Below are 72,089 nucleotides of genomic sequence, written 5' to 3' on the forward strand. Positions count from 1 at the left end.
GGTGACTGCCGGCGATTGTCAAAGTCGTAGCAGATCGCCGAAATGTTCTTTTACCCTACGACAATGACCACGACAATGCCGAGGTAGGTCGATACAGGTTACTTTTTTTGTGAAACTAACACCTGGCTAAGAAATTACACCGTCTTCGGAAACATCGTGAAATTCCCACGCTTACATGACCGTCAAACTCTCGCCTCCAATCTGCCTGTCAAATGCCCTGACGGTAAATAAATTGGTTAAACAAAACTATCTTCTGGTATCTTCAAATGCCTTTTCTTAATTTAATATTACGTGCTTTTAAATGCATCTGCGACAACCTAGCAAACCTGGGGACAGCATGCGACAGCGCCCACAATAAGCTACGCTTCCTGGCGACAAGCCAGCTGTTGCCGAGAAATTTCTAGCAGGTAAATTTTTCCGCGACGCGCCGAGATCCGCTACGATTCATTGAAGGCTCCTCACGATCGTGCCCGCGACACCTCGGCGAATGTTCAGCGACAGCCTAGTCGCCGGCAGTCGCCTTAAAATCGCCTAAGTGGGACAGGCCCTTTAAGCAAAGCCTTACTTCCCCTAAGCTACAAATCTCCAATGTCCCAATACAGCAATACAGGCGGTGGAGGCTGTGGCACTCGGTGTGGCAGAAGCTGTGTGGGCTGGTGTTGGTGTCGGCAGACACAGACAGGAATCGAGCAGAGGATGATGTCATCATGCACAGTGAAGTTTAGTAGGTCTGTCCGCTATTACCGAAAACAGTTATAAAGTGGTCTGTAAAACTGAGGGTTTATTGTGTAGTAAATTTGCTGACTGGACAGCCTGCAACAATAATCTTTACACTGTATCTCAGTACATGTGACAATAATAATATACTAGACTAAATGAAACCATGGATGTTTGTGACTGGAGAGGAAGCGGGGTGGAGACAGGAGAGTGAAAGAGTTTCCTCAGGATATCTCATTCACAATAATTGGTCCATCATTGCAGGGGAATCAACTCGAGCTACAACACCATCACTCCCTGATATTTTATTAATTAGGAGATTAAACAATACTTCTAAGACAAACTTAATATTCCAACGCTTTGTTCAGGACATCCTCTCTGAATAGCTCATTCAGTCGGAACACTTGGTCTGTGAGTCGCGGAGCCACACAACATAGAAACAGGCCCTTCGGCCCAACTAGTCCATGCTGCTCAAACTGCCCACCTGAGCAAATATGATTTGTCTCCATTTGGCCATATCTGAGGGACATTTGAGGACTCTTTCCTATCCAGGTATGTATTCAAATATCTTTTAACTGTTATAATTGTATCCACCTCTTCCACTTTCTCAGGCAGCTCGTTCCATATACCACCCACCCTTTGTGTGAAATACTTGCCTCTCGGATTCCTTTTAAATTCTTTCCCTTCTTGCCTTAAATGTATGACCTTTGGAGCAAGTTATGGCATTCTTACTCTTGTAGTCAACACCCAATGTTGAAGGCAAGCATGCCATATGCCTTTGTCACCACCCTGTCTAACTGAGTCATCACTTTCAGGGACCTGTGTAAATGTGCCTCTTGTACTCTATGTTCCACAACACTCTCCAGAGCCCCACCATTTATTGTATAAGTCCTACCCTGGTTTAACGGAACAAAATGCAACACTGCACACATGTCCGAGTAATTTTCATCTGCCGTTACTCCACACACTTTCCCATCTGATCTCGATGCTGTTCTATCCTGAGGCAACCTTCTAAACTGTGTACCACTACACCAATCTTGGTGTCATTCACTAAACTACTCACCGTGCCACCTAAGTTCTCATCCAAATTGTTAATGTCCATGACAATCAACTGCTGACCCTGTACTGATCTCTGTGCCAGAGTCCTTGCAGTACCATGTGTAGATGGCATGAGAACAGCCAGGATGGAGTGTGTGAATGGTTGGGGTAGTGATGGGTCTGTCTCAGTGGGCTGATGTATGTTTGTTTCTGCCGGGTTTCCAAAGTAATGTTGGAGTGTCAGTCATCCAGTAAAGTGGAGAGTATTCCGTCCCACTCCTGATCTCTATCCTGTCCAATAGAAACAGGTACAAAAGAAGCACGAGTGGTCCATGTAGTCCCTGAAACCTGCGCAGCATTCAATAAGATCATGGTTGATATTTATGTTCTTGCACTAGTCGCTCATCACGTAACACTAAAGAGTCTGTAGCCCTCTGTTCCCAAACAAGCTGAGTTACTAAGTATCTCACTGCCTCTGAGATGGATTATTAGAGCAGCTTGCACTGGAGCCGACCAGGGAGAAGGCAATTCTGGATTTAGTGTTGTGTAATGAACCAGATTTAATAAGGGAACTTAGTTAAAAAGCCATTAGGAGGTAGTGATCATAATATGATAAGTTTTAATCTACAATTTGAGAGGGAGAAGGGAAAATCGGAAGTGTCAGTATTGCAGTTGAGCAAGGGGGACTATGGAGGGATGAGCTGGCCAGAGTTGACTGGAAAGAGATCCTAGCAGGGAAGACAGTGGAACAACAATGGCAGGTATTTCTGGGAATAATACAGAAGGTGCAGGATCAGTTCATTCCAAAGTGGAAGAAAGATTCTAAGGGGAGTCAGGGGCGACCGTGGCTGACAAGGGAAGTCAAGGACAGTATAAAAATAAAAGAGAAGTATAACATAGTAAAGATGAGTGGGAAGCCAGAGGATTGGGAAACTTTTAAAGAGCAACAGAAGATAACTGAAAAGGCAATCCGGGGAGAAAAGATGAGGTACGAAGGTAAGCTAGCCAAGAATATAAAGGAGGATAGTAAAAGCTTCTTTAGGTATGTGAAGTGAAAAAAAAGTTAAGACAAATGTGGGTCCCATGAAGACAGAAGCAGGTGAATTTATTATGGGGAGCAAGGAAATGGCAGATTAGTTGAACAGGTACTTTGGATCTGTCCTCACTAAGGAAGACACAAACAATCTCCCAGATGTACAAGTGGACAGAGGTCCTAGAGTAACGGAAGAACTGAAGGAAATTCACATTATGCAGGAAATTGTGTTGGGTAGACTGATGGGACTGAAGGCTGATAAATCCCCAGGGCCTGATGGTCTGCATCTCAGGGTACTTAATGAAGTGGCTCTAGAAATCGTGAACGCATTGGTGATCATTTTCCAATGTTCTATAGATTCAGGATCAGTTCCCGTGGATTGGAGGGTAGCTAATGTTATCCCACTTTTTAAGAAAAGAGGGAGAGAGAAAACGGGAAATTAAAGACCAGTTAGCCTGACATCAATGGTGGGGAAGATGCCGGAGTCAATTATAAAAGAAGAAATTGCAGAACATTTGGATAGCAGTAACAGGATCGTTCCAAGTCAGCATGGATTTACGAAGGGGAAATCATGCTTGACTAATCTTCTGGAATTTGTTGAGGATGTAACTTGGAAAATGGACAAGGGAGAGCCAGTGGATGTAGTTTACCTGGACTTACAGAATGCCATTGATCAGGTTCCACAGAGGAGATTAGTGGGCAAAATTAGAGCACATGGTATTGGGGGTAGGGTACTGACATGGATATAAAATTGGTTGGCAGACAGGAAACAAAGAGTAGGGATTAATTGGTCCCTTTCAGAAAGGCAGGCAGTGACTAGTGGGGTACCGCAAGGCTCGGTGCTTGGACCGCAGCTATTTACAATATACATTAATGACTTAGATGAAGAGATTAAAAGTAACATTAGCAAGTTTGCAGATTACACAAAGCTGGGTGGCAGTGTGAACTGTGAGGAGGATGCTATGAGGATGCAGGGTGACTTGGACAGGTTGTGTGTGTGACCAGATGCATGACAGATGCAGTTTAATGTGGATAAATGTGAGTTTATCCACTTTGGTAGTCAGAACAGGAAGGCAGATTATTATCTGAATGGTGTCGTTAGGAAATGGGGAAGTACAAAGAGATCTGGATGCCCTTGTCCATCCGTCACTGAAAGTAAGCATGCAGGTACAGCAGGCAGTGAAGAAAGCTAATGGCATGTTGGCCTTCATGACAAGAGGAGTTGAGTATAGGAGCAAAGAGGTCATTCAGCAGTTGTACAGGGCCCTAGTGAGACTGTACCTGGAGTACTGTGTGCATTTTTGTTCTTCAAATTTGAGGAAGGACATTCTTACTATTGAGGGAGTGCAGCATAGGTTCACTAGGTTAATTCCTGGAATGGCAGGACTGTCGTATGTTGAAAGACTGGAGTGACTGGGCTTGTATACACTGGAATGTAGAAGGATGAGAGGGGATCTTATTGAAACATATAAGATTATTAAGGGATTGGACACGCTAGAGGCATGAAACTTGTCCCAATGTTGGGGGAGTCCAGAACCAGGGGCCACAGTTTAAGAATAAAGGGTAGGCCATTTAGAATGGAGATGAGGAAAACTTTTTTCACTCAGAGAGTTGTAAATCTGTGGAATTCTCTGCGACTCCTGTGACTCCTGGTTTTTAAGTCCCCAGGCAGGGGTAGAATGACAAATTCACCTCTACCCTTGCAAGCACCATTAAAGTGTTTTTACAATGAGATCAGTTCCCTTTCCTCAAACTTAGAGTAATTGTCAAATCTATAAAATCTCTCCTCAAATTACGAAACGGCCACCTCAGAAATCAATAGTGAACCTTCACTGTGCTCTCACCATCACAAGAATGTCCTTCCTTAGGCGGGAGATCAGATCTGTCCCACCTCTGCATCTTGTACCATCAAGATGGTAGAATGACTTTGGGTGTGACAAGTTGAGTCAGTAGCCTGAAGGTACCCAGCTTGTGAGTGCCTTTGACGTCATTGTATTTACGTAGCTGATGCAGTTGACTTTCTGGTCATTTTGTCCCCAAACTGTTGAAGGTGAAGGAACCAGCGATGGCAATGCCAGTGAATGAGAAGTTGTGGGTGTTAGACACTCACAGGATGGAAATGGTCAAAGTCTGCTACTTGTCTGGTGCAATCGCCACTTGGCATTTATCATCCCGAGGTTGTCTATTGTGTTTCTCAGTTCCTCCAGTGTGTTTCCACTTCACTCTCAGTGTGTCCCACTGAGCTGCTGAATCACACTGTGTGCATTCCTTTAACCTTTACACTGAAATCCATTGGTGCAGCAAAGGCATTTGGTGCTGTCTGCAGTTCACTCTTTCTCCAGATGCCATCTCTCTGCCTCACTCTCTTCTCTTGTTTCCACCTTTCTACCTCTCCATTTTGTTCTCTTTCCACCAGTCTTCATCACTAAATAAAACAGAGCAGGAGGAAGAGCAAGGTGCTGTTCATCTACATGCAGCCGTTTGTTCATTGACTCCAGGCTCCCCCTGCTGGTTACCTGCTGGTAAACCAGCACGGATCAATAAAATACACCTGGACTCCAGCAGTGTGAAGATGGGTCTTAGCCTGAAACGTCATTGTCCATTTCGCTCCACAGATGCTGCCTGACCTGATGAGTTGTTCCAGCACTTGGTATTTTGCTCAGGGAATTATTCAGAAGGTTTTAATGAAGGGTGTTTCACGTGAAACATTAAGTCTGTTTCTCTTTCCACAAACACTCCTGACATTGAAACATACAGAATAGTGAAAGGCTTGGATAGCATGGATGTGGAGAGGATATCTCCTCTAGTGGGAGATTCTAGGACTAGAGGTCATAGACTCAGAATTAAAGGGCGTTCATTTAGGAAGGAGATGAGGAGAAATTTCTTTGGACAGAGGGTGGTGAATCTGTAGAATTCTTTGCCACAGGAGGCTGTGGAGGCAAAGTCAGTGGATATATTTAAGGTGGAGATAGATAGATTCTTGATTGGTACAGGTGTCAGAGGTTATGGGGAGAAGGCAGGAGAATGGGGTTAGGAGGGGGAGATAGATCAGCCATGATTGAATGGCGGAGGTGATCGGCTGAATAGCTTAATTCTACTCCTATTCCGTTGACCTAATGACTTGCTGAGTGTTAGCATGTTGTGTTTTTGTTTCAGGAGATTACTCTGCATGCTCATAGAGCCTGTTAACAACTGGCAGAACACGGTCAGATACGTCTGATTGAAAGGACGTCACTCTGGAACTTCCTATTGCCGTACACAGTGAGGTGAAGAATATTGGTGAAGAGTACATGGTGCAGTGTGCCGTACAAGGGGGTGGGGAATGAACAGATGAGCTAATTTCACTCTGGATGTCACCAGAATATCTGACAATGGGGCATGTGAGCAATGTTTGGGGAATAGAATGGCTCTGTGTTGTGTGGAGAAACACCTGGAGACGTGGGTTCATGTCTAAGGACATCTTGTCATCAGGGGATAATCAAGTATCTTCCTGAATTAAAGTCTTTCACACCAAGGGGATTCCCAAGATCCCTGTCTGAAGTTTTCACTTCTCAGATTTCTTGAAAACAGATGAAACAGTGAGTAATCTCATGATAATATTTAGGTTTATTTGGAGTAGGTAGATTTAGAATAGGCAACTGGTAATTCAGTGGAATGGGTCAGATGACAGGGTGGGCACTACCTCAGTCACTAAAGGGGACGATGCATGAAATGAAGGAGAGATGACCATTGGGATGAACAGGTTGAACACTTGAGTGGGATGATCAGGGGGGTAAGTTGGGGAGGGTTTTATTACAATGGGAGGATCAGGTTCAAGATGTTGGCAATTGATTGTGTGGATGAAGAGCAGCTTATCTGTGAGTATCTGGAGACTGGCAGACTCAGTGGATTAAACAGCATCCACTATGGATCTGCCAAAGATATCAGCCCCATTCTGTGGGATTAATGGTTCTTCACTGTTCACCTGCCAAGGAGTTTTCACCTGGCCAGTGTCAGTTTCAGTCCTGGAGGACACTGATACACTCTTTATCCACAAAATGCTGGGAGTGGATCAGCTGGAACATGTCCTCTGGTGCAGTGAGGGATACACCAGGAGTTGTGGCTCTCACGTGTTGAGCATCAAGTAGGGTGAGTGTGTATTTCCCCACACTGGGCCTTTCCTGGACATGCTGTTCAAACATAGAAGTGGGGAGTGCAGGAGGAGGTCATTCGCCCCTCTGTGCCTGTGCCAGCCCTTGAGAACAATCCAAGAGTAATCGCCCTGCCCTGACACTCCCCCAGCACAATGTAGAATCACAGTTGATGCACTGGGGGCTGCACTGAAATGTTCCAGCTCCCAGACTGAGGAGGTGAGTCTCTCACACTTCACCAGTGCTCTGTGTACTGGTCAGGTGAGAGAGCACCTGAAGGAGACGCATGTTAGCAGTGTTCTGAACAAGACATGAGGGAACGTGTGTTGATCTTTCTCACCTCCTGACCTCTTCTCCAGTCTCTGTCCACATTCACAGCAGCCAGACCAGAGCTCCACTCAGTGTCCCATCTTCCCCCAATCCACTTGTCAGCTTCATCCCGTTGTATCTTCACTGTCACCCACTGAGACCTTTTGTGATCCTTTCCCAGAATAAATTCCTTCCCTGCCTCGGTGATCTCCCTCTCCCATGAATGCTTCCATTGCAGCTTCCACCCCCTCACCACTCCTCTTGTCGTTGGCTTTCTCTCACTCCCTGATTCGTGGCTGATGCAGCCATTGGTGAGGCCAGATTGAGAAGCTGCCGTTGGTCAGAGGGAAGTAATTGTGGGAGGTGGTGTTCTTGGACAGGTTGTTGTTGATTGGATTGACTGATGCAGCACATTGCTTTTTACACAAGTACCAAACAAGTACTTTGACTCTGGCCTCACTAAGGAAGACACAAACAATCTCACAGAAATACTATGGGACCTAGTGGGAGGGAGGAACTGAAGAAAATCCACATTAGTCAGGAAATGGTGCCAGGCAAACTGTTGGGACTGAAGGCAGATAAATCCCCAGAGTCTGATGTTCTGCATCCCAGGGTACTCAAGGAGGTGGCCCTAGAGATCGTGGATGCATTGGTGATCATTTTCCAATGTCCTATAGACTCTGGATCGGTTCCTGTGGACTGGAGGTTAGCCAATGTAACTCCACTTTTTAAGAAAGGAGGGAAAGAGAAAATGGAATTATAAACCAGTTAGCCTGACATTGGTAATGCGGAAGATGCTTGAGTCGAATATTAAAAATGGAATATCAGCGCATTTGGAAAGCAGTGACAGGATCGGTCAAAGTTAGGATGGATTTATGAAGGAGAAATCATGCTTGACTCATCTTCTGGAATTTTTTGAGAATGCAACAACTAGAATGGACAACGGAGAGCCAGTGGATGTGGTGTATCTGGACTTTCATAAAGCCTTTGACAAGGTCCCACACAAGAGATTAGTGTGCAAAATTAGAGCACATGGTATTGGGGATAGGGCATTAACATGGATAGAGAACTGGTTGACAGACAGGAAGAAAAAAGTAGGAATTAATGGTCCTTTTCAGAATGGAAAGCAATGCTAGTGGCGTGCAAGGCTCAGTTCTGGGACCGCAGCTATTTACAATAAATATATTGATGATTTATACAAAGGAATTAAATGTAAAATCTCCAAGATTGCGGATGACACAAAGCTGGTGGCAGTGTGAGGAGGATGCTATGAGGCTGTAGGTTGACTTGGATAGGTTAGCAGAGTGGGCAGATGCATGGCAGATGCAGTATAATGTGGATAAATGTGAGGTTATCCACTTTGATGACAAGAACAAGAAGGCAGATTATTATCTGGGCAAATTGCCCGACACCCGGTTGAGCTGATTTATAAACAGAGGTTTTCATACAGATGTGCTGAGTAATTTCTGGGCCCAGTTCATCTTCTGCAGCCCACCCACAGGACTGTGAAAGCTCTCTCCCTGCAACTATTCCACTAACTCCCCATGTATCCTCTCCACAGCCTTTATTTCTCACCCAGGTGCGGTGTCCGGGACCCGACACACCAGGTGCGGCCGAAGGACAAGAGTTCAAGTGTGTCCCGCCTTCTCCTCAGCGCAGCACTGAGTGCAGAGGTGGGGAGGAAGTAACAGTGGGACAGGAAGGCTGCGAGAAACTGGACTCACACAGCACCAAACACACAGCTCATGATGCAGTTCTCTTTATTATTGGCTGAGAAGCTAAGTGAGTACAGTCACCACAGACAGTGAGAGCGGCTACAAAGAAATCAAAGCACTGGATCCACTGCTGGAAAGGATGAGTGGACCATTCTGGAGTCTTCTAATCACAGCGCAGTTTGTAGGAACAAACAAAATCACGTTTTGTCTCACAGGACAAATCATTCCAGAATCCCTTTCCTAGAAACATGAAAAGAGAAAAGCATTTTCCTGTTAGTCCACAAATAAAATGCTGCAGATACTGGAAATGTGAAATAAAGTCTGGAAATACCCAATAGGTCAGGCAGCATTTGTGGAGAGGGAATAGAATGGTAATTGAGAGAAATCTTAACACTGTTCCTCTCTCCGCAGATACTGCCTGACCTGCTGAGTGTTTCCATCATTTTCTTTTTTCCGTTTGGTCAAAATGTTTCATCTATTTGAGTCAGATCTGGAATCTGTGGAGCTGGATCAGAAACAGACCACTCGGCCCATGGATCCGTGCAACTGTTGCTGCTCCTCACCAGCCTCCCCCCTCCCTTCATCTGACCCCATCAACACATCCGTCTGTTCCTTTCTCCATCGACCTCTCCCTTAACTACATCTGTGCTCTCTGCCTCGATTACGTGCTCCTGAGCTCCACCTGCCCGCAACGCCCACGTCAAGAGGATTTTCTCTCTTTGATTTATCGGTGGCTATTTTACATTTATGACCAGGAAATCTGTTTTCACATTCGAGGAAACATCCTCTCGACATCCCCCTACAAATCCTTCACAGTAAGATCGGCCCCTGGCTGGTCCCTCCTCAATCTTCTCTCTTGTGGAGAACAAGCCTCAGCCTGTTGGATCCTCACTGCCGCTCTGTTTTGTGACAGTTCACTGCTCCACTGCCTCTCAGTTTGTTGTCAAACAGTGACATGGAACGGTTCACACGACAGCATGTCCACTCTAACCAGGATACACAGAGGTTGAGCATAATGTTTCTGTGTTTAATTCATTTAAAAATGAATCTCAGGACATTCCTTTCACTTCCTGTCTGTGTTCAGTTCTTTCTTTATGTGCCGTGTCACACTGTACCTTCCTCTAACTCCAGTGTTGCCCCCTTGTACATTCCTCCTGCACAGTTACAATCGGTGTCTGTTCCCCTGACTCCTGCATTACATCCCATACATCCTCCTCTCACTGCTGGGCAGTCAGTCCAGTTCTGCAGAGCACAGGACCCACGGGGTTGGTTCCCTCCCTCTGTGTAACAGCAGGTCTGTGGAGGTCAACTGTGTCTGAAATCAACTTCCAACAGAACAACATTTCTGTCATTGTTACACTTACCACGATTGTTTGTTTCCACACAATCTTCGTTGCCTAGATTATTAGGTTCACTCTTACACCATTGTCGGTAACTCGGTGAAGATCCATCGTTCCATGTGAAAGTCCCTTCCTGTGTATAAAACAATGGTCATTCCCATTGGAATGCTGAGTAACAGTGCAGGAAGGAGCTGTACCTGAGCCATTAAGCTTTTATTACAAAGGTTCCTGATAATATAATTGTATGGATTTTCCTTATACTGTCTTTTCTTCAGCTTTAGGAACATATGGCTGATCATCTAAAATTAATACCCCGTTCCTGCTTTTTCCCCAGATCCCTTGATTCCTTTAGCCCCAAGAGCTATCTAATTCTCTTTTTTTTTTTAAATCCAGTGAATTGGGCTTTAGAGAACTCATGTGATTTATTTCAAATTCATATCCCCAAATCTGTAAATTCTCATTGTCAGATTCCTTCACAGCTGCTCTGTGACATCGCTCTGCACACCAGCCTCGCCCGGTGCCCTTTCCACATTTTAGGAACAAAACTAATTCAGGTTCAGGAGACGGATTAACCGGAACCCGACTGCAGAGAGGATCGGGCAGAATGCAGGGAAATGTTGAGGCCGGCACTGGTCAGGCATGATCGTATTGAAGGGCGGGGCAGGCTTGAGGGGCCGAGTGGCCTATTCCTGCTCCCATTTTCTCGTGTTGTGTCAGTGTGTATTTTAGATTGACACATTGATACAGTATTGACCCCTTTATAATGCTGATTCCATGAGCTGATGAGGGGAAAGGAAAGTCCCAGTGATGGTGTGAGATGAAGGAGGGTGAGAGGAGGCTGATGTGGAGCAGAAACAGACACATGAACATTTGGGATTTTATTTGTTCACAGGACGTGGTGACAGTGGCCGGACCTGCATTTATTGTCCTTCCCTGATCATCCTCTGACCATTTCAGACGGCAGGTAAGAGTCAACACATTGATGGATTTCTGGAGTCCTGGTGAGGCCAGACTGGGGAAGGAGGGCAGATTTCTAACCCTGAAGAACAACAGTGAACCAGATGAGTTTTTACAACAGTCCGGTAGTTTCAGTCCCCATTACTGATGGTGACTTGTTTCTCCAGAGTGACTGCAGTTTATTTACTTGGATCCAAATTCCCTGGTGTCTGGGATGGGATTCAAACTCGTGTGACTGGATCACCGGGATATCACAGAGTAACTTAACCATTACACTGCCGCACCCTGTTACTCTGCAGGGCGTCATGTGTAACTCTATCTCTGAACAACGATGTGACACCAGAGACCCATCAAAGTGTAAACTGTAACCTGCCCTTTGAAAAGGGCAGTGGATGACCAGGGAAGGACAACAAATGCAGGTCTGGCCAGTGTGGTGACGACCTGTAAGCTAACGTGTTATTGTTAACTGTACCTGGCATCTGTCGTTTAAGCCAATCCAAGCTTCGGGACTATCATTCCTCACTGCACCAATCACGTTGGCGATGAATGTGTTGTGTTCGCTCGAGGTCACAGTAGCCAGATGCCCGTAATGTGGTTGGTGATTGCAGAACGCCTGTAAACAAACAAAATAGTTTATCTGTTGTGGTGAATCAGTGTGTTCCATCCTCCCACAAGCCGCCAAATAAATCATTCGAAGTGACGTTGAAGATTGGGGAACTTTATTCCCTGGATGTGGAGCTTCCCCCAAATCCCAATATTTCACCCACTGGTCCGAGCGATAGAAACCGGAGCCCACGGCTGCAGTGAAGCTCACCTTGGAACACAGGGACTCATCGCAGGCAATTCAACGACAGGCTGTGCTGTGAGTTCATGGGAATGAACCAGCAGAGGGCAATGTTCCCCAGGCCTCCCAGAACAACCACTGGTTTCAGGGACTTACCTCAGCTTCTAACCAGGTCCTTTTGTCACTGAAATAACGGTAACAGGAGCTTGAGGGATAATAATAAAACCAGTTTTCATCACACTGCCCTTTCACTATGTTGCGCTTTACAAGGTCTTGCTGAGTCTCCTCCGGTCCCAAATGAACGGTCGTTTCTGTCAGTTAAAGAGAATTCAGATTTAAACCAACTCACCGACCAAAGGGCCTTCCTCAGCGAGTCCCATTTGTCTGCTTTTGGCCCCTATCCTCTCATCGTTTCCTATCCATGATCCTGTCGAAATGTCTCTAAAACATTGTAAATGTACCTGCCTGTACCACTTCCTCTGCCACCCTCATGGTGAATAACATGCCCTCCAGTTGTTTCTCCCCTACACTGTGATATCTATGTTCGATTGCTGCACCTTATTAATCTTTAACCCCCTTATAACTTATAAGTCATGCCTACCAGATCTGGTAGCACAATTTCCTAGTGGGGTCTCACCAACATCCTGTACAGCTGTAACATGGATGACAACTCCTTTAATCTTCGATGAGGGCAAGCGTGCCAAACACCTTCACCACCTGTAGCACGACTCTCACAGAGCTGTGTTGTTGTGCATTAACGTTTCTCTGTTCCACAACAACGCGAGAATTCTGTCACTTGAGTAAAATTAGATTTTTACCCTCATGACCCTCCCACTGGTCACATGCCACATGCACACACACATACGCACCACATGGAATTAAAATCACTTTGACCACCTACTGATACACTCGGTGTGTGCACTGACATAACATCATGTGCACACTTCTTTCCTCATCTCTGAATGAATGTGCAGATGGAATAAAGAGGCAAAAATATCAAATCATCAACTTTGTAATAAAAATGAGAAAAGGAGAATATTTTTTAAATGGAAAGTGGTCGGCAACATTTAGGATCAAAGGGACATGGATGTCCTTGCACGTGCAAGACTGAAAGTTAATCTGCAGATTAACATGGAGTTGCAGACAAACAACAGTGAACAGATGCAGTTAAACTCATTCGTTTATCAGAATGAGGTGACCTCACCGAAGCATAAAAATTGTATTATTATCATATTTCCAGCAACTGCAATGTTTTTGCATCTCAAGTGTGTCCGTCTGATGATCAAATCACTCGTAACTCCATCCTTTTTCTGTCTCTTTCACTCCCCACACCCAGGACGCGCTCCCTCTGTACCATTGCCAGCACTCTGGCCATCCTCCCTCAAGCCTCCATCCTCACCCTCACAGCGGGCAAGTACACTGCACCCGTTGCATTGGACCAGTTCCTGCAGAACCTTCTCCTCTGCATCCCCTGGGTTCCTGACAGAGAGTCACATATCCCTCTTCCTGCAACTCTGTTTTCCTGTGAAGCGTCACCGTGAAGAAATCTTTGTCTCCTGATGTGGAGGAGAGTCTCCAACTCACCTTCCAACTAAGCAGCTCCGAGATGAGTATCCCAGACAAGAGACATTTCCTACCACATCCCAAAAGTCCTAAAGTCCACAAATTCCCATGACCCACAGTCCCAACACAGTGCCTGTGCATTCATTCCTCACACCAATATATTTCTAAAGCTCTTAGAATCAACTGACCTTACCTGTCATATCACTGGCAAGCAGTGCGGTCAGCACCAAAACCCACACCAACATCATGTTTCCTTCCTTGTACCTGCAGCACAAGAAAACGATTCATCATTAGTGTCAAGTTTCAGAGTGAAGGTGGGCATATCCTACTGCCGTTCCCACCTGTCTCTCTCCCAGCTCTCTGTGTGGATGAGGTTTCCAATGCTGCTGCATCTTATATACCTGTAGTTCTGGCATCTTGGAGGCTTTTGGAACCATTGGAATCAAACGCAATTGGCTGCAGCAATCTACATAAAACTGCAGCGGACCAATCACTGACCAACAGATTAGCACAGGATGAACAGGAAGCCACAGAAATGTCTTGTGGGCTCCAAGTGTGACTGGAGAATGTGGCACTGTATCTCAACACTTTACGGTCCCAGTATCTGTTTATGATATGAGTCCAATTAATATTATCAATGGTGACAATTAAGACGTAATATCCAGGCAAATATTTCATAAACAACTGATTATTTACACAGACCACTTCACTCGCTCCTATTTTCACTTTGTGGTGGGACTGATGGGTCAAATGACCATTTCTTTCTCTGGGTTTTCTCTTGTTCCCCAATCACTTTACATTCTAAAGGCAGAGCAAGTGGTCTTTTGGACAATTGATAAGTTAAGTTTAAAACTCCTTTAATCTTCGATGAGGGCAAGCAAAAAAATAGTTAAGACAAATGTGGGTCCCTTGAAGACAGAAACAGGTGAATTTCTTATGGGAGCAAGAAAATGGCAGACTAATTGAACAGGTACTTTGTATCTGTCTTCACTAAGGAAGACACAAACAATCTCCCAGTTGAATCTCCTAGGGCAACGGAGGACTGAAGAAAATTCACATTAGGCAGGAAATAGTGTTAGGTAGACTGATAGGACTGAAGGCTGATAAATTCCCAGGGCCTGATGGTCTGCATCCCAGGGTACTTAAGGAAGTGGCTCTAGAAGTCGTGAACGCATTGGTGATCATTTTCCAATGTTCTATAGATTCAGGATCAGTTCCCGTGGATTGGAGGGTAGCTAATGTTATCCAACTTTTTAAGAAAGGAGGGAGAGAGAAAACGGGAAATTAAAGACCAGTTAGCCTGACATCAGTGGTGGGGAAGATCCTGGAGTCAATGATAAAAGAAGGAATTGCAGAACATTTGGATAGCAGTAACAGGATCGTTCCGAGTCAGCATGGATTTACGAAGGGGAAATCATGCTTGACTAATCTTCTGGAATTTGTTGAGGATGTAACTTGGGAAAAGGACAAGGGAGAGCCAGTGGATGTAGTTTACCTGGACTTTCAAAAAGCCATTGATAAGGTCCCACATAGGAGATTAGTGGGCAAAATTAGAGCCCACTCTAATTGGGGTTAGGGTACTCACATGGATAGAAAATTGGTTGGCAGACTGGAAACAAAGAGTAGGGATTAATTGGTCCCTTTCAGAATGGCAGGCAGTGACTAGTGGGGTACCGCAAGGCTCGGTGCTGGGACCGCAGCTATTTACGATATACATTAATGACTTAGATGAAGAGATTAAAAGTAACATTAGCAAGTTTGCAGATGACACAAAGCTGGGTGGCAGTGTGAACTGTGAGGAGGATGCTATGAGGATGCAGGGTGACTTGGACAGGTTGTGTGAGTGGGCAGATGCATGACAGATGCAGTTTAATGTGGATAAATGTGAGTTTATCCACTTTGGTGGTCAGAACAGGAAGGCAGATTATTATCTGAATGGTGTCAAGTTAGGAAATGGGGAAGTACTAAGAGATCTGGGTGTCCTTGTTCATCAGTCACTGAAAGTAAGCATGCAGGTACAGCAGGCCGTGAAGAAAGCTAATGGCATGTTGGCCTTCATGACAAGAGTTGTTGAGTACAGGAGCAAAGAGGTCCTTCTGCAGTTGTACAGGATCCTAGTGAAACTGCACCTGGAGTACTGTGTGCAGTTTTGGTCTCCAAATTTGAGGAAGGACATTCTTGCTATTGAGGGAGTGCAGCGTAAGTTCACTAGGTTAATTCCTGGAATGGCGGGACTGTCTTATGTTGAAAGACTGGAGCGACTGGGTTTGTACACACTGAAACTTAGAAGGATGAGAGGGATCTTATTGAAACATATAAGATTATTATGGGATTGGACACGCGAGAGGCATATTATAGGATATTCCCTAGGACATTGAGGGAAGTTAGTGCAGAAATAGCAGGGGCTATGACGGAAATATTTCAAACGTCATTAGAAACGGGGATGGTGCCGGAAGATTGGCGCATTGCGCATGTTGTGCCCTTGTTTAAAAAAGGTTCTAAAAGTAAACCTAGCAATTATAGACCTATTAGTTTGACGTCTGTGGTGGGAAAATTAATGGAAAAGATACTTAGGGACAATATATATAATTATTTGGATAATCAAGGCCTGATTAGAAACAGTCAACATGGATTTGTGCCTGGAAGGTCATGTTTGACTAATCTTCTTGAATTTTTTGAAGAGGTTACCAGGGAAATTGATAAGGGCAAGGCTGTGGATGTTGTCTATATGGACTTCAGTAAGGCATTTGACAAGGTTCCACATGGAAGGTTGATTAAGAAGGTTAAATCGTTGGGTATTAATAGTGAGGTTGCAAGATGGATTCAACAATGGCTGAATGGGAGATACCAGAGGGTAACGGTTGACAATTGTATGTCAGGTTGGAGGCCAGTGTCTAGTGGAGTACCCCAAGGATCTGTGTTGGGTCCACTGTTGTTTGTCATTTACATTAATGATCTGGATGATGGTGTGGCAAATTGGATTAGTAAATATGCAGATGATACTAAGATAGGTGGAGTAGTTGATAGTGAGGTAGATTTTCAAAGTCTACAGAGACTTGGAAGGGTGGGCTGAAAGATGGCAGATGGAGTTTAATGCTGATAAGTGTGAGGTGCTGCATTTTGGTAGGACAAATCAAAATAGGACGTACAGGGTAAATGGTAGGGAATTGAGGAATGCAGTGGAACAGAGGGATCTGGGAATAACTGTGCATTGTTCCCTGAAGGTGGAATCTCATGTGGATAGGGTGGTGAAGAAGGCGTTTGGTATGCTTGCCTTTATAAATCAGAGCATTGAGTATAGAAGTTGGGATGTGTAATATTAAAATTGTACAGGGCATTGGTGAGGCCGAATCTGGAGTATGGTGTGCAGTTCTGGTCCCCAAATTATAGGAAGGATGTCGACAAAATGGAGAGGGTACAGAGGAGATTTACTAGAATGTTGCCTGGGTTTCAGCACTTAGGCTACAGAGAGAGGTTGAACAGGTTGGGTCTTTATTCTTTGGAGCGTAGAAGGTTGAGGGGGGACTTGATAGAGGTTTTAAAAATTTTGAGAGGGACGGACAGAGTTGACGTGGGTAGGCTTTTCCCTTTGAGAGTGAGGAAGATTCCAACAAGGGGACATAGCTTCAGAATTGAGGGACAAAGGTTTAGGGGTAACATGAGGGGGAACTTCTTTACTCAGAGGGTGGTGGCTGTATGGAATGGGCTTCCGGTGGAAGTGGTGGAGGCTGGCTCGATTTTATTATTTAAGAGTAAATTGGATAGGTATATGGATAGGAGGGGATTAGAGGGTTATGGTCTGAGTGCAGGTAGATGAGGCTAGGTCAGGGAGAATGGTCGGCGTGGACTGGTAGGGCCGGACAGGCCTGTTTCCATGCTGTAGTTGTTATATGTTATATGTTATTGTTATATGAAACATTTTCCAATGTTGGGGGAGTCCAGAACCAGGGGCCACAGTTTAAGAATAATGGGTAGGCCATTTAGAATGGAGATGAGGAAATTTAGGTTTATTTGGAGTAGGTAGATTTAGAATAGGCAACTGGTAATTTAGTGGAATGGGTCAGATGACAGGGTGGGCACTACCTCAGTCACTAAAGGGGACGATGCATGAAATGAAGGAGAGATAACCATTGGGATGAACAGGTTGGACACTTGAATGGGATGATCAAGAGGGTAAATTGGGGAGGGTTTTATTGCAATGGGGGGATCAGGTTCAAGAAGTTGGCAATTAATTGTGTGGATGAAGACCAGCTTATCTGTGAGTATCTGGAGACTGGCAGACTTAGTGGATTAAACAGCATCCACCAAGGATCTGCCAAAGATATCAGCCCCATTCTGTGGGGTTAATGGCACTTCACTGTTCACCTGCCAAGGAGTGCTTACCTGGGCAGTGTCAGTCTCAGTCCTGCAGGACACTGATACACTCTTCATCCCAAAAATGCCGGGAGTGGTTCAGCTGGAACATGTCCTCTGGTGCAGTGAGGGATATGAGGGATAGTCGAGTCCCAGCATTGTTCCCTGTGGCATCGCACCAGTCACTGATTGCCAATCCAAACTCAACTCCCTTTTCCTTTAGTTAGCCATTTCTCTCCCCTTGCCAACACCTTCCCCCAGCCCTGTGGCCTCCTAACGTGCACAGGAGTTGCTGGGAGGGGGGTTGGGGGGAAGCGAGGGATGAAGGCAAGAAGCAACTGTGTAACCAAGAGGCTCAGAGAAATGTACTGACACAACTCACCATGTCACCAAGTCACCGTGGCAATCTCCGCCTGTATCATAGGCCAGAGTGCCCACAGCTAGTGAGAGGCTGGGACATTGTAGAAACATAGAAACATTGAAAATAGGTGCAGGAATAGGCCATTTGGCCATTTGAGCCAGCACCACCATTCAATATGATCATGGCTGATCATCCATTATCCAGTTCCTTTCTCCCCATATCCCTCACCAGCATTTGTTGTCCATCCCTTGTTTCCCTGAACCAGGTTGGGGGTGGGGGGGGGGGGGGGGGGGAGGGGGGGGGGGGGAGGGGGAGAGATTGCGTTGAACGCTACATTCTTCTTGTGAAGATATTCCCACGTTGTTGGGGAGGGTGTTCCAGAATTTAAACCTGGTGATGATGAAGAAATGTCCCCACATCAGCCTGACTTGGAAACGTAACTTGGAGGAGAACCAATGGCTGGTGTTGCCGTGCACCTGCTCCCCTCGTCCTTCTTGATGGAAGGGTCACCGAACCACAGAAGTAACGGGATGTTGTTTTCAGTGACGTCTACACCATGTGAGGAAATGCAAAGTGCTGCTGAAAAATGAAAGGCGGTTTGATTATGTTTTAAACTATAATGCTCCACTGATCTACTGTTGAGTTTGGTGCAACTGCTGCCTGTAAACTTGAGTAAGGGGCAACTGTTCAGATGCCTGGTGCTGAAAGAAAAACAAATACTGGAAACTTGAAGTGGGTCAACTCAAAACTATAATCGTTCTGTGGGGTGACAGGGAGAAAAAAAACATATTTGAAGTCAATGAGTTGCAATGTCTAATTTCTCTCTCCACCGTTACCAAGTGACCTGTTTGCATTTTCATTCCTGCTGCTAATCAGGGTTCAGAGACCAAGACCAGTTTTTCACCACAAGAAATAAAGTTTGCATTGCCCCTCTCTCTGGACATACAGTGTCTCAGCACCACTGATGCTGCTAACACTGAGCGGGTCACTGGGGAACACAGCTGCCCACAGTCAGGCTACCCGTTGGGGTTTGTTTCTGTCGTGTGCTGCAGGTAACAGCGACTGTCACCTGCCCTCGGTTTGTTCTGTCAGTGGCTGTTGATCCACAACCAGTGCAGAAAGCAACCCCCGGGCTGGACGGTGTGTGGGATGCATCCCGCCTGTACTGTGGTCAGCTCCTGGAGTAAGTGTGTAGACCACAGCCTTATGTGGTCACTGACTGACTGTGGGGGATGGAATCCCAGCTCAGTCACGCAATAGGAAGCAAGAGTGAGAGGAGTGAATAAACCAAGTGGGTGAGAGTGGAGTAATGTTGGGTTACTCCCACCATCTCTCTCACTCCGCATCAGGGCATTGACTGGAGAGTTGGGCAAGGCTTGACTTCCTTCACATCATGTCCTTTTTGTTGTCCCTCGTAAGGTGTGGATTCTCTGGTACTGAAGAGTGTGATATTTGCTGTATTGGCAGAACGTGCCTTGGGACCAAGATTATATGGAGTGTTTCCACAGGGACGTTTGGAGCAATACTTTCCGGTATGAAGTTATTTCTCTCCTGTGTTACTTTTTAAGTTTGATCATTTGTTTCTGGACCATTTCCCAAACAGCAGCATCCATGTACAGTCATTCATCCTCTATGGGGATACCCTACTCATCAGAGGCCTTGCTGAACTGGTTGCAAATGGTTTACTGCATTGGGCTTGGTGACGAACACTGACTAGAATTGGCAGTTGGAGATGGTATTGAAGCTACTGGCAAAGTACGTGGCCAAAAATGAAATTAACTTGTACATTCTCTTTGTTGCATGTCCCCTTATTTCTCATCTCCTTCACACAATTATTTTAAGATCTTGTTATTGTCAGTGCAGAGCCTGCTTCAGTATGGGTGGACCTGGTTTGTTTCCTTTGTTAACCTCTATGTTGTGCAGCTGGTGGGAGATTAGATCTGTGCAGTATTTATAGACCAGATGTGGTAAAGAACTCCACGGGATATTTAAGCACTATTGAAGCAATATCTAAAATATTCTTCGCATGTGGACAAGTACCATTCCTGTATCATCTCATTGTGCATTCTTTCAAATGGACATATTTGTTCATTATCTTCCCAATTTAATGTACATGATTGCAACCCTATGAATGGAAGCAAAACCAATTAATTTTAGTGTTCTTGCTCCATTGATTGGAAGTTCTCCAGATTCTTTATATAGTCAGAACCTTTAGGCAGGGAGGGATAGGCAGGGAGGGAAAGAGAGAGGGGAGAGAGGAGAGGGAGAGAGGGAGAGAGGGAGAGAGGGAGAGAGGGAGAAAGGGAGAGAGGGAGAGAGGGAGAGAGGGAGAGAGGGAGAGAGGGAGAGAGGGAGAGAGGGAGAGAGGGAGAGAGGGAGAGAGGGAGAGAGGGAGAGAGGGAGAGAGGGAGAGAGGGAGAGTGTTCTTGCTCCATTGATTGGAAGTTCTTCCGATTCTTTATATAGACAGAATCTTTATCCTTAAAAGGACACGACTTGCTGGAGTAACTCACCAGATCAGGCAGCATTGCTGGAGAAGGTGACGTTTCGGGTCGAGACCCTTCTTCAGACCTAAAACGTCACTGTTCCACGTTCTCCAGATATACTGACTGACATGTACCAGATCAAAAACACCTTAAATTTGGTTGCCTGAGTTCTGGGTGTTTTTTGAGTGATTGCTTGGGGTATATAGTATAGAGTTGCTGTTTTAAAGTGTAGTTGCTATAAGATTGTCACTTGAGTGATGTCCTTGTACAACTGGGTTACACTGCATTCTGTAGCTTTTAGGAGTGTGCTGAATAGAGCATAATGACCAAAAGGCTGAGCAGCAGACCTTAATCCTATTCTGGATGGGATAGTACTGAATAATTCCTGATCCTTCACCTGTTGCCATTAGTTGGTGGTAAACTAGTAACATGTGAAACACAAATTTTCCTGCACCTTTTATCCCCAATACTCCCCTTCCCAGCGACTAGGCTTGTATACACTGGAATTTAGAAGGATGAGAGGGGATCTTATTGAAACATATAAGATTATTAAGGGGTTGGACACGTTAGAGGCAGGAAACATGTTCCCAATGTTGGGGGTGTCCAGAACCAGGGGCCACAGTTTAAGAATAAGGGGTAGGCCATTTAGAACAGAGATGAGGAAAAGCTTTTTCAGTCAAGAGTTGTAAATCTGTGGAATTCTCTGCCTCAGAAGGCAGTGGAGGCCAATTCTCTGAATGCTTTCAAGAGAGGGCTAGATAGAGCTCTTAAGGATAGCGGAGTCAGGGGGTATGGGGAGAAGGCTGGAACGGAGTACTGATTGAGAATGATCAGCCATGATCACATTGAATGGCAGTGCTGGCTCGACGGGCTGAATGGCCTACTCCTGCACCTATTGTCTATTGTCTATTCCTCAAGCTTCTTCTTGCAGTTGAGTGATGCCTATATTAGTTAGGCTGTGTACATATTATTCAGGATTGGCTGGAAAGTTGCATATATTTAATGTGGTATCCTCAATCTGTCTGACTAGAGCCATCGACTGCTGACTGAAGAGTTGGGGCTTCCAGATATTTCAGCAGAAATAGCAGTAAAAATGTCTCGATTCCACGGAATGGTCATGCCCTTCAACAAAGAACCAAAGTGGCTGTTTGAGAGTATGGACAGGTATGACTGACCAGAATCTGCATCAGTTTGAGTGGCGTGAATAACAGGGAAAGAGTACATTGACCGGTGCAACAGCAATTATAAAATGGGCATTCTCTCAGCTTCCTCTTTTTCTAATTTGCCTCTTTACAATTGTGTTGTGCTTCTAAACCTTGGATTGTCTTTTTCTAACCAGTTTGGGTGGATTAGACCAGGGTACTACTTGTAAATATACTCCTACAAATGTTGACCTTGAATAGTCTTTGTCTTGTTGCTGTTAAACATGGGTATGAGCTGGTCTCTTGTAGCCATCACCATCCATCCCTATATACCCACCAAACTATGTGTTCAAATAAAAATGAGCCGATCTGAAACAGGATAGAACTGCCATTGTAAGTACCCCACCAGGCTACTGTTGCCATGAGGCCAAATGGATTTGAGAATTGTTAGGCGCAATGCAAGGAAAAATAGCAGAACTCGTTTGCTGTGCATTTTATGTGACCGGATCTATACATGGCAATGTATAAATTCCTTATTCTTTACAGAACCCAAATTGGAGCATTGATTGAAAGATACTTGTCTGTCTTATTAAATTGATGGGGTGTTTTATTGAGGAGGTGATGAAGGATATTGATTGATGTTGGCAGTAGATGTTGTATACATGGATTTTAGTAAGGATTTGATAAGGCCCCCCCCCCCTCCCCCCCAGGTAGGCTGATCCAGAAGTTTAAAGATGTACGGGTTTCATGATGACTTGGTCGTATACATTCAGAACTGGCTTATTCATAGAAGACGGAGGGTTGTGATGGAAGGTAGATATTCTGGCTGTAGCCCTGTGACCAGTGGAGCTCTGCAGGGATCTATGCTGGGACCTCTGCTGTTTGTGATATGGAGATGCAGGTGGTGAGGAATGTTGTCGGAAGATACAACGGGATATAGACCAACTCCAGAAATGGGTGGAGAAATAGCAGATGGGGTTTAACCAGAGCATGTGTGATGTGTTGCAATTTGGGAGGTTGAATGTAAGGAGAGAGTATACAGTTAATGGCAAGATCCTTAACAGCATGGATGTGCAGTGAGATCTTGGAGTTCAAGTTCATAGCTCTTGGAAGGTGGCAGCATAAGTGGATCGTATGGTTAAGAAGGTGCATAGTATGCTTGCCTTCATTGCTAGCGGCATTGAATATAAGAGTCAGGAATTCAAGATGTAGCTCCATAAAACTTTGGTTCGGCTGCATTTGGAATATTGCATGCAGTTCTGGTCATTCCATTACAGGAAAGGTGTGGAGGCTCTGGAGAGGGTTTACCAGAATGCTGCTGGATTAGAGGGTTTTGGCTACCGAAAGAGGTTAGAGGTTGGATAGTATTCTCTGGAACATCGACGCTTGAGTGGAGACTTGATAAAGATACATACAATTGAGATGCATAGGTAGGGTGGACAGTCAGAACCTATTTCTCCCAGAGTGGAAATGTACAAAACTAGAGGGAATAGGTATAAAGCGATAGGAGGAAAGTTTAATGGAGCTGTGAGGGTCGTTTTGTTTTACTGGTGGGGGCCTGGAATGCACTCTGAGGAGTGATGGTGGAAGCAGATGCGATAGTGGCATTTAAGAGGCTTTTGGATAGGCGCAGGGAATAGAGGGATATGGATCATGCGCAGGCAGATGAGATCAGTTTAACTTGGTTTCATGTTCAACACAAACACTAAGAATGCCTTGCTATAATCATCTAGGTGAGACTGCATCTGGAGCATTGAAGTGAAAATTTGTCACTTTGGATCCATAGAGGAATGCAATCAAGATTTACCAAAATGATTCCTGGGATGGCAGGTGTATTGAATGAGGAGAGATTGGATTGACTAGGCCAGTCTAGATCATTGAGTAAACAACATCATGAAGTGCAAATTCTGTCCGGTTTGACCGACTGGATGCAGGGAGAATGTTTGCTCTAGCTGGTAAAAGGTGGGGGCTAGAACCAATCAGTATCAGAATCTTTAGGACTGCCAAATTTCATCAAGCAAAGGGTTGTGAATGTAGAATTCTCTACTACAGGAGGTTTTAGAGTTAATTGTTGAATATAATTGAGGTGATGAGGCCTGCAGATCCAGAACCCATTGGCGTTTGGGGAGAATAGAAAATAAGGTAATGAAATGAAGGATGAGCCATGATCATTTTGAATGGCGGAGGTTTGAAGGGCTAAATGGCCATCTTTGTTTTTGCTGCAAAGCATTGTCTGGTACGGGCCTAATTGGGGGTGAGCCGGTGGTCTTGTGATGGTAATTTAAGTAGTTTTATTAAAGACCATCTCTGTCCTCTTGTTAAGGTATCTCAAGCAGATAATGGGATTGACATTTGTCAGAGAGGCACATGTGAAAAAGTTTAATAAACTGAAGAATTTCAACCTGCCAGGAGAGTTGGCGAGTTTAAAGTAAGAATTTAACTTTTCTTTAATCATTGCTTTATTGTTTGGCCAGACAATAATCGGAGGATGTTGGTCATTGGCAGAAACTTGAGGTTAATACTTTTTCATCTTTTCCTGTCCGTTCTCGCTCTCTGAAATCAATGTTGTATGCTAATTTAGTGATTTATTCCCCCCTCTTTCAGGTCACTTCTTGAAGCTACATGGTCACATGTGGTTTTTTGTCACAATGATGGACAGGAAGGTAAATATGTAGAATAAATAAGTCTTCTATCGCTGTCTTTTAATTGACAGAATGAGCAGCTGAGCTGTGATGGGCTGCAGTATCAACAGAAGGTTTTGCAATTAGTTCTGGTCAATTATTGTTCAGAGCTATATTGTTCCCTTAGTAGTGTGTCTGAGCACATTACTGTTCTGTAGTAATGCAGAGCAAATGACAGGTCTTTTGGGACCAACGACCATGGTTCTGTTGGCTTTAAAATAGTTATGGTAGGTCCAGAAGTTAACATTCAGAATTGGGACAGTGTCAACCTTGATGGTATTAGACAAGAACTTGCTGAAGTTGAATAGAGTAGGATGTTTGTGGGCAAAAGGATGTCCTGAAAGTGGGTTGCTTTTAAATGTGTGATGAGGCCTCTGGACACACCCTAAGGTTAACATGAAATCTGTAGCTGTTTGAATTTGGAAGAATCTAGACAAAGAATCTAACTGCAGATCTAAGACTGCTTGATAGCTCTCTTAATTCCTCCTTCCATCCGTCAAAGTCATACAGCACAAAATTAGGCCCTTCAGCCAAGCCATCCAAGATGCTCGTCCCACTTGTCTGTGTTTGGCCTATATCCCTCGACAATAGACAATAGGTGCAGGAGTAGGCTATTCGGCCCTTCGAGCCAGCACCGCCATTCACCGTGATCATGGCTGATCATGCACAATCAGTACCCTGTTCATGCACAATCAGTACCCAACCTTCCCTATCCATGTACCTGTTCAAATGTCTTTTAGATATTGTACTAGTACCGGCCTCGACTACCTCCCCTGCTAGCTCGTTCCAGATACCCACCACCCTGTGTGGAAAAAGCTGATCCTCGGGATCCGATTAAATCTTTCCTCTCTCACCTCTATTCTCTGGTTCTTGATTTCCCCTCTGCCAGATAAAAGACTGTACATTCACCCTATTGATTCCCCTCATGATATTATATTTTTATAAGATCACCTAACCTCCAGCACTCCAACGAATAAAGTCTTAGACTGCTCGACCTTCATCTCAGGCCCCCAGTCCTGGCAGCATTCTCGTAAATCTTCTCTGCACTCTTTCCAGCTATGACATCCTTCCTGGTGACCAAAACTGAACCCAAAGGTAACCGTAATGTACCAACTTCTATACTCAATACCCTGACTAAAGGCCATATGGACCGAAAGCTGCCTTGACCATTCTTTCTACCTTTGACCCCTCTATTCTTCAACACTCCCCAGGGCCATGCCATTCACTCAGAAGGTACTGCCCTGGTTTGGCTTATCAAAGTGCAGCACCTTGCACTTATCTGAAAGGAGCAAGGTGAGTGGGAAATGTGGGGTGAGGAGATATGGGAAAATACAGGGTGGGTATTAATTACATACCATTGGGTTGCAAGCTACCCAAGTGGAATATGAGTTGCTATTCCTCCAGTTTGTTTGTCACCTTGCTCTGGCAATTGAGGAGGGAAAGGATGAAGGTTGGAATAGGAAGAGAAGTTAAAATAGTTAGCAACTGGGAAAAGCAGCAGGCCTTGGTGAACAGAGCACAAGTGTTCAAAATGGTTGTGTGGTCTTGCTGATGTAAAGGAGGCAACTTCGGGAACGTTGAATGCATTAAATCAAGTGTGAAGAGGTGCATATGAACATCTATCTTGCCTGGAAGGGCTACTGGAGTTCCTGGAAGGAAGTGAGGGAGAAGGTGTAGGGATATGTGTTGCACCTCCTACATTTGCAAGGAAAAATATCTGGGAAAGAGGTGGTTTGGTTTGGGTTAGGATGAGTGAACCAAGGAGTTGAGGGAATGGTCCCCATGGAAAGGGGGAGAGACGCAATCCATTGGTGAGAAAAATATGAAACCCCTCAAAATCCATGTACCTAATTCTAAATCAGTATGGAGAAGGTCCTTGAAATGTTGCTGAATCCTTTTTCTGATTTACCTTGTTTCCCCTTTTCAAGGTAATATTCTCTATTTGGCGGGCAAAGATGCAACATCCACAGAGAAATTGATGCTGATTGATTTTGAGTACAGCAGCTATAACTACAGGTAATGACCTCTTTGAGCTACGACGCTAAGATCAGGAGTCTCCCAACATGAGCATGGGTACCAAAGATATACACAATGGGCTAGAGTAACTCAGTGAGTCAGGCAGCATCCCGGGAGAATATGGATAGGTGACAGTTTGGGTTGAGACCTTTCAGGCTGGATACTTCAGTCAAGTGACCAAGAAACACTCCTCCCTCCTTCCCCCGTTTCCTCCGCCCCCCTCCCCAAAAACCACAGATAAGTACGAACTGGAAACCACAAGTACATTCTGGTTTTGACGAGATTAGCGAGAGCCAAGTCATATTTGCAGCTGACATAATCTTGTTCTGGACAGGCTATTTATCTTTTTGGTCATGCAACTAGGTTGGATCTGACCACTGTCCTCAATGGCAATCACTCTTTGGGGCCTAACTATTAGCTTGCCCTAGTTGGGGAGGAATGGTGGGACGAGGGAATGTAATGGGAATCTGGGTTCCTGTTGGAAGGGGAGTAGTGGGGAAAGGGAGGACTGCTGCTTAACGTGTACCTAATGTCTTACCTTTGTTCGCAGGGGCTTTGACATTGGAAATCACTTCTGTGAATGGATGTATGACTACACTTATGATCAGTGGCCTTTCTTCAAAGCTAGTATGGAGAATTATCCCAATCGACAGCAGCAGGTATTGATACCGGCAAGCTGATCTTTGGGTATCGACACAAGGTGAAAAATGAAGGGACATTCTTTCTCTTACCACAACATCTGACATTGGTCACGCAAAGGTCAATGTTAGGCCTCTGTAAAGAAATGCTTTCAGAAGCAGTTTCTTGACTCTGAGAATCTTGCCATCAGGAATTCTTCACGTCTTAAAAGCATTCATGGTCAACTTCTAATAATAGCAAATGTGATTAGTCAACTTCCCTTAAATGACTTTAACCTCTTATTTCTCCTCAGCTTCACTTCATCAGACTTACCTTTCTGAATATTCGGGGAATAAAGGGGACTCGGTGCATGAGGATCAGTTGAAAATTGAAGAAGAGATGATCATTGAGGTCAACAGGTTGGGCACTTAATCAGGGGGTTAAGTTAGTGAGAGGTTTTATAACAGTGGGGATATAAGGATGGTGAGGCTGGAAGCTTAGCTGTTCTTTTCTGCACGTGCGTGCGTGCGTGCGTCTCTCTCCAGTGTGAAGAAGGGTGTTGAGCCGAAACGTCACCCATTCCTTCTCTCCTGAGATGCTGCCTGACCTGCTGAGTTACTCCAGCATTTTGTGAATAAATACCTTCGATTTGTACCAGCATCTGCAGTTATTTTCTTATACTAACCGTATGCGCAGACTAGTGTTAAGCACTGAATTCTTGCTCATTAACTCAAATAAACAAGTGGGAGTTGTTAATGGAGTAATACCAGTCTTCTTTCACTCTTAATATCAGGTTAAGGAATACGAGGCATTGTGCAAGTCTACCATCATTCCAGATCCTGTTCAATATATTGGGAGTTTGGGGGGGGGGGGGCGTGTCCAATGTCTGGCTGAGTAGACATAACTTTTCAGCACTCCCGAAAACAAAGCCCTAAACTACCAAAAAAAGACGCACTAAAAGAATTCAAGTACTTTAATTTAAAGTTAAAAGTATACAGAACGCACTGATGACTCCCAAGAAAGAAAAGAAGGTAGCACAGCTGCCACAGAAGCAAAGAAATCCAGCAAAGGAATCAAGAAAAAAAATCGAAGGTAGGCCTACAGCCCCGACGGAGCAGGGGCCTGGATTTGAGGAGCCCTCAGCAGGCGGAGAAGCATGGCCCTCTGTTGGCCGAGAGGCTGAAGTTTCGGAAACGAGTGACGAGGAGGGAACTAGCAGTGGAAGTGGAAACAAGGAAGAAGGAAATCAAGAAGATTTAGAGATTAAAATTAAAGCGATGCTTGAAGAAATTATTAACAGGCTCAAGAAAATTGAAGGAGATAACAAAGTGATGGAAAATGAAGTGAAAGCATTGAGGAGAGATAATAAGGAACTGCATAAGGACAATAAGGAAATGTATAAGACTTTGAAAAAAATGGAGGAGAATTTTCAAACAGTGATAAACAAAGTGGATAATATAGAAATGGAAAATGAAATGTTAAAATCTAGAGTGGAAAAAAATGAATTATTCACAATTACTGCTGCAGCAATTGAAAGCAAAAAGATCGTGGAGAAGTTGGATGCCTTGGAAAACTGCAGCAGGAGAAATAATGTTAAAATTGTTGGCTTGCCAGAGGGAGTTGAGGGGGAAGACCCAATCAATTTTTTTCAAGATTGGATAGTGACTAGTCTGGGAATAGATAGACAAGGACCGATGGAAATAGAAAGAGCACATAGGGCTCTAAGACCGAAACCTTCGACTAATCAAAAGCCAAGATCTGTGTTGATTAAATTCTTAAGATACCAAGATAGAGAATTGGTCCTCAAATCAGTCGGGATGAACATAAGACAGGGAAAACCAATAGAGTATGAAGGTACAAAAATAATTTTTTACCCAGATATCAGTAATGTCTTGTTGAGCAGGAAAAAAGAATTTAATAAGGCAAAAAATATTTTATGGAGGAAAGGTTATAAGTTCATTTTACTGCATCCTGCTACTTTGAAGATCATGATCAACATTAGAGAAAATAAATTTTTCAAAGACTTTGTCAAAGCACAAGATTTTGCTGAAGAATTGCCATCGAGAATTGATCAAGAAGATCCATGAATGAATGATTATTAACAAGACCTGTATACTACAGAGGGGATCAATTGTATTAAGGATAGTTAATTTTTAGAAGTACTTGAAATAACGGGGGGGTTGGAGAAAATGCATGCTCTACCATAATCATGGGCACAAGTGTAGTGTGGACCACACCTCGTATAATAGAGGGGGGTAATGTTGTTAATCTATTTATTAACAACATTAGAGGGAGGGTTTACTTCTCTATCTTTCTTTTTTCTTTTCTGTTTTTGTACCTGGACGATGGAAGGGAGTACACTGAAATACGGCACAACGTAAATACTGGAAGAGGGAGGTATCAAGGTAAGGAAGAAGGAAAAAAAAAAAAAGGAATGAATGGATAATAAATTAAAATTTTTAAGTTATAATGTGAATGGGTTAAATGGACCGATAAAAAGGAAGAGAATTTTAACACAGATGAAAAAATTGGAAGTGGATATAGCTTTCTTACAAGAAACGCATCTAACGGAAAAAGAACATCAAAAGTTAAAGAGAGATTAGGTAGGAAGTATGGTCGCATCTTCTTTTAATTCAAAAGCAAGAGGGGTTGCTATCCTATTTAAGAAAACGCTACCAATTAAGATACAAAATATTGTAAGTGACCCAGTAGGTAGATTTATAATCGTACATTGTCAAATTTTCTCAGAATTGTGGACTTTAATGAATATATATGCACCAAATACAGATGATGAGAAGTTTGTGCAGGATACTTTTCTAAATCTGGCGGAAGCACATGAAAATATATTGATAGGGGGAGATTTCAATTTTTGTTTAGATCCAATAATGGATAGATCAACAAGGACAACGACAAGGACAAGAGCAGCGAAGACAACCTTGAATTTAATGGAAAATTTAAATTTAATAGATGTTTGGAGGAAAAGCCATCCCAGGGAAAGAGACTACTCCTTTTATTCCAATAGACATGATACATATTCAAGAATAGATCTATTTTTGATTTCAGCTCAATTAAGGGGTAGAATAATACAAATAGATTACAAAGCTAGATTGCTATCGGATCACTCACCATTACTAATGAAAATTACGATGCCAGATAAAGAACAGTCAGTGTATAGATGGAGACTCAACTCTTTACTATTGAAAAGGCAAGACTTTTGTGATTTTATTCGAGGACAAATTGGATTATTTTTGGAAACAAATTTAAATTCAGTTGATGATAAATTTATTGTATGGGATGCAATGAAGGCTTATTTGAGAGGCCAAATTATAAGCTACTCATCTAAGATAAAGAAAGATTATAGGAAGGAATCTGAAAGATTAGAAAAAGAAATCACCGTATTAGAAAAAGACTTACAGAAAGCTTCTTCAGATACGAAAAAAATACAACTTGCAAATAAAAAATTTCAATACAATACTTTACATACTTACAGAACAGAAAAACTAATGTTACGAACTAACCAAAGATATTATGAATTAGGAGAAAGAGCGCACAAGGTATTGGCATGGCAACTGAAAGAAGAACAAATATTAAGAACAATAAATTCAATTAGAACAGATCAAAACATTATTACTTATAAACCTAGAGAAATCAATGAGGTATTTAAGCAATTCTACACTAATCTGTACCATTCTGAATCTGAAAAGGATGAAATTAAGATAAATAATTTTTTATCCAAGATACAATTACCAACAATCTCTAATGAGGAGCAGATGGGACTAAATGCCTCCTTTACTTTGAGAGAAGTGGAGGAAGTATTATATTCTTTACCAAGTAATAAATCTCCAGGGGAAGATGGTTTCCCGCCTGAGTTCTATAAAAAAATTAAATAATAATAATAATATAATATTCATTTATTGTCATTGCAACGAGTACAACGAAATTAAAAAATAGCCAATCCTGACGGTGCGTACAAACATATATGCAATAAATGCAAAAACAAATAAATACATAAATACAATTAAATACAATTATATTAAGTACAAGATTTTTTAACGGTGTTGCCTAGTGCAAAGGTAGTGTTCAGTTCTCGTATGGCCCTGGGGTAAAAACTGTTCTTAAGTCTGTTTGTTCGGGATTTGATCGACCTGAAACGTCGACCAGAGGGCAGATGAACAAACAGACGGTGGCCGGGGTGGGATGGATCTTTTATTATTTTGCCTGCTCTACTGAGGCAGCGTAGTCTGAACAGGTGCTCCAGGGAGGGCAGTGAGCAGCCGATGATCTTCTGGGCCGTCGTGATGACCCTCTGAAGGGCCTTCCTGTCCTTTTCTGAGCAGCTGGCATACCATGTGGTTATACAGTATGCCAGCACACTCTCGATGGAGCAGCGATAGAAGGACAACATGAGCTTCTCCTGCAGGTTGGTTTTCCTGAGGATCCTCAGGAAGTGGAGTCTCTGCTGTGCCTTCTTTACTGTGGTGATGGTGTTGGTAGACCAGGTAAGATCCTCTGCGATGTGCGTACCCAGGAACCTGAAAGCTGGTACCCTTTCCACACAGACCCCATTGATGTAGAGTGGGTCGTAATCTCCACTGGTTTTTCTAAAGTCAATTATAAGTTCCTTTGTTTTGGAGGAGTTCAGGACCAGATTGTTCACTGAACACCATGCTGCCAGCCTTTGGATTTCATCCCTATAGGCTGTCTCATCTCCTTCTGAGATGAGTCCAACCACAGTCGTGTCATCCGCGAACTTGATGATGGTGTTGGTGGGATGGGTGGGGGCGCAGTCGTGAGTGTAGAGGGAGTAAAGGATGGGGCTCAACACACAGCCCTGTGGTGAGCCGGTGCTCAGTGTAATGGTGGAGGAGAGGTGAGGGCCTATTTTGACGGTCTGGGGGCGGTTGGTCAGGAAGTCCTTGATCCATTGGCAGATGGTTTGGGAAAATCCAAGGTCGGAAAGTTTGGTGACCAGTCTGCTCGGGATGACCGTGTTAAAGGCAGAGCTGAAGTCGAGGAAGAGCATCCTCACATAGCTCCCCTGGTGTTCAAGGTGGGTCAGTGCAGTGTGAAGAGCAGTGTCGATGGCATCCCCTGTAGACCTATTTGCTCTGTAGGCAAACTGGTGTGGGTCGAAGGTGGGTGGGAGGCTGGCTTTGATGTGCTGCAGGACCAGTCTCTCGAAGCACTTTGTGATGACCGGTGTGAGTGCTACCGGACGGTAGTCGTTAAGACCGCTGATGACAGACTTTTTCGGCAGTGGGATGATTGTGGCGGACTTCAGGCAGGGAGGGATGGTGGATTTTAAAAGGGACAGGTTGAAGATTTTTGTGAAGACCTCAGATAATTGGTCTGCACATTCCCTCAGCACTCTGCCCGTCACACCATCGGGGCCTGCAGCTTTCCTGGGATTCACTGCTCTGAGCACGCGCTTAACATCATACTCCTGCACAGTGAAGGTGTTGCTGTCAGGTGCTGGAGAGGGTGTTATGTCTGCCACTGTAGCTTTCACCTCGAAACGAGCAAAGAAACAGTTAAGTTCCTCTGCCAGCGAGGCGTCGCCGTCGGCAGTCGTGCGGTTGCTGGTCTTGTTGTTGGTGATGTGCTGGATGCCTTGCCATACCCGCCGTGGGTCATTGTTGGAAAAGTGGTCCTCAATCTTCCTGTATTTATGGAAGTGATACATCAAGCGGAAAAAACTTCTACATTACCAGAATCCTTCTCAATGGCAATTATAACCATAATTCAAACAAAAGGGAAAGACCCTTTAAATGCATCTTCTTATAGACCAATATCATTGTTGAATGCAGATTATAAAATAGTTGCTAAGCTTTTGGCAAGGAGATTGGCAGAATATTTACCGAAGCTGGTTAAAGAGGTCCAAACTGGATTTGTCAAAAAAAGGAAAATATCTGATAATGTAGCAAGATTTATAAGTATTTTACATTTAGCACAGAAAATAAAGGAATTGAGCGCAGCAGTTGCTTTAGATGCTGAAAAGGCGTTTGACAGGTGAGAATGGGATTTTTTATTTAAAGTATTAGAGAAGTACGGATTGGGAAATGGTTTCATTAACTGGGTAAAAGCTCTTTATAAACAACCTAAAGCCAAAGTGGTGACAAATGGCCAATCTTCTCAATCATTTAATTTGGAAAGATCTAGTAGACAGGGACGTCCCTTGTCACCAGCTTTATTTGTATTGGCCATTGAACCTCTGGCAGAGCTAATAAGATCAGATTTAGACATTGAAGGATTTAAAGTTAATCAGGAAAATCACAAAATTACTTTATTTGCAGATGATGTTTTAATTTGTCTTACTAGACCATTGGAATCCTTAAGAAAATTATATTTCAGACTGGAAGAATATGGGAAAGTATCAGGATACAAAATTAATAAAGATAAAACTTGAAATAATGCCACTTTTTGAAGGTAATTATGATCAATGTAAAAGAGAAAGTCAGTTTAAATGGCAAAAAGAAGGCATGAAGTACCTAGGGGTTAAAGTAGATAATAAGTTAAATAATCTGTATAAACTAAATTATAAACCACTAATTAAAAAAATAGATGAGGACTTGAAGAAATGGATGAATCTTCCAATTACATTGCTAGGGAGAGTGAACTGTATTAAGATGAATATTTTTCCGAGGATACAGTATTTATTCCAAACACTGCCTATACCTTTACCAAATAATTTTTTTCAAGAATTGAATAAAATTGTGAGAAATTTTCTTTGGAAAGGTAAAATGCCAAGAGTGTCTATGGAAAAATTAACATGGAAATTTGAATTAGGTGGACTGCAATTACCAAATTTTAAAAATTACTATCTGGCAGCACAAATGAGTTTTATTTCATCCTTTTATCAAGAGGGTGGAAAAACAGCATGGGTTAAAATTGAAATGGATAAAATAAAAGAACTATGCCCAGAAGAATTTATCTATAAATGGGAAGCAAAGCTATTAGTTAAGGATCAAGAGTCACCTTTGCTAAAACATTTAATTAATATATTGTTGAAAACAGTTAAAGCTAATGATAAAAGATTCTTTCTAACAGCTAAAACTCCATTAGTAAAAAATAGATTACTGCCGTTTGCTTGGAATAATCAAATATTACAAGTCTGGGAACAGAAGGGTATTAAACATATAGGAGATTGCTATGAAGGAAATAATTTTTTGACATTTTCTCAATTGAGAAACAAATATCAAATTCCAGGGAACAGTATTTTTTTCTATTATCAACTACAATCTTTTTTAAGGGAAAAGTTCGGTAATTCAATGTTTTTATTTCAAATTAGAGGAATTGAATCCCTGATTCAGGGCAAGGGAACTAAAAAAAATATATCTGCAATGTATAAATTATTACAAAAATCTAGTCCAAAGACAGGAATTCAAAAATCAAGACAAAGATGGGAAACAGATCTGAATATTAGCATTGATGAACCAAGTTGGGAAAGATTGTGTTTAGAAAGTATGAAAAATATTATTAATGTGAGATATAGTTTAGTACAATATAATTTTTTATATCAATTATATTTAACTCCGAAAAAATTAAACAATTTAAATCCAAATTTACCTGACATTTGTTTTAGATGCAACCAGGATGTGGGTACTTTTTTACACTCCACATGGGCATGTCCGAAGGTAATTCCTTTTTGGAAAGACCTAAAAAACTTTTTGGAACAATTGATGAATAAGACCTTATCATTGGATTCAAGGTTGTTTTTATTGGGAGATACTAAAGGAATATTACCAAGATTAATTTTAGATAAATATCAGGAAAGATTTCTCAAAATAGCAATAGCAATAGCAAAAAAATGTGTAGCGGTCACTTGGAAAGATCATAAGGAAATAAGAATTAAAAGATGGTATGCAGAAATGCGTAGTTGTACCCCATTAGAAAAAGCTACTTATAATCTGAGAAATAGATATGATTTCTTTTTGAAACTTTGGAACCCATTCACTTTAAAACTAGGATTAAGAATTGGAAATATTTAATTTCAGGATTGTTTTGATACCCTTAAAAGAATTTAACAAGAAATTAGCCGGAAGTGTTTCCTTCTTGTCTCCAGGTTCGTTCCCTCCCTCCCTCCCCTTCCTCCCTCCCTCCCTCCCTCCCTCCCTCCCTCCCTCCCTCCCTCCCTCCCTCCCTCCCTCCCTCCCTCCCTCCCTCCCTCCCTCCCTCCCTCCCTCCCTCCCTCCCTCCCCTCCTCCCTTCCTCCCTTCCTCCCTTCCTCCCTTCCTCCCTTCCTCCCTTCCTCCCTTCCTCCCTTCCTCCCTTCCTCCCTTCCTCCCTTCCTCCCTTCCTCCCTTCCTCCCTTCCTCCCTTCCTCCCTTCCTCCCTTCCTCCCTTCCTCCCTTCCTCCCTTCCTCCCTTCCTCCCTTCCTCCCTTCCTCCCTTCCTCCCCTTCCTCCTTCCTTCCTTCCTTCCTTCCTTCCTTCCTTCCTTCCTTCCTTCCTTCCTTCCTTCCTTCCTTCCTTCCTTCCTTCCTTCCTTCCTTCCTTCCTTCCTTCCTTCCTTCCTTCCTTCCTTCCTTCCTTCCTTCCTTCCTTCCTTCCTTCCTTCCTTCCTTCCTTCCTTCCTTCCTTCCTTCCTTCCTTCCTTCCTTCCTTCCTTCCTTCCTTCCTTCCTTCCTTCCTTCCTTCCTTCCTTCCTTCCTTCCTTCCTTCCTTCCTTCCTTCCTTCCTTCCTTCCTTCCTTCCTTCCTTTCTTTCTTTCTTTCTTTCTTTCTTTCTTTCTTTCTTTCTTTCTTTCTTTCTTTCTTTCTTTCTTTCTTTCTTTCTTTCTTTCTTTCTTTCTTTCTTTCTTTCTTCCTTTCTTTCCTTCTTCTCCTTTTTCCTCTTTTTTCTAACTGGGGGTGGGGGGAGGGGGAAGGAAGGAAGGAAGGAAGGAAGGAAGGAACGAAGGAAGGAAGGAAGGAAGGAAGGAAGGAAGGAAGGAAGGAAGGAACAATATATGTATAATCGAATTTATAATGTATAATCGAATTTATAATGTATGTATCACGATGAGCTGTAACATATATGTATGTGTTTTGTTAAAATTTAAATAAAATTAATAAAAAAAAAAAACCATGATTATATACAGATCGGGCATGTGATAGTGAGAATATGTTCACAGGAAAGAAAGGAGAAGGCAATGGTTAGCAATTAGAGAATTAACCCACAGTTCATAACAGATACAGTATAGACACTGCTTAAGATACAGAAAATACAGAACAAAGAGTGGTCCATGCACGGCAAGTGATTAAACAAAAAGATAAACCAAAAGGCTTATATTCTTTCCAAACGAGACTAAACTGAGGAATTGGAGATGATTCAAAGTGCTCTTCATCAACCTCAACAAATAAAACAAATTTCACCCAAATTGAACCAAGGTTTTAGTGAGGAAAAGTAGAGTTGGAGAGTAATACTGTGTGAAAATTAAAAACTGACTGAATATTTCTGCACAGAGGAAAAATGGGAAAATATGTCTGCACACCCCTTGCAGAGTGAGAGAGAGAAATGTTGTTAAGGAATAAGCAAACTACAGTGAAATTAAACAACTTTGTTTGTCGGTCTACCTGAAAGAAAGGAAAAGTCAAGTAAACAGAGAGGCCAATAGACGCAGATGGAAGGAGAAGGTGAAAGAAATGATCATCAGCTGAACACAACTATTGGAGAACTAAGATGCTGAATGGTAATAAATCCCCAAGGGACTGATGACCTGCAACCCAAGGTGTGGGGAGTGGTGACCATGAAGATACCGATACCCTGGAGTGTGTCGCAGGGACAAACCCATCAGTTTACAAACAGCATCAGTGATTTGGATGAAGGTACTGGGAGACGTGCATCAAGACAGCTGCTGACACAAAGCTGGTGGCAGAGGGAGATGTGAGGAAGATGCAAAGAGACCTCACGGGGAATGAGACTGAATTGAATGTGCAGATGAATAAAGAGGCAAAAATATGAATCATCAACTTTGTAATAAAAATGAGAAAAGGAGAATATTTTTTAAATGGAAAGTGGTCAGCAACATTTAGGATCAAAGGGACATGGATGTCCTTGCACGTGCAAGACTGAAAGTTAATCTGCAGATTAACATGGAGTTGCAGACAAACAACAGTAAACAGTTGATTATCAAATCACTCGTAACTCCATCCTCTTTCACTCCCCAACCCAGGACTCACTCCCTCTGTACCATTGCCAGCACTCTGGCCATCCTCCCTCAAGCCTCCATCCTCACCCTCACAGCGGGCAAGTACACGGCACCCGTTGCATTGGACCAGTGCCTGCAGAACCTTCTCCTCTGCATCTCCTGGGTTCCTGACAGAGAGTCACATATCCCTCTTCCTGCAACTCTGTTTTCCTGTGAAGCGTCACCGTGGAGAAATCTCTGTCTCCTGATGTGGAGGAGAGTCTCCAACTCACCTTCCAACTCAGCAGCTGTGAGATGAGTATCCCAGACAAGAGACATTTCCTACCACATCCCGGGGACTAGAGGTAAAAGAGCCATTAGGAGGCAGTGATCACAACATGATAAGTTTTACTCTGCAAATGGAAAGGCAGAAGGGAAAATCGGAAGTGTCGGTATTACAGTATAGCAAAGGGGATTACAGAGGCATGAGGCAGGAGCTGGCCAAATTTGACTGGAAGGAGGCCCTAGCAGGGAAGACGGTAGAACAGCAATGGCAGGTATTCCTGGGAATAATGCAGAGGTTGCAGGATCAATTTATTCCAAAGAGGTGGAAAGACTCTAAGGGGAGTAAGAGACACCTGTGGCTGACGAGGGAAGTCAGGGACAGCATAAAAATTAAGGAGAGGAAGTATAACATAGCAAAGAAGAGTGGGAAGACAGAGGATTGGGACTCTTTTAAAGAGCAACAAAAGTTAACTAAAAAGGCAATACGGGGAGAAAAGATGAGGTACGAGGGTAAACTAGCCAATAATATAAAGGAGGATAGCAAAAGTTTTTTTAGGTACGTGAAGAGGAAAAAAATAGTCAAGGCAAATGTGGGTCCCTTGAAGACAGAAGCAGGGGAATTTATTATGGGGAACAAAGAAATGGCAGAGGAGTTAAACCGTTACTTTGGATCTGTCTTCACTGAGGAAGATACACACAATCTCCCAAATGTTCTAGGGGCCGGAGAACCTAGGGTGATGGAGGAACTGAAGGAAATCCACATTAGGCAGGAAATGGTTTTGGGTAGACTGATGGGACTGAAGGCTGATAAATCCCCAGGGCCTGATGGTCTGCATCCCAGAGTACTTAAGGAGGTGGCTCTAGAAATAGTGGAAGCATTGGAGATCATTTTTCAATGTTCTATAGATTCAGGATCAGTTCCTGTGGATTGGAGGATAGCAAATGTTATCCCACTTTTTAAGAAAGGAGGGAGAGAGAAAACGGGTAATTATAGACCAGTTAGTCTGACATCAGTGGTGGGGAAGATGCTGGAGTCAATTATAAAAGACGAAATTGCTGAGCATTTGGATAGCAGTAACGGGATCATTCCGAGTCAGCATGGATTTACGAAGGGGAAATCATGCTTGACAAATCTACTGGAATTTTTTGAGGATGTAACTAGGAAAATTGACAAGGGAGAGTCAGTGGATGTGGTGTACCTCGACTTTCAGAAAGCCTTCGACAAGGTCCCACATAGGAGATTAGTGGGCAAAATTAGGGCACATGGTATTGGGGGTAGGGTACTGACATGGATAGAAAATTGGTTGACAGACAGAAAGCAAAGAGTGGGGATAAATGGGTCCCTTTCGGAATGGCAGGCAGTGACCAGTGGGGTACCGCAAGGTTCGGTGCTGGGACCCCAGCTATTTACGATATACATTAATGACTTAGACGAAGGGATTAAAAGTACCATTAGCAAATTTGCAGATGATACTAAGTTGGGGGGTAGTGTGAATTGTGAGGAAGATGCAATAAGGCTGCAGGGTGACTTGGACAGGTTGTGTGAGTGGGCGGATACATGGCAGATGCAGTTTAATGTAGATAAGTGTGAGGTTATTCACTTTGGAAGTAAGAATAGAAAGGCAGATTATTATCTGAATGGTGTCAAGTTAGGAGGAGGGGGAGTTCAACGAGATCTGGGTGTCCTAGTGCATCAGTCAATGAAAGGAAGCATGCAGGTACAGCAGGCAGTGAAGAAAGCCAATGGAATGTTGGCCTTCGTAACAAGAGGAGTTGAGTATAGGAGCAAAGAGGTCCTTCTACAGTTGTACCGGGCCCTGGTGAGACCGCACCTGGAGTACTGTGTGCAGTTTTGGTCTCCAAATTTGAGGAAGGATATTCTTGCTATGGAGGGCGTGCAGCGTAGGTTCACTAGGTTAATTCCCGGAATGGCGGGACTGTCGTATGTTGAAAGGCTGGAGCGATTGGGCTTGTATACACTGGAATTTAGAAGGATGAGGGGGGATCTTATTGAAACATATAAGATAATTAGGGGATTGGACACATTAGAGGCAGGAAACATGTTCCCAATGTTGGGGGAGTCCAGAACAAGGGGCCATAGTTTAAGAATAAGGGGTAGGCCATTTAGAACGGAGATGAGGAAGAACTTTTTCAGTCAGAGAGTGGTGAAGGTGTGGAATTCTCTGCCTCAGAAGGCAGTGGAGGCCAGTTCGTTGGATGCTTTCAAGAGAGAGCTGGATAGAGCTCTTAAGGATAGCGGAGTGAGGGGGTATGGGGAGAAGGCAGGAACGGGCTACTGATTGAGAGTGATCAGCCATGATCGCATTGAATGGCGGTGCTGGCTCGAAGGGCTGAATGGCCTACTCCTGCACCTATTGTCTATTGACCATTCCCAATGTCTACAAATTCCCATGACCCACAGACCCAACACAGTGCATTCATTCCTCACACCAATATATTTCTAAAGCTCCTGGAATCAATGGACCTTACCTGTCACATCACTGGCAAGCAGTGCTGTCAGCACCAAAACCACACCAGCATCAAGTTTTCTTCCTCGAAACTGAAACCCAAGAAAACGATTCATTAGTGTCAAGTTTCAGAGTGAAGGTGGGCATATCCTGCTGCCGTTCCCACCTGTCTCTCTCCCAGCTCTCTGTGTGGATGAGGTTTCCAATGCTGCTGCATCTTATATACCTGTAGTTCTGGCATCTTGGAGGCTTTTGGAACCATTGGAATCAAATGCAATTGGCTGCAGCAATCTACATAAAACTCCTGCTGACCAATCACTGACCGACAGATTAGCACAAGATGAACAGGAAGCCACAGAAATGTCTTGTGAGCTCCAAGTGTGACTGGAGAATGTGGCACTGTATTTCAACGCTTTATTGTCCCAGTATCTGTTTATGATACGAGTCCAATTTATATTATCAATGGGGCCAATTAAGATGTAATATCCAGGCAAATATTTCATAAATAACTGATTATTTACACAGACCACTTCACTTGCTCCTATTTTCACTTTGTGGTGGGACTGATGGGTCAAATGACCATTTCTTTCTCTGGATTTTCTCTTGTTCCCCAAACACTTCAAATTCTAAAGGCAGAGCAAGTGGTCTTTTGGACAATTGAAATCTTGAGTTGAAAACGTGGCCCAAAGACTGGTGTGAAAGAAGTGGGTTTGAATTTGTGGGACATTGGCACCAGTATTGGGGAAGGAGGGAACTGTACGGACGGGACGGACTCCACTTGAACCCGACTGGGACCAGCCTCCTGGCAAACCGTGTGACTAGGGCTGTGGATAGAGCTTGAAACTAAACAGTGACGCGTGGGGTCAGCAAATTGGAAGTGTAAGCCTGGCCTTAAACGGAATGAGTGCAGGAAATGTTACGAAAGTCTCCCAAATTAATGGGATGGAAAGTTTAAGAAGGGGTAAGAGAGTAAGGTTGGTTAAAATCGGGACCGGTGTGAGAAGGGAGGTAAATACCGAATTAAAGGTGTATTTGAATACAAAACCAGTAGTATAAGAAACCAGGGAGAAGGTGCTTAGGAAGCTGAAAGGCGTGAAGTCACCTGGGCTGAATGGACTACATCCTTGGGCTCTGGAAGAGGTGGCTTTAGAGGTTATGGAGGCATAGGTAGTGATGTTTCAGGAATTATTAGAGTCAGGAGTGGTCCCAGTTGATTGGAAAATTGCCAATACTATCCCAGCCCTTTATGTTTTACCTACTTTGTATCATTAGCTCTTACAGTACATTTCCTTCCCTCCTCCAGGTAATTAATGTAGTCAACAAATGAAGCCACTGGGAATCTGCACTCCCTGTCTGGGCCATTCTAAGAAAGTAGCACCATTCTTCCTCAGTCTCATTGGTGCCTTCTACCGCAATGGCTGTGCCCCGCATCCGTGGTTTCAATGTCACAGAGGGTCATAGAGTCTTACAGCGTTGAAACGGGCCCTTCAGCCCAACGTGCCCACACCGACCAACATGTCCCATCTACACTACTCCCACCTGCCTGCATTTGGCCCATATCCATCTAAACATGTCCTATCCGTGTACGTATCTAATTTTTGTTAAACATTATGACTGTCCCTGTCTTAACTACCTCCACTGGCAGCTCGTTCCATACACCCACCACATTTATGCAAAAAAATTACCCCTTAGTTTCCTATAAAATCTTTTCCTATTTACCTAAAACCTATGTTCTCTGGTTCTCGATTCCCCTACTCTGGGCAAGAGACTCTGGACATCTGGAGGGGTGAGGGGGTGGAAGAGAGGGTGCTGCACCAATGCAGGAGAGGTTTGGGCCCAACGGGTCCACTTGGTCTAGTAATACTCTAAATGTGGCCTCACCAATGTTCACAAGTTCACAAGTTATAGGAGTAGAATTAGGCCATTCAGCCCATCGAGTCTATTCTGCCATTCAATCATGGCTGATCTCTGCCTTGTAATCCCATTTTCCTGCCTTCTCCCAATAACCCTTGACACCCGTTCTAATCAAGAATGTGTCTATCTCGGCCTTAAAAATATCCACAATGTCTTATATAACTGCAACAAGACCTTGCATCATCTATACTCAGTACTCTGACTGATGAAGGCCAACGCACCAATAGCCTCCATGACCACCCTCTCTACCTGTGACGTCACCATCAAGGAACTATGTACCTGCACTGCTAGATCCCTCTGCTCGACCACACTCTCCAGAGCCCTACCAGATTGTGTAGATGCTGCTCATGTTAGACTTCCCAAAATGCAACACCTCACATTTATCTGTATTAAATTCCATCAATCATTCCTCAGACCACCTGGCCAACCAATCAAGGTCCTGCTGCAATTTTTGACATACATCTTCACTATCTGCATTACCACCCACTTCTGTATCATCTGCAAACTTGCTAATCTTGCCATGTATGTTCTCATCCAAATCATTGATATAGAGGACAAACAGCAATGGGCCAGCACCACACCTTGAGGCACACCAGTAGTCATAGCCTTTAAGTCGGAGAAGCAACCTTCCACCATAATCATCTGCTTCCTTCCAAGATGTCAATTTTCCCTCGTCTCCTTGGATCCCATGCAATCTATCCTACCAGAGCAGCCGACCATCACAATCAGATCAGGATAGCCTTTATCCAAAATAACATGTCTTTTGGACGATATTCCGTTACGCACAGTCCAACAATAAGAAGCAATAAAAATAAAGCAATAACACACACAATCACAAAACCAACACAAAACAAAAAAGAAACATCCATCACAGTGAGTCTCCTCCAGTCACCTCCTCACTGTGATGGAAGGCTTTGATAACAACCTGTCCCTAAATACCACTTGGTACTTTTGACCCATCACCCACACCACTAAACGTCATGGGAATCCCTCCACAAATTAACAGGTACATAATTACTGGAGACAACTAAAGTATTCTTGCCTTCTCATTGGCAAAGTGACGTCTATCAATGTGCATAAGGTAGACACGAGGAACTGCAGATGCTGGAACCTTGAGGCAGCAATTGGAAGACATGGATATGCGATGTTTAGGATCGGGACTGATTAGTTTTGTTCAGAGATACGGCATGGAAACAAACACTTCGGCCCCACCGAGAAACGTGCCGACCAACGACCACCCACGTTCAGGGAGATGTGGAACCCAATTCCTCTGTTCATCAAGGTTGTTTAGGGTCTTGTCATTCATTAACTGGATGCTTTCCCCTTATGTTCAACCTCCAAATGTGCAACACATGACACTTGCCCAGATTAAATGCCACCTGCCATTTCCATGCCCAAATCCTGCTCTGTCCATGGCTGCAACTCCTCCTATTTTGGTGTGATCTGCAAATGTATTAACCAATCCATCTATATTACCACCATAACTGCTCCCAAGATGAGACTTTCTATTCTAGGTCATCCGAGGTGTCCACATCCCTTAGTAAACGTGGTTTCCCTAATTCTATCATTCTCTCATTCGTGCCATTGTTCTATGCTTGCACCCCTCCCCCCAGACGGGACAAGGATAAAGTTCCCCTGGTCCTCACCTTTCACCCTACCAGTCTCCACATTCAACACACCTTCCTCTGACACCTCCAACATGATCCCTCCACCAGTCACATCTTCCCATCTTCACCCCTATACCGCTTCTGCAGAGATGGCTCCCTCTGCAACTCTTTGGTTCACTCCTCCCTTGCCACCCCCACCACCCCTCCCCATGAATTCCCTGCAACGGCAAGAGAGGTAACACCTGTCCCTATGCCTCCTCCCTCACCTCCATCCAGGCACCTCAGCTGTCGATACAGCTGAGACAGAGGTTATCATTCACCTCCTCTATTGGATCCACTGTTCCTGATGTGGCCTCATGTACATCAGCGAGACCAAGCGTAGACTTGGCAACCGTTTCGCTGAACACTTGCGCTCGGTACGTCAAAGCCTACTGGATCTCCTAGTTACTAACTATTTAAACTCCCCATCCCATTCTCATACTGACCATTCTCATCTGGGCCACCTCCACTGCCAGAGTGAGGCTGCACGCAAATTGGAGGAACAACACCATATGTTCCACTTGAACAACACCATATGTTCCACTCCAAAGACGTACAGGTATGTAGGTTAATTGGCTGGGTAAATGTAAAAATTGTCCCTAGTGGGTGTAGGATAGTGTTAATGTACGGGGATCACTCGGCGGCACGGACTTGGTGGGCCGAAAAGGCCTGTTTCCGGCTGTATATGTATGATATGATATGATATGATAGTTTACAAACCAATGGCATGAACATTGAATTCAACAATTTTAGTTAACCTATAACTGATCTCACCAAACCCCTCCACCTTCACCCCCACAACCCCCCTTTCCCCTCCCCTCCCCCCGTTTGTGGAGCACCTGGACTCCCACCTCTATCTCCCCCCCCCCCTACTTTCCTTCCTTTGGGTTCACAATTCCTATTTACTACTTTCACTACACAATTTGCTACTTTCACAACACACTTTGCTACACAATTCGCTGCTTTCACTGCTCAATTAGCATCTTTCCTCCCCCTGGCTTCACAGTTTGCAACTTGCCACATAGGGCAGAGTGGGTGAGGTGGTGAGGCACAGCAGACCATGGTGCCACAGCAGACCAGGCTCGCTCACCATGGAGCTGGGAAACCCCTCCCCAACAGACAAGCCACCAAGCCCTGCTGTGCTCGCCCCCAACGGCTCGAGGGGATAGTGAAGAGACGGCGGGAACTGACACAAGGAAACAAAAAGCCGGTAAGCGAAACCGATGTCTTCCACCCTCCACCCCATGCGCTCAAATCACTATGAATGCTTCAGGGTCGGCTGCGGGAGGCACCCCCAGGGCACGATGACTAACCGGTGGCTGGGTGAGGCTCTATAAGGCACTGGTCAGAACATTTGGAGAAATTGGCAATTTTGGACCCCATATCTGAGGAAGGATGTGCTGACACTGGAGATGATCCAGAGGAGGTTTACGAGAATGATCCCAGGAATTACTGGGTTAAAACATGAGTGTTTGACGGCACTGGGCGTGTACTTGCTGGAGTTTAGAAGGATGAGGTGGACCTCAATTAAACTTACTGAATAATGAAAGGCCTGGATCGAGTGGATGTGAAGAGGGTATTTCCACTAATGGGAGAGTATCGGACCAGAAGTCATAGCCTCAGAATGTAAGGATGATCCTTTAGGATTTAGTCAGAGGGTGTTGAATCTGTGGAATTCTTTGCCACAGAAAGCTGTGGATGCTGTCAATGGATATTTTTTAAGGCAGCAATTGATAGATTCTTGGTCAATACAGGTGTCAGAGGTTATGGGGAGAAGGCAGGAGAATGGGGTAAAGAGGGAAAGATGTATCAGCCATAATTGAAAGGTGGAGCAGACTTGGGCCAAATGACCTAATTCTGCTCCTATCACTTATGAACTTATGAACATTCAATAACTTGATATGGAACTCATCAGGATCCTGGGGATTTATCCACCTCAATGGTCTTCAAGAGACCCAGCACCACTTCCATCTTGATCTCTAACTGCCCGAGGATGTTTGTACACATCACACTAATCCCACTATGTCCTTCTCCATGGTGAATTCAGATGCAAATTACTCGCTTAATATCTTGTGCACATCCTCTGATTCCAAACATAAAGTTCCTGCTTTATCCTTGAGTGATCATACCTTCTCTCCGGCCACCCACTTGTTTTTAACGTAGGTATAAAATGTAATGAAATAGGAAGCAAGAGTGAGAGGAGTGAATAAACCAAGTGGGTGAGAGTGAAGTAATGTTGAGTTACTCCCACCATCTCTCTCACTCTGCATCAGGGCATTGACTGGAGAGTTGGGCAAGGCTTGACTTCCTTCACATCTTGTCCCGACACCTGCCAAGACTGCCAGAATCATGGGGAATTTGCCCGACACCAAGTTGAGCTGATTTATAAACAGACAGCAGAGGTTTTCATACAGATGTGCTGAGGAATTTCTGGGCCCAGTTCATCTTCTGCAGCCCACCCACAGGACTGTGAAAGCTCTCTCCCTGCAACTATTCCACTAACTCCCCATGTATCCTCTCCACAGCCTTTATTTCTCTCCCAGGTGCGGTGTCCGGGACCCGACACACCAGGTGCGGCCGAAGGACAAGAGTTCAAGTGTGTGCCGCCTTCTCCTCAGCGCAGCACTGAGTGCAGAGGTGGGGAGGAAGTAACAGTGGGACAGGAAGGCTGCGAGAAACTGGACTCACACAGCACCAAACACACAGCTCATGATGCAGTTCTCTTTATTATTGGCTGAGAAGCTAAGTGAGTACAGTCACCACAGACAGTGAGAGCGGCTACAAAGAAATCAAAGCACTGGATCCACTGCTGGAAAGGATGAGTGGACCATTCTGGAGTCTTCTAAACTCAGTGCAATCGGTAAGTACAAACAAAAGGACGTCTGTGGCCACACCTTTTCGACTTCCAAGATCCATTCCCTAGAAGCAGGAAAGGAGAAAACATTTTCCTGTTAGTCCACAAGAAAATTGCTGCAGATGCGGAATGTCTTAAATAAATAATTAAATGCTGGAAATACTCGATCTGTCAGATGAAACAAACAGGTGTTGAGGGAAATGATATCTCGAGAAGAAATAGAAGGTTCATAATTTTAAATGTTATCTCTGTGCCTCTCTCCACAGGTGCTGCCTGACCTGCTGAGTGTTTCCAGCATTTCCTGTTTTCTACCTGGTCTAAAAGTACCATCTATTTGAGTCAGAGTCTGTGAGCCATTAATGTTCCCTGACTCTTGATCGGTGAGTTTGCCTTGTAAATAAAGGGAGTCACTTCTGTGGAGGTGCCAGGTGCAGTCAGAGTGTGTGTTGCTGAAACCTGAAGCCCCCAATATTTACGGGGGTTTGGACTGTCCCAGCCTGAAGTGTGTGGGCTCTCCCTGGGCTGGAACTCCCTGTGTGGGCTGGACAACACGTCTGTGCCGTCAGATAAAACCAGCCCTCCCCATTCCATTGACCTCACACAACGGGTGCAGAGTCTGGAATCTCTGGAGCTGGAACTTGTGCAACCGATGTCATGTCTAAATCTGGGGATTTTACACCAGTGCACATTCCCATATCTGTAGCATTACACCCAGTGTTTGTAGAGTTAGGGTGTTCCCATGCACGTAGAGCACAGAAACAGACCACTCGGCCCATGGATCCGTGCTACTGTTGCTGCTCCTCACCACCCTCCCCCCTCCCTTCATCCGACCCCATCAACACATCCGTCTATTCCTTTCTCCATCTACCTCTCCCTTAGGTACATCTGTGCTCTCTGCCCCGATGACGTGCTCCTGAGCTCCACCTGCTGTGCACGAATGGAACAGTGAACTCCATGACTTCTCTGCTCCACAGCCTCTCTAATGTTTATTGAACAGTCAAATGGCTGAGTAGTTCTTTCTTTATAGAAACATAGAAAATAGGTGCAGGAGGAGGCCATTTGGCCCTTCGAGTCAGCACCACCATTCATTGTGATCACGGCTGATCATCCACAATCAGTAACACGTGCCTGCCTTCTCCCAATATCCCTTGATTCCACTAGCCCCAGAGCTCTATCTAACTCTCTCTTAAATTCATCCAGTGATTTCGCCTCCACTGCCCTCTGTGGCAGAGAATTCCACAAATTCACAACTCTCTGGGTGAAAAAGTTCCTTCTCACCTCAGTTTTAAATGGCCTCCCCTTTATTCTAAGACTGTGGCCCCTGGTTCTGGACTCCCCAAACATTGGGAACATTTTTCCTGCATCTAGCTTGTCCAGTCCTTTTATAATTTTATATGTCTCTATAAGATCCCCTCTCATCCTTCTAAACTCCAGTGAATACAAGCCTAGTCTTTTCAATCTTTCCTCATATGACAGTCCCGCCATCCCAGGGATCAATCTCATGAACCTACGCCCACTACCTCAATTGCAAGGATGTCCTTCCTCAAATTAGGAGACTAAAACTGTACCCAATACTCCAGATGTGGTCTTACCAGGGCCCTATACAACTGCAGAAGAACATCTTTACTCCTATACTGAAATCCTCTCGTTGTGAAGGCCAACATGCCATTAGCTTTCTTCACGGCCTGCAGTACCTGCACGCCAACTTTCAGTGACTGGTGAACAAGGACACCCAGATCTCGCTGCACTTCCCCCTTACCTAACCTGACACCATTGAGATAATAATCTGCCTCCTTTTTTTTTGCCGCCAAAGTGGAAAACCTCACATTTATCTACATTATACTGCATCTGCCATGCATCTGCCCACTCACTCAACCTGTCCAGGTCACTCTGCAACCTCCTAACATCCTCTTTGCAGTTCCCACTGCCACCCAGCTTTGTGTCATCTGCAAACTTGTTAATGTTATTTCTAATTCCTTCATCCAAATCAATACATATGGTAAATAGTTGCGGCCCCAACACTGAGCCTTGCGGCACACCACTCACCACTGCCTGCCATTCTGAAAAGGACCCGTTTACTCCTACTCTTTGCTTCCTGTCTGCCAACCAATTCTCTATCCATGTCAACACTCTACCCCCAACACCATGTGCTCTAATTTTGCTCACCAATCTCCCGTGTGGGACCTCATCAAATGGTTTCTGAAAGTCTAGAAACACTACATCCATTGGCTCCCCTTCATCCATTTTACTTGTCACCACCTCAAAATATCCCAGAAGATTAGTAAAGCATGATTTCCCTTTCATAAATCCATGCTAACTTGGACTTATCCTTTTACTGCTATCCAAATGCACTGTTATAAACTCTTTAGTAATTGACTCCAGCATCTTCCCCACCACTGATGTCAGGCTAACTGGTCTGTAATTCCTCGTTTTCTCTCTCTTTCTTAAAAAGTGGGATAACATTAGCTATCCTCCAATCCACAGGAACTGATCCTGAATCTATTAAACATTGGAAAATGATCACCAATGCGTCCACTATTTCTAGAGCCACCTCCCTGAGTACCCTGGGATGCAGACCATCAGGCCCTGGGGATTTATCAACCTTCAGTCCCATCAGTCTACCCAATACTATTTCTCGCCTAATGCAAATTTCTTTCCTCTATCCCCCTAGATCCTCTGTCCTCTAGTACATCTGGGAGATTGTTTGTGTCTTCCTTAGTGAAGACAGATCCGAAGTACCTGTTCAACTCCTCTGCCATTTCCTTGTTATGCATAATAATTTCACCCTCGTCTGCCTTCAAGGGACCTACATTTGTCTTTGCTAATCTTTTTCTCTTAACATACCTAAAGAAGCTTTTACCGTCCTTTTATATTCTTGGCCAGCTTCCCCTCTGATTCATCTTTTCAGCCCGTATTGCCTGTTTTGTTACCTTCTGTTGTCCTTTGAATGTTTCCTAATCCTCTGACTTCCTGCTACTCTTTGCTGTGTTATATATCTTTTCTTTTAGTTTTATTCCATCCCTAACTTCCCTTGTCAGCCACGGTTGCTTCCTACTCCCCTTAGAATCTTTCTTCCGCTTTGGAATGAAATGATCCTGCATCTTCCGGATTATGCCAAAAATTCATGCCATTGCTGTTCCACCGTCATTCCTGCTAGGATCCCTTTCCAGTCTACCTTGGCCAGCTCCTCTCTCATGCCTTCATAGTCCCCTTTGTTCAACTGCAACACTGACACTTCTGATTTAACCTCTTCCCCCTCAAATTGAAGATTAAAACGAATCATATTATGATCACTACCTCCAAGCAGCTCCTTTACCTCGAGTTCTCTTTATCAAATCTGGTTCATTGGACAACACTAAATCCAGAATGTGTCATGCCACACTGTACCTTCCTCTAACTCCAGTGTTGCCCCCTTGTATATTCCTCCTGCACAGTTACACTCGGTGTCTGTTCCCCTGACTCCTGCATTACATCCCATACATCCTCCTCTCACTGCTGGGCAGTCAGTCCAGTTCTGCAGAGCACAGGACCCATGGGGTTGGTTCCCTCCCTCTGTGTAACAGCAGGTCTGTGGAGGTCACCTCCTGTTCAAAACTGTCTCAAATTAACTTCCAACAAAACACCATTTCTGTCACTGTTACACTTACGACGAATGAGCCAACAACGTCGTCTTCTATTTCCTTCATCAGCATCACAGCGTCGGTATTTCGAAGATGATCCATCGATCCATGTGAAAGACCCTCCCTGGGGGTGTAAATGAATGGTCATTGGTGTTGGAATGCTGAGTCAGCTGCCATGAACAATACAGGGAGGAGCTGTACCTGAGCCGGAGTGAGAGCAGAATACGAGCAGCCGGGACAAGTAGGGCAGTGGATGGGAGTTTAAACTATGGACTGGCAGGGTGGGGGAATCTCATGGAAGTAACAGGATCCTTGGGATGAAACTGACAGGATCTGAAAGGTCAGAGAAGAGGAATATTGGTAACTCAGAAAATGAGTAAAAGATGGTAATTGAATACAAATATAATGTAGGATCGCTCAGACAAAGACAGAGACGTCCAGTTTTATCCGTGTGAGTTTGCACCTTCTCCCTGTGACCGAGCGGGTTTCCAGTGAGTGCTCCGGGCGTCATGTGTAACTCTATCTCTGAACAACGATGTGACACCAGAGATCCATCAAAGTGTTGACTTTAACCTGCCCTCTGAAAAGGGCAGTGGATGACCAGGGAAGGACAACAAATGCAGGTCTGGCCAGTGTGGTGACGACCTGTAAGCTAACGTGTCATCATTAACTGTACCTTAGCTTTGTTGTTTAGGCCAATCCAAACATGGCTCTTCGGTTTGCAAGATGCGCGAATCACTTCCAGAATGAATTTGTTGTGTATGAGCGAGGTCACAGTTGCCAGATGTCCAGAATGTGGTTGACGTTTGCAAAACACCTTTAAACAAACAAAATAGTTTATTTGTTGAGAATTAGTGTGTCTCAAGATCCCTCAAATAAATCGTCAAAAGAGACATTGGCAATGGGTAACTTTATCCCCGAGACACAGAGTTCTCGTTCTTTAATCAAGAACCCCAGCTCTGCGTTAACTCCTGGATTTAGTTTAGTGTAGTATAGAGATACAGCGAGGAAACAGGCCCTTCGGCCCACCGGGTCGGCGCTAACCAGCGATCCCCACACATTAACACTATCCTATATCCACTAGGGACAATTTTTACATTTACCAAGCCAATTAACCTTTGTACGTCTTTGGAGTGTGGGAAGAAACCGAAGATCTAGGTGAAAACCCACGCTGGTCACGAGGAGAACGTACAAACTCCGTCCAGACAGCACCTGTAGTCGGGATGGAACCCGGGTCTCCGACGCTGCATTCACTGTGTGGCAGCAACTCTGCCGCTGCGCCACCGTGACCGTATTGGGGAATGTGGAGCTTCCCCCAAATCTCAATATTTCACCCACTGGTCCGAGCGATAGAAACCGGAGCCCACGGCTGCAGTGAAGCGCACCCGTGGAACACATGGACTCATCGCAGGCAATTCAACGACAGGCTGTGCTGTGAGTTCATGGGAATGAACCAGCAGAGAGCAATGTTCCCCAGACCTCCCAAAGCAACCACTGGTTTCAGGGACTTACCTCAGCACTTGCCCATGTCCTTGCCCGAGGAAAATAGCGGTAACAGTTGTTTAGTCTAGGATATTTATACCAGCCTTTCACACAGCGTCCTTGGGATAGAACACGGGTCTCCTCTTCCAATGAATTGTTTGCTCCTGTAAATTGAAGAGATTCAGAATTTTAAACCAACTGAAGTGTCGTCCTGAGTGAGACCGATTGTCTGTTTTTGGCACATGTCCTCTCATTCATTCCTATCTATGGCCCTGTGTAAATGTCTATTCAATTCTACCTGTCTGTACTGCTTCCTCTGGCATCTTCATTGGAAACACTTGCTCTATCCCCTTTCAATCTTTCCACTTGCACCCTAAACCTATGCCCTCTGGTTTTACACTCCTCACGTGATTTTATAAACCTCTAAATACTCACCCTGAAGCCAACTTCAGTCCAACGGCAATAGACCCAACCTATCTTATAACTCTCAGCCAGTTCTGATACCATCCTTGTGAATATTTACTGGACCCTCTCTCACATCCTCCTATAGCTGGGCAATCAGAACAGCACACAATTTCCAGGTGCAGTCTCAGCAACATCTTCTACAACTGTAACATGTATCCTAACTCTTTTAATCAAAGGCTCAGCTGATGTGGGCAAGAGTGCCAAACACCTTCTTCACCAACTTGTCCACCTACATCACCACTTTCAGGGAACTGTGTACTAATAGTGTAATTGTACCCTGGGGTCTCTCTGCTCCACAATAACCCCAGGGCTTTGTTTCATGAATGAAATTAGTTTTCTTCCTTTGTGATCTGCTACTGATCACACACAAACACGTCACAGAGAATTTGAATTAAATTTCCATTGACCACTGTAAATACAATCATTCTCTGTCTCTCTCCTCTGTACCATTGCCAGCACTCTGGCCATCCTCCCTCAAGCCTCCATCCTCACCCTCACAGCGGGCAAGTACACTGCACCCGTTGCATTGGACCAGTGCCTGCAGAACCTTCTCCTCTGCATCCCCTGCGTTCCTGACAGAGAGTCACATATCCCTCTTCCTGCAACTCTGTTTTCCTGTGAAGCGTCACCGTAGAGAAATCTCTGTCTCCTGATGTGGAGGAGAGTCTCCAACTCACCTTCCAACTCAGCAGCTGTGAGATGAGTATCCCAGACAAGAGACATTTCCTACCACATCCCGACCACTCCCAATGTCCACAAATTCCCATGATCCACAGTCCCAACACAGTGCATTCATTCCTCACACCAATATATTTCTAAAGCTCCTGGAATCAATGGACCTTACCTGTCACATCACTGGCAAGCAGTGCGGTCAGCACCAAAACCCACACCAGCATCATGTTTCCTTCCTCGAACCTGAAACACAAGAAAACGATTCATCATTAGTGTCAAGTTTCAGAGTGAAGGTGGGCATATCCTGCTGCCGTTCCCACCTGTCTCTCTCCCAGCTCTCTGTGTGGATGAGGTTTCCAATGCTGCTGCATCTTATATACCTGTAGTTCTGGCATCTTGGAGGCTTTTGGAACCATTGGAATCAAACGCAATTGGGTGCAGCAATCTACATAAAACTCCTGCGGACCAATCACTGACTGACAGATGAGCACAAGATGAACAGGAAGCCACTGATATACAGAAAACCAGTTCAGCAGGCACTGGTACAGTACTGAGAATTTGTTTTTAATCTTCCAAAACCACAGAGTGCATGAGCAACCATTTTGAAAGCAGAGAAATTAATTTTGAAAGATTGGCGGGAGAATAAAGAGAGAGCAGGTTTTTTGATTGAATAGGCAGGTTATTTAAAGAAGCGGGCATTTGAATGGCTGAGGAAGAGAGGCAGCAGCCAGTAAAAGGAAGGCAATATTTAGCGAAACAAGCTGTTGGGAGCGGTCGTGTTGGAAGGGAAGCCATGTTGAAGCCAAGTACAGAACCGAGCACCTTGGCTGAAGATGCTCGGCGAGACCGGCTGAAGAAGGGAATGCAGAGCTAGCATGTGAGTTCGTATCAAGCGTGAAATTTTATAAAGGAGTCAGTGGGAATAAGTAAAGTAAGGATGCAGGATCACGTGATGTGCTGCAGCTGCATGGTGCTGGTGGATCCCAATGTGGTTCCTGGTGACCACATCTGCAGCAAGTGTTGGTTGATCGACGAACTCAGCTCAGAATTGATGACGAAATCTGAGCTTTAATCGCTGTGACACATCAGGGAAGGGGAGATTTACCTGGATGCCGTCTGTTTCTTGAGGAAGTCACACCCATTAGATTAACAACTTCCAATTCAGGCCGTGATCAGGTTGTTGAGGATGTGACTGTGAGTGAGGCAGGTATGGGGATTCAAGAGACAGTGTTGGAGGAGCCTTAGCCCTTGAGCTTGTCTAACAGGTCGGAGATACTTGCTTCCAGTGCAGACGCGAGTGGGGGCTGCAGCAATGATGAGCAGCCTAACTATGGCACCATGGATCAGGGAGTCGTTCAAGAGGGGGAGGAGAAGAGACACGTAGTTGTAATTGAGGATAGCACAGACATAATTCTCTATCACAAGGATCGAGAGTCCTGACGGCTGTGTTGCCAGCCTGGTGCCCAGGCTCAGGATGTCTCATCTGAGCAAATTGGCATAGTGTCAATAAGATTAGAGAGTTAAAAGCAAAGACTGGATCAAAGACTGGTGTTGGAGAAGTGGGTTTGAATTCGTAGGTCATTGGCATCAGAATTGGGGAATGCAGGGGCTGATACAATGCAATGAATTCCAGCTGAACCCTACTGGGACCAGGTTTCTGGGGAATCCCACAACTTGGGCTGTAGTTAGGGATTTAAACTAACTGAATCAAGGGATATGGGAAAACAGTAGGAATGGAGTGCTGAATTTGGATGATCAGCCATGATCATATTGAATGGCGGTGCTGGCTCGAAGGGCCAAATGTCCTGCTCCTGCACCTATTTTCTATATTATTATGTTTCAATCTAAATAGTGGGCGCGGGTTCAATAGATTGGAAAATATGGATGAAGTTAAAGGTAAGGAGGTTACAAGTCTCCAAAATAAGAAATAGGAGACCAAATTTAGAAAGGTATAAGATTCTAGCATCAGGCAACATGGGGACTAAATTGAGAAAAAGGCCGGTGACTACAGAACTGAAGCCGCTGTATTTGAATGCCCGCAGTATAGGAAACAAACTGCGTGAGACTGCAGCACTGTTAGAATTTGGCCGGTACAACGTTGTGGGCATCACAGAGTTGTGGTGAAAACAGGATCAGAACTGGAAGCTGAACATCATAGGATAGACATCCTATCAAAAAGACAGGCAGGTGGGCTGGAGGTGGGACGGCTCTGCTGGTGAGGAATGAAACCCAATCCTTCACAAGAACCAACATAGGATCAGAAGATGTAGAATTCTTATGGGTAGAGTTAAGAAATGCAAGGGTAAATAGACCCTGATGGGAGTTATATACAGGCCTTCAATAGTAGCCAGAATGCCGGGTACATGTTGCATTCTATCAAGAATCAAGAGATGGAAAAGGGATGTATCGGTGGTCATGGGGATTTTAATATGCAGGTGGACTGGGAAAATCAGGTTGGTACTGGATCCCAAGAGAATTAATTTGTTGAATGCCAATGAATTGTTTTTTTTAGAGCCGCTCGTGGTCGAGCCCAGGAGGGAAAGGCAATTCTGGATTTGGTATTTTGGAATGAACCAGATTTGATTAGGGAGCTTAAGGTGAAGGAAGCCCTGGGAGGCAGTGATCATAATGTGATGTAATTCAACCTGCAGTTTGAGAGGCAGAAGCTGAAGTTGAATGTATTGGTATTATTGTCGAGGAAGGCGATACACAGACATGAGGGTGGAGCTGGCTAAAGTTGATTGGAAGGTGACCCTAGCAGGAATGACGTTAGTGCAGCAATGGCAGGAGTTTCTGGGAGTAATTCGGAAGACATGGGATCTTTTCATCCCTAAGAGAAAGAACCATACTAAGGGAAGAATGAGGCAACTGTGGCTGACAAAGGAAGTCAGAGACAGCATAAAAGCAAAATACAAGGCATATAATACGGCAAAGATTAGTGGGATACTAGGGGATTAGGGAGCTTTTAAAAACCACCAGAAAGCAACGAAAAAAATCAATAAGGGGATGAAAGATGAAATGTGAAGGGAAGCTAGCCAATAATATAAAAAGAGGATTTCAAAAGTTTTTAAAAGATACAGAAAGAATGAAAGAGAGACAAGAGTGGAAATTGAACTGCTGGAAAATGACGCTGTCCAAATAGCAATAGGGAACATAAAAACAATGGATAAACTGAATAAATCTTTTGCACTAGTCTTCACAGTGGAAGATACCAACAACATACCAGAAATTCAAAAGAGTCAGGGGGCAGAAGTGAGTGCTTCTATTACTAAGGAGAAGGTGCTTTGGAAACTGAAAGGTCTGAAGGTGGATATGTCACCTGGACCAGATGGACTACACCCCATGGCTGTGAAAGTGGTCGCTGTAGAGATTTTGGAGGCATTATTAGTGATTTTTCAAAAATCACCAGTCAGGAATGGTTCCAGAGGACTGGAAAGTCACAAATGTAACTCCACTGTTTAAGAGTGGAGCCAGGAAAAAGAAAGGAATATAGGCCGGTTGGTAAGATTTTCCAGTCCATTATTAAGGATGAGGCTTTGAGGTACTTGAAAGCACATCATTCTCTCCCCCTTCTTTACTCCCTGTACACTTTGATCATCAGCAAAGTGATGGAACCGAGAGAGCGAGCAAATGGCATTTACTCCCCACAACCGAGGTACTGAGGCCCCGTGTAGCTTTACCGTCCACGGTAGAAAACATCAGTTAGGCCACAGCTGGAGCACCGTGCACTGGTTACGGTCACCACACTGTAGGAAAGATGAGAGGGAACAGAGAAGATTCACCAGGACGTTGCAGATGATGCTAAGATATGTGGAGGGGCAAGGAGTGTAGAGGAAGCAAGGACTCTGCAGAAGGACTTGGACAGGTTAGGAGTGTGGGCAGAGAAGTGGCAGATAAAACTCAGTATAGCAAAGTGCAGTGTCATGCATTTTGGTAATAAGAATAAAGGCTTAGATTATTTTCTAATTGGTGAGAGAATCCAGAAATCCAGAAATTGGAGGTGCAGGTGCAGGAGTCCCAAAAAGTTAATTTGCAAGTCGAAATGGTAGTAAGGAAGGCAAATTCAATGCTGGCATTTATATCAAGAGGACTGGAATACAAAAACAGAGATGTAATGCTGAGGCTCTATTCATGGGGGTTTGGACTGTCCCAGACTGAAGTGTGTGGGCTCTCCCTGGGCTGGAACTCCCTGTGTGGGCTGGACAACACGTCTGTGTCGTCAGATAAACCCAGCCCTCCCCATTCCATGGACCACACACAACGGGAGCAGAGTCTGGAATCTCTGGAGCTGGATCTTCTGCAACCGATGTCATGCCTAAATCTGGGGATTTTACACCAGTGCACATTCCCACATCTGTAGCGTTACACCCAGTGGTTGTTGACTTAGTGTTCCCTTGCACGTGGAGCACAGAAAGAGACCACTCGGCCCATGTTGCTACTCCTTAGCAGGCTCCCCCCTCCCTTCATCCGACCCCATCAACACATCCGTCTGTTCCTTTCTCCATCTACCTCTCCCTTAAGTACATCTGTGCTCTCTGCCTCGATGTAATGTTGCTGAGCTCCACCTGCCCAAAACATCCAAGTAAATAGGATTTTCTCTCTTCTCTCTTTGATTTATCGGTGGCTATTTTACATTTATGACCAGGAAATCTGGTTTCACACTCGAGGAAACATCCTCTCGACATCCCCCTACAAATCCTTCACAGTGAGATCGGCCCCTGGCTGGTCTCCCCTCAATCTTCTCTCTTGTGGAGAACAAGCCTCAGCCTGTTGGATCCTCACTGCCGCTCTGTTTTGTGACAGTTCACTGCTCCTAGGCCACTCCAAGCGAATGCGTTCCCTTTGCTCACTGCACCAATCACGTTGGTGATGAATGTGTTGTGATCGCTCGAGGTCACAGCAGCCAAATGTCCGTAATGTGGTTGGTGATTGCAGAACATCTTTAAAATAGTTTAATATCAAAATATTTAATTGAAATATTTTATGTTTCATCCTCTCACATGCCTCCAAATAAATAATCAGAATTGATATTGGAAATGGGCAACTTTGTCCATTTGAATCAGAGTTCTTGTTCTCGAATCTCTCTGGTGTCAACCCCAGCTCTGTGTTAACTCCTGGATGTGGAGCTTCCCCCAAATCCCAATATTTCACCCACTGGTCCGAGCGATAGAAACCGGAGCCCACGGCTGCAGTGAAGCGCACCCTGGAACACAGGGACTCGTCGCAGGGAATTCAACGACAGGCTGTGCTGTGAGTTCATGGGAATGAACCAGCAGAGGGCAATGTTCCCCAGGCCTCCCAGAGCAACCACTGGTTTCAGGGACTTACCTCAATACAATACAGTACAATATATCTTTATTGTCATTGTACAGGGGTACAACGAGATTGGGAATGCGCCTCCCATACGATGCAATAAATTAATTAGCTAGTCAGTATTAATTTAAACAACCCAATGAAACATATTAGAACAGTTTTAAAACAAAATAAAGTGCAGTAGATCTGTACCGGTTCGCTGTGCGATGTGACCATCCGGCTCAGCAGGACCGGTTCATAGCAGCTATGGCCCTGGGGATGAAGCTGTTCCTGAGTCTGGAGGTGCGGGCGTAGAAGGCCTTGTATCGTCTGCCCGATGGTAGAAGTTTCGAACAGACTGTTGCAGGGGTGTGAAGAGTCTTTGTGGATGCTGGTGGCTTTTCTGAGGCATCGTGTGTTGTAGATGCCCTCCAAGGCTGGTAGCTGTGTTCCGATAGTCCTCTGAGCTCTGTGGACTACCCGCTGAAGAGCTTTCCTCTCAGCATCTGACCATGTCCTTTTGTCACTGAAAAACCCGGTAACAGGATCTTAAGGAAGGATAATAAAACCACTTTTCATCACAGTGCCCTTTGACTATGCCACACCTCTCAAGGTCTTGCTGAGTCTCCTCCTGACCCAAGGAATCGGTCGTCCCTGTCAGTGTAGTGTAAGGGTTAAACTGACAATTTCAGCTAAAATGTGAAATGGAGTTATTAGCAAAATTAGCAGCCATATGTTCCAGGGTCTGCGAAAACAAGTTTATCTCCTCGCACCTGCGATGAGTGCATGAGAAAGGCTACGTTGGTGAACGAAACACAACAATGTATGAGTAGATGTTCCCAAACAATGTCTCATAACGTCTGGGTGAGCTGAGGAAAACAACAGCAATAGTTGGGTGAACCAGCTGCGGCTGGTAGCGCAGAAACGTTGCAGACAAGTGGGGCTTAAGATTGGCTCGGGGGAGGGGGCAGTGGTGCAGTCTCCTCTGATAACAAATGCCATAAAGTTAAAGAGAATTCAGAGTTAAATCAACTAAAGGGCATTCCTCAGAGTGTTAATTATTAATGTTGTGCTTAATGGGCCAATCGGGTAAAGTGATTCTAATGTAAGGACATTTTATGTTAAAATTCCCCCTGATCTTGTACAGCTGGGTCAGCTTTGGTCGGTCAGGTGATTGGGAGAATACGTTCACACGTAAGACAGGAGCGAAGCAGTGGTTAACAGTGAAAGAATTAACCCACACTTCATTACAGACAGAGAGCCATTTAAGAAACATAAACTACAGAAGAAAGTCTGGTCCAACCAGGCCCATCGTTGAAACAAAAAGATCAGAAGAAAAAAGTTTGTATTATTTCCAAAAGAGCAGTATGGTGTGAATCTTTTCCCCTTCACCTTAAACCTATGTCCTCTGGTCATCGATTCACCTAATCTGGGCAAGAGATAGTGTGCACTACCCGTTCTATTCCTCTCGTGATTTTATACACCTCTATTAGATCACCCTCATCCTCCTACGTCCCAGTGAATAGAGTCCCAGCCTATTCAACCTCTCCCTATAGCTCACACCCTCTAGTCCACGCAACATCCTCGTAAATCTTCTCTATCCTTTCCAGGTTGTCAACATCTTTCCTATAACATGGTGCCCAGAACTGAACACAATGCTCTAAATGCAGCCTCACCAACATCTTATACAACTGCAACATGACCTCCCAACTTCTATACTCATTACTCTGCCTGATGAAGGCTCATCTTCCAAAAGCCTTTTTGACTGTGCTATCTAGCTGCGACTCCACTTCAAGGAACCATGCAACTGCACTCCTAAATCCGTCTGCTCTACAACACTCCCTAGAGCCCTACCATTCACCATGTAGGTCCTGCACATGTTAATCTTCCCACAATGCAACATCTCACATGTAATATTCAGACGAATATTCCATAAACAACTGATTATTTACACAGACCACCGCATTCACAGTTATATTCACTCTGGTGTGGGTGATGGGACAAATGGCCCTTTCTCTCTCTGTATTTTCTCTTGTTCCCCAATCACGTCACACTCTAAAGGCAGAGAACGTGGTCTCTTGGACCCATTGTACTTTCAGTTTCATCGCCAACCCCTGGTAGAATCATAGAATGATACAATGATACTGCACAGAAGGAGGCCATTTGCCCATCCTATCTGTGATCGTGTGATCCAATTCTCCTGCTCTTTCCCCAAACCACTGGAAATTGTTCCTTCACACATTTACCCAAATCCTTTGAAAGTTATTGTTGACTCTGCTTCCACCAGCCTTTCAGTCCGTGAGTTTCTGATAATTATATCGTCCTGAACAAATCTGATTTCTCCTGTCACCTCTGATCCATTTGCCAATTATCTAAGAACTCAATGTGGCTGGTGAAGTAGATTTTCAGGTCAATTATCCCACGCCGGAATGTTTTTGCTGGATGAACTGCTTCATTTTGTGAAGAGTTGTGAATGGAACTGAACATTGTGCAATCATCAGGGAACATCCCCACTTCTCACCTTCTGATGGAAGGAAGGTCTTTGATGAATCAGCTGATGATGGTTGTGTCTGGGTCACTGCCCGAAGAAACTCCTGCAGTGATGTCCTAGGGCTGGGATGTTGAATCACAGCCATCCCGTACTTTGTGTGGGGAATGAATCCAACCATTGACGTATTCTCTCCTTGACGATCCTTGTCTCAGAATGACCAGGTCTCCTCGATGCTGCACTCAGTCAAATGCTGCCTTGTTTTCAAGGAGCCTCACTCTGGCCTCACCTCCGGAATGCAGCTCTTTGCTCCGTGTTTGGACCAAGGCTGTGACGTGGTTCAGAGCCGAGTGATCTTGGTGAAACCAACACTGAACGTGGGCAAGTCGATTATTGGAGGGGAAGTGACACTTGCCCGCACTGTGGACAACCCCTGATGATTGGGGGCAGCCTGATTGTCTGCTCATTGGCTGGACTGGATTTGTCGATACAGTTTTCAGGCTGTGATATTTGTTCACAGATTAGACTGATTCTCGGTGAAGACAGGGTCGAGGTTACAAGATCTAACCTTGTACCTCTACAACAGTGGAACACACAAATAAATTGTTGATTGGAAGGGTGAAGATGCCGGTCAGAAGGTGAAGGGAACTGGTCCTGTGTTTGGCCTCTGAATGTCACCAGTGGTGAAATCACAGACACTGGAAATGCAGAATTAAAATTTGGTTAATTCACAGCAAACCACACAAAATCACCAGCAGGAAAGACGGGGTTTACATTAAAGGTAAATCTTCATTGGAACTGGAAATTGTTAGGGACTGAACAAGTTTTTAATATTAGAGAATGTTGGGTGGAGGTTGGGAGAGAGAGAGAGTGACCCACGGAAGTGGAGGTGACTAAAGTTAGTTTAATGTAAATTTTTTCAAGCTGCATTTGCTTACGCTATCTTTACAACACTGTTCCATTGTCAAAATGTTATGGACCAGCAGCACTCTTCAGAAGGTGAGCTGGTTTAATCAAACAAAGATAGATCTCAGATTGTTGTAGACCAGGGGGTTTACATATCATGTTTTGGTGTAACTCACTGCTGAGATCAGGTGTTTGCTTTTCTCTCCAACATCTGAGCTGTGGCCATTTCCATTTAGTGATACGAGCATGGATGATAAAACTGGGATTTGCTGCCAAAACCTGTTGCTGGGAGACCAGGTATATATTTTTCTTTCTTATACCTGAGCTGTGTTCATTTTGACCTTGTTTTATGATAACAATACGTCTTTCTTGGTAACCTCTAAGGACATTGGATAAATGGACAAGCACTTTGATGAGAACTTAAGAGTTACGCAGAGGTCAGACCAATGATGACCAGCAAGTTACATCTAAAATAGGTTCGCTGAAGAGTTGTTTGTTACCACATTCTGACAGCTTCATTTACTGAGGTGCTTCCACAATATAATAATGCCAGTCTGTGCATTCTCAGTGTACACATTTCTCTAAGGTTGAATAATCAAAGATTCCCATCCTTCTTTACAAGGAAATGTCTCTTCTTCCAAATCCTCATCGCTGACAGCATGTTGACTTCACATCATTTCTAGACTGTCCGAGACTGAGGAAACAGCCTCTGATTATCCAGCCTTCAGTCCCTCTCCAAATCCTCAATAAAACCTTCCTAAATTCCAGTAAGTTTAGTCCAATGTACTTTGCTCTCTTCGCTGGACACTTTATTCCAAGTATCCAAATGGTGAATCAATGCAGCAATGAGCCCAAGGCAAATATTTCCTGCCTTAGGTACGGAGACCAAAATGATCCACTAAACTTCAAATGTGGTCTCACTGAATCACTGTGGAATATCAGCGATACTTCCTTGTTTTTTTCCCACCAAACCCCATCACAATAACAGACATTGTTCTATTTGACTTCATAATTCCTTATTCTGTCTGTGGATTAACTTTGTACACCTGGACCTCTCCACACACCAACAATTACTGGCTTCTCAACGAGATCTGGGTGTCCTAGTGCATCAGTCAATGAAAGGAAGCATGCAGGTACAGCAGGCAGTGAAGAAAGCCAATGGAATGTTGGCCTTCGTAACAAGAGGAGTTGAGTATAGGAGCAAAGAGGTCCTTCTACAGTTGTACCGGGCCCTGGTGAGACCGCACCTGGAGTACTGTGTGCAGTTTTGGTCTCCAAATTTGAGGAAGGATATTCTTGCTATGGAGGGCGTGCAGCGTAGGTTCACTAGGTTAATTCCCGGAATGGCGGGACTGTCGTATGTTGAAAGGCTGGAGCGATTGGGCTTGTACACACTGGAATTTAGAAGGATGAGGGGGGATCTTATTGAAACATATAAGATAATTAGGGGATTGGACACATTAGAGGCAGATAACATGTTCCCAATGTTGGGGGAGTCCTGAACAAGGGGCCACAGTTTAAGAATAAGGGGTAGGCCATTTAGAACGGAGATGAGGAAGAACTTTTTCAGTCAGAGGGTGGTGAAGGTGTGGAATTCTCTGCCTCAGAAGGCAGTGGAGGCCAGTTCGTTGGATGCTTTCAAGAGAGAGCTGGATAGAGCTCTTAAGGATAGCGGAGTGAGGGGGTATGGGGAGAAGGCAGGAACGGGGTACTGATTGAGAGTGATCAGCCATGATCGCATTGAATGGCGGTGCTGGCTCGAAGGGCTGAATGGCCTACTCCTGCACCTATTGTCTATTGTCTATTGTGAAATGTTCTGTTTTTCCCATTCTTCCATCAAACAGCACAATCCCATTATCCTGCAGTACGCTCCAAGTGCAACATTACACCCAATGTAACCTAATTCAGGAGACTTATCTGTGACTATAACTATCACCCTGGGTACAGGTCTACAGGTTACATGGAGAAGATTTATGATATAAGTTGCATCCAATACAAAGAAACAACACATAGCAAAGATGACAGTCACAGTCTGTTCCTTGAAACCTCAGAGACCCGCACTCTGAGTGACTGTGGTTCAAGACACTTTTCCTCTCACCGTGTCCTGTTCACGGCAACTGCTGTCCCTCCTGGTATCTCTCTCAAACTACATCTCATTCCGCTCAGCCCTTTCTCTCTCTCTCCTCCCCTCTCCCACTCCCCCAATCACAAATGTTATACATATCTCCGCTTTAACTTACTGGCGAGCTATCAATTCCAAGACTGTATCTCACCTTAGCTTTTCTCACATAAAGATTTATGTTCCATTTGTGACATGCCTTGTGTTTTCCTCTGTACAACGAACAATTACTTGCCATCCTTGATTCCTCCATCTGTTGTGTTCGATAAGTCACCGGATTCAGACAACAGTGTGAATATCAAGGTATTTTACTGCACTACCAAATAGGGCACAGAGACTCACATAACTGCGTACGCACTGGTAAACCCCAAGCACACAGCAGAGCATGCCGCCGGATCGTATCCTGTTGTTGATCACCTGGCACCGCCCGTGACATGGTCCAAGCTGGGGTTCTCTCTTTTCCTGGAAGGGCACCCAATATGGTCTTTAATGGCGTTTCTTGTCCATTCAGACTGTGCCATATCCCCTCTGGTGAGCCAATCATAATCCCGTTGTGTGCAATGTTTCTGCACCAGTAGCAGTAGGAGGCGTAGGTGGTCCGCCCAGCTTTTGCAGTGTTTTGCTCAGCAAACCCAGACAGTCTGAAGAAGGGTCTCGACCCAAAACGTCACCCATTCCTTCTCTCCAGAGATGCTGCCTGTGCCGCTGAGTAAATCCAGTATTTTGTGTCCATCTTCGATTTAAACCAGCATCTGCAGTTGTTACCTACACAGGCATAACCAGAATTGTTGGGGAACATGTTTGAAAACATCTTCTACTTGTTTTTGAACAGTTTGGAATGCTGTGCTGCTAAGTTAGCTGACAACTCTATTTTAGCCGATATGGTCTGTTACACCACACTTCCCCTTTGGAGTCAGCAGCCTACATTAGCACTCATCTAACTACATGTTACTGAGTATACAAACAATAATAATCAAAAGTTCAGTATCATAATTTTATCTCTAAGAATGTGAGGTGATGATGTGTCAAACTAACTATCTGTGCCATAATGGCATGAGTTATGTGTTCTATCAGACACCGAGCTAGTCTTGGATGTCTGTGTGAAAGCAAAGCTTACCTTTATGGCCTCGCAGGTGTCCCCATGATTTATTGGTCTCTTTTAATGCAGAGTGATGTTTTAAACATCATTCCACCTCACATTAACCCCATACACCCAAAATCCCATTACATTGGGCCCTCAGGCTATCCCGTTACATTGGGCCCTCAGGCTCAATACTGCCCCTCCACCCTCTTAGCACTCCTCACACGGCAGTAGGGAAGCACATAATGACAGAATATTATGGCCCCAACTTCCGAACCACTCAAGACCACCAATGGCACCGTGTGCTCTCCGTTGCTTCATCTTGCAACTGTTTGCCAACTTTAGTCAAGGCCTTAACCTGTTGTTGCATGTGGGCCACCAGGTCCGTAATGTTTTCACCTGCACCCGGTATGTAAGTGCAGCGTTCCCTCCCCATGATGGCACAAGTCCCCCTTGCCACAGGTGGTTTGTTCAAGATGTTTACTGCTTGCTGTAACATGAGCATGTGGGAGGGAGTTAGTGGACCTATCTGCTCTTTCAGTAGACCATTCATACGCTCCACCAACCCTGCTGCTTGCGGGTAATATGGGATGTGGAGAGTCCACCGCACCCCACTATCAACTGCCCACTGTTCTACTTTGTTACCCACAAAGTTGGACCCGTTGTCGGACTGAATCTGCCATGTGGTGCCATACATGGCCATTATATGACTATCCTGCCCATATAGCCTATGGACCAGCAGAGACATTAAAGGCTTGTTAGCACGAGCTGTTCCCCACATTGTGACCTCCCCTCTGTTGCCTAACAAGGCAGATGTCCCTATCCGCGTTAGGGGTATCGAAGGCGATGGTAGGGAAGCTAATGTAGTCAGGCTGGTACCACTCCGAAAAGGTTTTTAAGGGGTAACGTGCCAAGGAGTTGGTGTACAGCCGGATGCTCCCACAATATAATAATGACAGTGTGTGCATTCTGAGCTCCACAGTCTTCTGAGGTGCAACATTCAGAAGATTCCCAACCCTCTGCATGCGGACATTTCTTTCCTCTAAAATCCTAAAAGTTGACATCACATTGATGCCACCCCAGTTCTAGACCCTTCAGACTGAGGAAACAACCTCTCAATATCCACCCCAGTCCCGCTCTGAATGCGGTCTCACTGAGATCACCTGCTTTTTCTTTTAACTTCCATTAGGCTTAGGCCCATTTTCCATAATTTCTCTTTCATTGATTCTATTTTCATTCCAAAAATCCATCTGCAGACTAGCGATTGAGAGACAGAGAGAATGAAGGGGAGGATGAAACCTCCAAAGAGTCATGTGTCTCAACCAGGCAACATTTGTCACTGAATTCTAGACACTCAGTGTAATGGACCCGGTCAAATAATGGCTCAGTGAGGGGATCAGGCACAGAACTGAAGCTGAGGCCAGAATAGATCAGCTGTGATCATATTGAATTGCTGCGATGAGGTCCTATCTGTCACCAGTGTTGTGAAGGATGGGCCTGGCACAGATGCTGTGGAATGTGCCAGTTAGCTGAACATAGCCTGGTCTGGTCTACCCCAACAGCTGCTGACGACATTTTACCGCTGCACCGTAGAGAGCATCCTAACACATGGCATCCCTGTGTGGTACCTCAGCTGCACGGAGGCAGAGAGGAAAGCTCTTCAGTGTGTAGTCCATAGAGCTCAGAGGACCATCGGAACACAGCTACCAGCCTTGGAGGGCATCTACAATACACGATGCCTCAGAAAAGCCACCAGCATCCAGAAAGATTCTTTACACCCCTGCAACAGTCTGTTCGAACTTCTACCATTGGGCAGATGATACAAGGCCTTCTACGCCCGCACCTCCAGACTCAGGAACAGCTTCATCCCCAGGGCCACAGCCGCTATGAACCGGTCCTGCTGAGCCGGATAGTCACATCGTACAGTGATCCAGCACAGATCTACTTGCACTTTATTCTGTTTTAAAACTGTTACAATTTGTTTCATTGGGTTGTTTAAATTAATACTGACTAGCTAATTAAATTATTGCATCGTATGGGAGGCGCATTCCCAATCTCGTTGTACCCCCGTGCAATGACAATAAAGATATATTGTATTGTATTGTATTGTATTGCCAACGCCAAGGCTCTGTGGGGGGAGCCTTCTCGGTTCTTTCCACTGCGGGACATTAGGGGGGGCAGGTGTGGTGGGGACCACCCCAGGGATATCATCTCAAGGGCCACATGAGTGGCAAAGGTACGGCTATAATGATATTTCTGTGAACACTACTGAATACGATGCTAGTGAATGTATGTATAGTCTCTGAGAATATCGGAAGACTTTATGCAGATTTCTTGTACTATTGTTTTATTCAGAACGAAGTTTATGTTGATTAAAAAAAAGATTTAGATGAAAGGAAATTTCCTTGGGTTAGAGGGTTGGGAATCTTCTGAATGTTCTACCTCAGAGGACTGTGGAGCTCAGAATGCACACACTGTCATTATTATATTGTGGGATCGTCTCAGTAAATGAAGCTGCCGGAATGTTGTAAAAACCCAACTCTTCAGTGAAGCTCCTTTGGATGGAACCTGCTGGCCATCACTACTCTCACCTCTGTGTGACTCTAAACTCTCACCAAAATGCTTGTCCCTTTATCAAACGTCCTCAGAGGTCACCAGGAAACACATAGCAATATCTCAAAACTTTGCACCTGCACATCTCCCAGCATCAGGTTTTGGCAACAAATCCCAGTTTTATCATCCATACTCATATCACGAGATGGAAATGACCACAGCTCAGGTGATAGAGAGAAAAACATCATATCTGGTCTCAGAACTGAGTTACACTGAAACAGGATATGCAAATCCCCTGGTTTTCAACAATCTGAGATCTCCCTTGGTTTTGTTAAACCAGTTCAGCTTCTGAAGAGTGCTATTGTTTTTATGTAATTTCTAACATTGAACAGTGTTGTAAAGATAGCTGCAGAAAATACAGCTTGGAAAAAAATACTTTAAACTAATTTCAGTTACCTCCACTTCCATGGGTCTCTCACTCTCTCCTGCATCCACACACCATTCTCTATCATCAAAAACTTGTTAAGTTTCTACCTCTTTCCATTCCAATGAATATTTACTCCAATGTAAACTCAGTCTTTCCCCCTGATGCTGTGTGGCCTGCTGTGTTTTTCCAAAATGTTAATTCTGTATTTCCAGCATCTGCAATATTTTCCTCCCAGTGAAGCACCAACATTGCTCGATTTTCTGAACAACCTCTCCATGAGCAAAGGCAAGCTGCTGGAGAACTCAGGAGGCCAGGCTGCATCTGTGGAGGCAAAGGTACAGTCAATGTCTGAAGAAGGGTCTCAACCCGAAACGTCACCCATTCCTTCTCTCCAGAGATGCTGCCTGTCCCGTTGAGTTGCTTCAGTATTTTGTGTCTACCTTCGATTTAAACCAGCATCTGTAATTGTTTCCTACACATTCAAAGTCTCGGGTTTCACCTCAATTAGGTTCACTCTCAGGGAAAACAAGCCAGACTTTCCAGTCTCCTCACATCTGTAACGCTCTGACACAGGTAACGTCCTGGTGAATCTTCCCTGCTCCATCTCGCCGTTCCTACAGTGTGGTGACCATAACCAGTGCATGGTGCTCCAGCTGTGGCCTAACTGATGTTTTCTACAGCTGGATGGTAAAGCTACACGGGGCCTCAGTACCTCGGTTGTGGGGAGTAAATGCCATTCGCTCGATCTCTCGGTTCCATCACTTTGCTGATGATCAAAGTGGACTGTTTGGCTGCGGATAGCTGATTGGATTGGTCCAGCCTTTTGAGAACAGGACTAACCTGGGCAATTCTCCACATCGTGGGTGGATGCCAGTCTAGTCTCTGAACTGGAACCATTTGGTCCAAGGTGCAGCTGCTCCTGAGCACAGGGATTCAGGACCACGGCTGAAATGTCATCTGGTCCTGTAGCCATTGCAGCATCCAGTGTTCTCAGCTGATTCTCCATCCTTCCTGTTGAAGACCAACCAATCATTCAGTTCCCAATCAACATGTCAGCAGGAGTTGTCCACATTCCTCACACAAAGGAAATGTCTGTGGCCATTGGAAGTCCAACATCCCAGCCCCAGGACCAATGCAAGAGCTGCTCAGGACAGTGTCCTGGACACGAAGACCTTCTGCTGCTCCATCAATGGCCTTCCTTGCACCAAGATCCAAGAAGGACAATAGACGACCTCAGGATGATAAATGCCAAGTGGCATTTGCACCAGACAAGTAGCAGACTTTGACCATTTCTATCCTGTGAGTGTCTAACACCCACAACTTCTCATTCACTGGCATTGTCATCGCTGGTTCCCTCACCTTCAACATCTTGGGGTCAAAATGACCAGAAAGTCAACTGCATCAGCTACATAAATACAATGACGACATTCTAGAAACACTTTAAAGGTGCTTGCAAGGGTAGAGGTGAATCTGTCTTTCTACCCCTGCTTGGGGACTTTAAACCCAGGAGTCACAGTCTTAAAATGAGGAGTCACCAGTCAGGATGGTAGTGAGAGGTTTCTTCACCCAAGTAGTGAATCTTTACAATTTTCATCCCATGGATACTTAGTAACTCCGCTTGTTTGTGAACAGAGAGCTACAGACTCTTTAGTGTTACGTGATGAGCGACTAGTGCAGGAACATAAATATCAACCATGATCTTATTGAATGCTGCGCAGGTTTCAGGGACTACATGGACCACTCGTGCTTCTGTTTATATTGGACAGGATAGAGATCAGGAGTGGGATTAGTGACACTCCAACATTACTTTGGAAACCCGGCAGAAACAAACACACATCAGCCCACTGAGACAGTCCCATCATTACCCCAAGCATTCACCCACTCCATCCTGGCTGTTCCCATGCCATCTACACATGGTACTGCAAGGACTCTGCCACAGAGATCAGTACAGGGTCAGCAGTTGATTGTAATGGACATTAACGATTTGGATGAGAACTTAGGTGGCACGGTGAGTAGTTTAGTGAATGACACCAAGATTGGTGTAGTGGTACACAGTATAGAAGGTTGCCTCAGGATAGAGTGTTGAGCAGGTTTCAGGGACTAAATGTTGGAAGTTCTGGCAAACTCCGGTCACAAAACATCCACAGGGCACCAGGAGCATAAATACAAAGATGTGAACTTTATTTTGTTGAACAGCAATGCATCCCAGCACAGAGGCGGTTCCAAAGTTCTTCCATTTAAGAATGACAGAGGCAACTTTGATCTTTGGGACCTGCAATGCTGCAGAAATTGTTTTATACCCTTCCCCACATCTGTGTCTCGACACAATCCTGTCTCGGAGGTCTCCGGACAATTCCTCTGACATGCCCGGTCAACTGTGGGACCTTATATAGAGAGGTGTGTGCCTTTCCAAATCATGTCCAATCAATTTAATTTACCACTGGTGGACTCCAATCAAGTTGTAGAAACATCTCAAGGATAATCAATGGAAACAGGATGAACCTAAGCTCAATTTTGAGTGTCGGAGCAGAGGGACTGATTACTTATGTAAATATGATAGGGTCCTACAGCACAGAAAGAGGCCCTTCGGCCCATCGTGTCCGCTCCGCCCGTTACCAAACACAGTCTAATTTTAATCCCATTTTCCTGCATTTGGACCGTAGCCCTGAATGTTGTAGCATTTCAAGTGCCCATCCAAATGCCTCTTAAACGTTGTGAGTGTTCCCGCCTCGACCACCACCCCAGGCAGTGAGTTCCAGACTCCAACCACCCTCTGGGTGAAAAAGTTCTTTCTCACATTCCCCCGAAACCTCCCTCCCCTTACCCTGTATCTATGTCCCCTCGTTGTTGAACCTTCCACCAGTGGAAGAAGTTCCCCGCCATCTACCATATCTATGCCCCTCATGATCTTGTACACCTCGATCATGTCTCCTCTCAGCCTTCTCTGCTCCAGGGAAAACAACCCCAGGCTGCTCAGTCTCTCCTCATAGCCGAGGCCCTTCGTCCCTGGCAGCACCCTGGTGAATCTCCTCTGCACCCTCTCCAAAGCTATCACATCCTTGCTATAATGTGGTGACCAGAACTGTACACAATACTCCAGCTGTGGCCTCACCAGTGTTCTGTACAATTCCATCATTACCCCCCTACTTTTATATTCGATGCCCCGGCTAATGAAGGCCAGTAACCCATATGCCTTTTTGACCACCCTGTCCACCTGTCCTGCTGCCTTCAAGGACTTGTGTACCTGTACTCCAAGGTCCCTCTGTACCCCTGTCTTCCCTAGGGTTCAGTTATTTATTTTTAATTACTTTGTAAAAATTTCTAAACACCTGTTTTCGCTTTTTTTATTATGGGGTATTGTGTGTAGATTGATGATTACATTTTTTTTTTTATCCACTTTAAGATAAGGCTGTAGCGTAACAAAATGTGGAAAGAGTGAAGGGGTCTGAATACTTTCTGAATGCACTGTACATGTTACACTTCCACACACAACAGAGCAGAGAGGAAAAGGGGGACAGAAAGGGAGAGAAAGATGGGGAGACACACAAAGTGAGAGGGAAACAAAAGAAAGAGAAGCATAAAGCACTGGTGACATCACAAAGAAGTCAGATGGAGAAAGAAGAGCATTAAAAACAAGATAAATACAGAAAGTCAGAGAGGGGCAAATAATAAAAGGACACGAAGTGCTGGAGTTACTGAATGGGTCAGGCAGCATCCCTGGAGAACACGGATAGATGACATTTTGTGTCGAGACCCCTCTTCAGACTGATTACCCAGCTTTGTGTCGTCTGCAAATTTGCTAATGTACTTTTACTCCCTTCATCTAGGTCATTAATGTATATTGTAAATAGGTGCGGTCCCAGCATTATGGACATCTGGCTACTGTGACCTCCAACGTACACAGTCTATTCCTTCACGGAGTGATCAATGTCGTGACCACACACAGGCCACAAGTTTGGATTGGCCTGAATAACAGATGCCAGGTAAAGTTAACAATAACACGTTAGCTTACAGGTCGTCACCACACTGGCCAGACCTGCATTTGTTGTCCTTCCCTGATCATCCACTGCCCTTTTCAGAGGGCAGGTTACAGTCAATACTTTGATGGATCTCTGGTGTCACATCGTTGTTCAGAGATAGAGTTACACATGACGCCCTGCAGAGTAACAGGGTGCGGCAGTGTAATGGTTAAGTTACTCTGTGATATCCCGGTGATCCAGGCGCACGAGTTTGAATCCCATCCCAGACACCAGAGAATTTGGATCCAAGTAAATAAACTGCAGTCACTCTGGAGAAACAAGTCACCATCAGTAATGGGGACTGAAACTACCGGACTGTTGTAAAAACCCATCTGGTTCACTGTTGTTCTTCAGGGTTAGAAATCTGCCCTCCTTCCCCAGTCTGGCCTCACCAGGAAAATTTAGTCCCTGGAGTTATAATAGTTAACAGTCCTGTGGCCTGTGGGAA

The 72,089-nt window shown here is 44.6% G+C and overlaps 1 protein-coding gene and 1 pseudogene across 1 annotated transcript; one reads left to right on the plus strand and one right to left on the minus strand.

Moving 5' to 3' along the window:
• Window positions 1-9,020: 9,020 nt before the first annotated feature.
• LOC144590767 (alpha-N-acetylgalactosamine-specific lectin-like) lies at window positions 9,021-13,863 on the minus strand. The gene is made up of 5 exons (XM_078395188.1): window positions 13,780-13,863; window positions 12,180-12,334; window positions 11,712-11,852; window positions 10,307-10,415; window positions 9,021-9,182 (listed from the first exon to the last, which is right to left on the minus strand). Exons 1-5 carry the CDS (start codon window positions 13,832-13,834, stop codon window positions 9,106-9,108), a joined length of 537 nt encoding a protein of 178 aa, XP_078251314.1. The 5' UTR covers window positions 13,835-13,863; the 3' UTR covers window positions 9,021-9,105.
• A 4,397-nt stretch (window positions 13,864-18,260) lies between these two features.
• On the plus strand, window positions 18,261-37,713 carry LOC144590768 (choline kinase alpha-like; annotated as a pseudogene).
• The last annotated feature ends 34,376 nt before the right edge of the window (window positions 37,714-72,089 follow it).

The sequence above is a fragment of the Rhinoraja longicauda genome, unplaced genomic scaffold, assembly GCF_053455715.1.
Source record: "Rhinoraja longicauda isolate Sanriku21f unplaced genomic scaffold, sRhiLon1.1 Scf000305, whole genome shotgun sequence".
Classification (NCBI taxonomy): Eukaryota; Metazoa; Chordata; class Chondrichthyes; order Rajiformes; family Arhynchobatidae; genus Rhinoraja; species Rhinoraja longicauda.

Excerpts from the sequence above, each read along its gene's own strand:
- LOC144590767 (XM_078395188.1), bottom strand. The coding sequence starts at position 13,834 with ATGATGTTGGTGTGGGTTTTGGTGCTGACCGCACTGCTTGCCAGTGAT. Across the intron at positions 12,335-13,779 it reads GCTTGCCAGTGATATGACAG|AAACGACCGTTCATTTGGGA; the intron begins GTAAGGTCAGTT and ends TTTAACTGACAG. Across the intron at positions 10,416-11,711 it reads GCTTAAACGACAGATGCCAG|GAAGGGACTTTCACATGGAA; the intron begins GTACAGTTAACA and ends TTTTATACACAG.